The 72,089-nt window shown below is 43.3% G+C and overlaps 2 protein-coding genes across 2 annotated transcripts in view; both read right to left on the bottom strand.

Annotated features, from left to right (window-relative positions):
* LOC141126979 (neutrophil collagenase-like) overlaps positions 1–3,508 on the bottom strand; it is a 9,762-nt gene extending 6,254 nt beyond the window's left edge. The window contains exon 1 of the mRNA XM_073613075.1: positions 3,345–3,508. Coding sequence (XP_073469176.1) covers positions 3,345–3,455 — 111 coding nt within the window. The 5' untranslated portion in view covers positions 3,456–3,508. The remainder of the gene's footprint in view (positions 1–3,344) is intronic.
* A 19,111-nt stretch (positions 3,509–22,619) lies between these two features.
* On the bottom strand, positions 22,620–44,640 carry LOC141126980 (collagenase 3-like). Its single transcript, XM_073613076.1, has 5 exons — positions 44,448–44,640; positions 40,002–40,222; positions 35,613–35,761; positions 32,807–32,932; positions 22,620–24,048 (listed from the first exon to the last, which is right to left on the bottom strand). The coding sequence occupies exons 1-5, from the start codon at positions 44,568–44,570 to the stop codon at positions 23,870–23,872; spliced, it is 798 nt and encodes a 265-aa protein (XP_073469177.1). The 5' UTR covers positions 44,571–44,640; the 3' UTR covers positions 22,620–23,869.
* Positions 44,641–72,089: the final 27,449 nt, after the last annotated feature.

The raw sequence follows: 72,089 nt of genomic DNA on the forward strand, positions 1-72,089 counted from the left end.
TCTATCTATGGTGATTAGAGCGGTGCAGGAGAGGGGGGGCGGCGCTCCTGCGCCCTTTATGGACGCTCCACCACTGGACTGGGAAGGTCCTGCAGGGTGCTTTACAAAGCTTCCTGAAAACACCACCTCATCCTACCACAGTGATCTTTAGAACAAGAAATCTGACACTCCCAGAGGATATAGCAAACATAAGTGAAGCAGGTGGTGGTATAGGCAAATATATTTTTTACTGCATTTCTTTACATTTTAATTTAGCACTTTTTTAGCTTTATACCAGTGTTGCCTCTGAAGTGTGGCTTCTCCTCTCTGAAACAGCTTTCACTTTGATACTTCTAGCTAAGTGTTTAACTTCATAACGGTTGGTGCTAAGATCCACCTGCTACCCTTTCTTCTTGTCCAGTAAGTGCTCACATTGTACAATTAGGCAGGGGGTGGGTGGATCTTAGTGCTGGAGTCAGGAAAGCCAAGTTCCTAGTAATAATAACGTGAAACTAGGACAAGAGAGGACAAGGTTCCTTGACTAATATTTATAATATCAGACATCCTGTATTACCTTTAACTTTTAAAAATTAAAAAAGTCTTACGAGTTTGTGTTAAAGCGGGGTTCCACCCAAATTTTGAACAATATCTGTATGTATTCTCCTCCTTGCCTAGATGCTGACATGCCGTTTAAAAAAATTTAAATCGCCGTAATTACCTTTTATTTTTCTATTCTTCTTTGCACTTCCTGGTTCTCCTCCCGTGGGAGTAGGCGTGTTTCTAGCCTCTCCCAGACTCCTGGGAGCTAGTCTCAGGCTTCCCAGGATGCCACTGAGCATGTGCGGGAACGAGCGGTGAATGCTGGGAGCACAGCATTCACCACATCCAGGAAATAAATGCTTGTGGGCTTCAAATGCCCACAATGAAGATGGAAACCGCCTGCAGTGAATAATATAAGTTATTCTTTCCGACGAAATCTGACACAGGCGGACATATTACACACAATATGTGAGTATGTAATGCTGAGAAGAAAAGTTTGTGAATGAACTAAAAAAAAAAAAAACGATAGATAGGTGGACCCCCGCTTTAAGTCTCTCTGATATCCTCTTTTAGACAATTCTCATCTGAGCAGATGTTCCCATTGGAAGATTTCGCCTCACCTTCTGTTAAGGCGACAGCCATAAACTGTATAGATTTCTTACTTTTTTGTCCTTATATCAATGGTTATCAGGACAAATAGAGAGGTAAATCTCCTCAGATGATACACAGACAACAATAAAAACACATTAGAAGAATCATTCCCAACGAGGGTTCCTCTAGAGCAGTGGTTCTCAACCTCTCTAGTGCTGTGACCCCTTGATAAAATTCCCCAAGTTGTTGGGACCCCTAACAGTAAAATTATTTTCGTAGCGTTGGTTGTCAGGAAAAACAAGTCATTTGCGTCCCTAACCCACGGGTATTTAGCGCTCCCTGAGTCCCTTCAACTTGTACAGTATTAAAAGCACTTATGGTACATTTTAGGATGTACCACTCCTTCTCTCTTCCTTTTCCCCAACTCTCTCTCTAGCTGTCTTTCTTGTTCTTTCTCTCCTTTTTTCTTTGCCCCCCCTCTTTTCCTCTCTCTTCCATGTGTTCTCTATTTTTATTCCTTCTCTTACTCCTTGGTGGGGGGGTGGGGGGAATGGGATGAGTGGCAGTGCTGGTGGGGGGTGGGATCAGTGGCAGTGCTGGTGGGGGGTGGCATCAGTGGCAGTGCTGGTGGGGGGTGGGATCAGTGGCAGTGCTAGTGGAGGGTGGGATCAGTGGCAGTGCTGGTGGGGGGGTGGGATCAGTCAGCGGCAGTGCTGCTGGGGGGTGGGATCAGTGTCAGTGCTGGTGGGGAGTGGGATCAGTGGCAGTGCTGGTGTGGGGGTGGGATCAGTGGCAGTGCTGGTGGGGGGGGTGGGATCAGTCAGTGGCAGTGCTGGTGGGGGTTGGGATCAGTGGCAGTGCTGGTGGGGGGGTGAGATCAGTCAGTGGCAGTGCTGGTGGGGGGGTGGGATCAGTGTCAGTGCTGGTGGGGGGTGGGATCAGTCAGTGGCAGTGCTGGTGGGGGGGTGGGATCAGTCAGTGGCAGTGCTAGTGGGGGGTTGGTGGGATCAGTGACAGTGCTGGTGGGGGGGTGGGATCAGTGGCAGTACTGGTGGGAGTTCTGATCAGCCAACTTGGGTGCCCTTGATCAAGATCATCTGCTGATCTGAGAACTGTAGTGGGGACTTTTAATGGCAACTATAATCACAGGTAGTATTACTCACTGTGTCTCAGGCTTCACTGTATCTTTGACTTTGTGGTGTCTCGTAGCCGAAATCAGGAGATATGGTCTCCTCCAGCCCCTGCCACTTCACATTCCTCACCAGTCAGCTGACCTCTAGTCTCTGCACCCCAGTCATGCCGTGAACTGAATGGGCAGCTGCGAAAAGGCAGGGAGAGTGGTGCGGGCTTCAGGAACAGCCCAGGATTTGGTGACCCCTGGCAAATCGTCATTTGCCCCCCGAGGGGGTCCCGACCCCCAGGTTGAGAACCACTGCTCTAGAGGCTGCTAGGGGTTCTTTTAACTGTAGCAGATTGACCTCCCATTTGATGGTGCTTGCATAGTTCCATGGTCAACACCACTTTCCAGAGCCAACCAATGGTATTTTTAGTTGTCTGTAGTTTTGCATTCTGATCACCAATGTAACATTCAACCACTGACCACCAATGTAAGGGGTTTATTCTACACACTGACCACCAATGTAAGGGGTTTATTCTACACACTGACCACCAATGTAAGGAGGATATTTTTCCCACTGGCCACCAATGTAAGGGGCATTTTTCTAACTGACCGTCGATGAATTGGCTTTAGTATGGGTTCCCTGGGACCTAAAAAAAATATTTCAAGAGTTCCTAGGCTGTAAAAAGGCTAAAAAAGACTACATTAGAGGTTTTAACCATTCTTAAAGCTATTCAAACACGTAAAAAAATTTGAAAGGTTCTTCTATGGTATCAACATTTTTCAGAAAAAAAAAACAATACTCTACGGGTACATGGCTTGTTTTTATAAATTCTGATACCATAATAAGAAAACAGCGTTTGAATCATTGAAACAGACTTGTTTGCCTATACCAACCAAATTCCATCATTTCTTTGTAGTAACAAAATTATTATGCGCAGTTGCCAAAGATAACATTATCTCTTTGCCTTTGTAACAATTCTCAATTCTAGAAGGTAAATACCATGTACATATCTGTAGAGATCTATACATCAAACCAAAAAAGTAGCAGAATAAGATGTGGGATAAATGAAAATTCCTCTAGAAAATAGGAAACTTCAGAATGCTTCAAACCTACCAGAGCAAACTTCTGATCCCCTGGAGTGATGTCTGCGTCGTTTTGTGGACTTGGCATTGCAAATGCTCCATAGAACAGTGACAGAAGAACGAGACTTCGAACTTGGACCATTGTGGCAGTCAAAGCACACAGCCTGCACTGCTTTGTACCCTTCAAGGCACCATATTTTATAGTGGAGGGTAGATGTTGCAATATAGTGACTCATTGTGCAGTTCACCAAAATCACCTGACCCTTTTCCAAGCTATTGTTAACAACCCACGCATTTGATTTAAAGTAATCTATGTCTGCTGAAAAGCCACAGCATAAAAATAGAAGAAAACTTCCTTATTTTTATTGCAAAATTCTATTGCTCAGAAGTTGATTTCGTAGAAGATTTCTGTAAGTTACAGTTTGTAAAGGTAAAATGTTTCTATGTTGAACTTAGAGCCTAAGTTTTCCATATTTGGACTTTTTTTTCTAGCATTATTTACACTTCCTTTCAAGGATTGACACACTAAATTCTAAGATCCTCAGTGGTGCTATGAAAATAACAACCACTGAATTTGTAAAAAAAAAAAAGGGCATTTGATATTAGATTTTAAAATGTATTCACAATTGTAAAGAGACATTGTCACCTTGCCTATACAGGGAAAATTGACAGAGGTTCTGCCAAGGGTCCCAACCCCCTTCTACCTCCCTGCCTGCACTCCTTTGTCAATTCTTTCTTAGTTACATCTGGAAACACTACCCAGTGCTTTTGCTATAGAAGGGCTTGTAACCTGCACCCTTGTAACAGTTCTCAGGCCCAGAAGCCAATCAATAGGCCCAAGTGTTGTCATGTGACAGACTGACATTTCTTATTTCAGTGCCGGTTGTATTGTGAGATATTGCAGGCATAGTGATTAAGTAGGGTCAGGATATGCTCTTTTCAGAGACACTGTTGCTTTCCCTCTGCGGGAAAGATGACACTCATGACAGTATGTCTTTAAGATTTGCAAATGCCTGAGTTGAATAAGAAAAAAAATATCATCATCTTCCACATTGACCTGTATAATCATTCACAAAACTACTTAAAGTGGAGCTCCACCCAAAAGGGCAAGCTCTGCTTGTCTGTCTCCCCTCTCCCCCCCCCCCCCCCGTGCAACATTTGAAACCTTGTGGAGAAGGAGGGGGGAGTGGTTACCTGGTTTTGACAGGTACCAGCTCCCACTTCCGGCTGAGTTTGCCGCGGCGAACTCAGCTGGAAGTTTGGCCCTCACCGCAGCTAGACCACTGAGAAAGGCTTCACTGCCGGTTTCCCTTACCCAAGATGGCGGTGGCAGCACCCGAGAGCCAATTCAAGAATTGGCTTGGGTGAGGACACTGCAGGATCGATGGACAGGTAAGTAACCTAATAGTAAAAGTCAGCAGCTGCAGTACCTACATTTTTTTTGGGGGGGGGGGGGGGGTTGGCTGGAGCTCCTCCTTTAAGTGTATTTAAACCCAAAAGCAACAATTTATTATAGTGCAGCTTACTAGTCCTAAAATGTGGTGGCTGCATTTGTTTTCCTTTTTTTTTTTTTTCCTTTTTATTTTCACCTGGTGACCCCACCAGTCTGTTTTTTTTTTTCAACTTCCTTTAACAGACCAAGCTGTCCAGCAAAAGTGTCAGTTAGAGGGTTGAGAAAATCAGTTTACCACTGACAGGAGTAGGGTGCCTTTGGCCAATCATGGCTCAGGGGGACTAAGTCCACGCCCCACACTATATAAGGCCGTGTATAGTGTGTGAGATAGATTAAGCTAGATTAAGCAGGCAGGTTAGTTAGTGGCAGTGTATATATATATACTCTGCATTTAGCATAGATTGTATATTTAGTGTATACTCTATATTCAGTCAGTGGAGGCAGTGTATTTGATATATATACAGTATCTCACAAAAGTGAGTACACCCCTCACATTTTTGTAAATATTTTATTCTATCTTTTCATGTGATAACACTAAAGAAATTATACTTTGCTACAATGTAAAGTAGTGAGTGTACAGCTTGTATAACAGTGTAAATTTGCTGTCCCCTCAAAATAACTCAACACACAGCCATTAATGTCTAAACCACTGGCAACAAAAGTGAGTACACCCTAAGTGAAAATGTCAAAATTGGGCTTAATTAGCCATTTCCCCTCCCCGGTGTCATGTGACTCATTAGTGTTACAAGGTCTCAGGTGTGAATGGGGAGCAGGTGTGTTCAATTTAGTGTTATCGCTCTCACTCTCTCATACTGGTCACTGGAAGTTCAACATGGCACCCAGGCCTGGACTGGGACAAAAAATAGGCCCAGGCATTTTAGACTGAGCAGCCAACTTTTCCAGGGGGGGGATGGTTGGTAGACATTCGCAGGGGTGGCTGGTGTCGGTCCTCCACACTGTAATGTGCAGGGACACAGTGATATAAAGGGAACTGTGCTGTAAAGGGGCACTGCAATGATTACAGTGCCCCTTTACAGTGCAGTCCCCTTTATATTACAGTGTCCCAGTCCTATTGTGGCCATACAATGCTAGTGCTGTCTGTCTCCTATTGTGCCCACACTGCCCAGTGACACTGACCTGCTCTCTTTTTAGTGGTGTTGTACAGCGTGGCTCTCTCTCTGGTGGTGCGGGAACAGCGTGGCTCTCTCTCTTTGGTGGTGCGGATACAGCGCGGCTCTCTCTCTGGTGGTGCGGTACAGCATGGCTCTCTCTCTCTGGTGGTGCGGGTATAGAGTGGCTCTCTCTTTGGTGGTGTGGGTACAGCATAGCTCTCTGGTGGTGCGGGTACAGCGTGGCTCTCTCTCTGGTGGTGTGGGTACAGCGTGGCTCTCTCTGGTGGTGCGGGTACAGTGTGGCTCTCTCTGGTGGTGCGGGTACAGCGTGGCTCTCTCTCTGGTGGTGTGGGTACAGCATGGCTCTCTCTCTGGTGGTGCGGGTACAGCGTGGCTCTCTCTGATGGTGCGGGTACAGCGTGGCTCTCTCTGGTGATGCGGGTACAGCGTGGCTCTCTGGTGGTGCGGTACAGCGTGGCTCTCTCTCTCTGGTGCGGGTATAGCGTGGCTCTCTCTGGTGGTGCGGGTACAGCGTGGCTCTCTCTGGTGGTGCGGGTACAGCGTGGCTCTCTCTGGTGGTGCAGGTACAGCGTGTCTCTCTGGTGGTGCGGTACAGCGTGGCTCTCTCTCTGGTGGTGCGGGTACAGCGTGTCTCTCTCTCTCTGGTGGTGCGGTACAGCGTGGCTCTCTCACTGGTGGTGCGATATAGCGTGGCTCTCTCTGGTGGTGCAGGTACAGCATGGCTCTCTCTCTAGTGGTGCTGGGGCTATAAGTTCCCCCAGCACAGTCCTCTCTTTCATTTTTTTTATGTCTCCTGTAGTAGCTGCTACAGGCACTTCTCAGCTTGTTTACGGGTTTTCTCTCCCCCCCCTAGCAGAGTGCATGCTGGGGAGTGTAGTCAGCTCCCTGCTGAAAACAATTGGGCTACCTATCTCTGGGACTACATTTCCAATGATGCCCCTCTAGTTCTCCAATTGGCCTTCTGTTGTGGCCAATGGTAAGGGAAGAACAATAGGCAGGAAGCTTTCTCCTCACATGTGTTGCTGACAAGAGAAGGGGAGGGGTGGAAACATCTTGACAGCAGGCCTCCCCCTTGCCCACCGTGCGGGCACCTTGGCTGGAGGAGGAGGAGGAGCAGTCCCTGGGAGCAGTGCGGAACTGTCAGCGCGGCTCTGAGGCTGAGCTGTGTGTGAGAGACACACAGCTCAGCCCATGCAGCCAAAAGTTCCGCTGGAGAAGACACAGGCGTGGCCACATAGCAGTAGAGGCGAGCGGCGGCCACGGCCTGTGTTAACCATGTTCAGGCCGCGGTCGCCACTTACCTACCACTGTGCGTCCTGAACAGCAACATGCTACGGAGCAGGCGGCCCCGGCCCACCGGGCAAATGCCCGGTCTACCCTATGGCCAGTCCAGACCTGATGGCACCTCATGGCAAAGAACTCCTGAGGATCTGAAAAAAAAGAATCGTTGCCGTACATAAAGATGGCCTAGGCTATAAGAAGATTGCCAAGACCCTGAAACTGAGCTGCAGCACGGTGGCCAAGACCATACAGTGGTCTAACAGGACAGGTTCCACGCAGAACAGGCCTCGCCATGGTCGACCAAAGAAGTTGAGTGAACGTGCTCAGCGTCATATCCAGAGGTTGTCTTTGGGAAATAGACGTATGAGTGCTGCCACCATTGCTGCAGAGGTTAAATGGGTGAGGGGTCCGCCTTTCAGTGGTCAGACCATATGCCGCACACTGCATCAAATTGGTCTGCATGGCTGTTGTCCATGAAGGAAGGCTCTTCTAAAGATGATGCAAAAGAAAGCCTGCAAACAGTTTGCTGAAGACAAGCAGACTAAGGACATGGATTACTGGAACCATGTCCTGTGGTCTGATGAGACTGTGATAAATGGATTTGGTTCAGATGGTGTGTGGTGGCGACCAGATGAGGAGTACAAAGACAAGTGTGTCTTGCCTATTGTCAAGCATGTTGATATGAGTGTCATGGTCTGGGGCTGCATGAGTGCTGCCGACACTGGGGAGCTACAGTTCATTGAGGGAACCATGAAAGCCAACATGCACTGTGACATACTAAAGTAGAGCATGATCCCCTGCCTTTGGAGACTGGGCCGCAAGGCAGTATTCCAACATGATAATGACCCAAAACACACCTCCAAGATGACCACTGCCTTGCTAAAGAAGCTGAGGGTAAAGATGATGGACTGGCCAAGCATGTCTCCAGACCTAAACCCTATTGAGCATCTGTGGGGCATCCTCAAACTGAATGTGGAGGAGTGCAAGGTCTATAACATCTACCAGCTCCATGATGTCAAGAGGACTCCAGTGGCAACCTATGAAGCTCTGGTGAACTCCATGCCCAAGAGGGTTAAGACAGTGCTGGAAAATAATGGTGGCCACACAAAATATTGATACTTTGGGCCCAATTTGGATAATTTCACTTAGGGGTGTACTCACTTTTGTTGCCAGTGGTTTTAGACATTAATGGCTGTGTGTTGTGTTATTTTGAGGCACAGCAAATTGACACTGTTATGCAAGCTGTGCACTCACTACCTTACATTGTAGCAAAGTGTCATCTCTTCAGTGTTGTCACATGAAAAGATATAATAAAAAAAAAAAAAAAAAAAAAATATATATATATATATATATATATACACTCTGCATTAAGTGTAGACTATATATTCGGTGTATACTCTATATTTAGTCAATGCAAGCAATGTAGTTTATATAACACAGTGTAGTTAAAAGGGAACCCTGCGCCAAAATTAAAAAAACAAATAGCATGGGGTCCCCCTCAAAATCCTTACCAGACCCTTATCTGAACCCAGCGCTAATATTAAAAAAACAAATGGCATGGGGTCCCCCTTAAAATCCTTTCCAGACCCTTATCTGAGAATGCAACCTGGCAGGCCACAGGAAAAGGAGGGGGGGGCGAGAGAGCTCCCCCTCCTCCTGAACTGTACCAGGCCACATGCCCTCAACATGGGGAGGGTGCTTTGAGGTCCCCCCAAAACACCCTCCTCATGTTGATGGGGAGGGTGGTTGTGGGGGTCTGAGTGCGAGGGGCTTATCGGAATCTGGAATCCCTCCAAACCAAAAACCATCAACATGGGGACAAAGTGCGTTGGGGGGGGGACCCCAAAGCACCCTCCCCATGTTGAGGGCATGTGGCCTGGTACAGTTCAGGAGGGGGGGGGCGCTCTCTCTCTTTCCCCCCCTTTTTATTTGGCCTGCCAGGTTGCATGCTCAGATAAATGCCTGGTATGGATTTTGGGGGGGACCCCCCACGCCATTTTGTTTAAAATTTTGGCATGGAGTTCCCCTTAATATCCATACCAGACCCAATGGGCCTGGTAATGGACTGGGATGGAACCCACGCCGATTTTTTTTCAATGATTTTTTATGTATATTGCCGGGATCCGGCAATACATTACAGCCGCAAGCAATTTTAAATTACATTTTTTCCTTTAGAAATGTCATTTTGCTGCGGTACTGTTATAAAAATGGGAAAAATGTGCTACTTTGCAGACAGGGCAGAGACCCCTCAGGCACAAAATTTAAAGGAATATCTCATTTTTATTGTTTCACTTTAAGCATTCTTAAAATCACTGCTCCTGAAAGAACGTCCTTTTTTAAAACTTTTTTTTGCATTGACACATGTCCCCTGGGGCAGTACCCAGGTCCCCAAACACTTTTTATGGCAATAACTTGCATATAAGCCTTTAAAATTAGCACTTTTGATTTTTCACGTTTGTGTCCCATAGGCTTTAACAGTGTTTGCCTTGGTGGTCTGGTTGGTATACCAAGAAAAGGGAAAAGGGGGCATACCCAAGATAAGTATGGAGAAGGATGTGCTGAGAAGTGCCCTGAAAAGGGAAAGGGAGGGAGGGTATCGCGCACTGGAACCGACAAAGAGCATGGGCGAGTGGGCTGCTTAAATACCCCCCCGGGCTCCTCCCATAAATTCAGGCCACCATACTGGCCTAATTATTTATGGTCATGGCCCTATGACCGAGACAGATATGGATCACATAAACATGCGACAAGACTTACAACATACATAGACCTGAAGCGTGCCTTGGTGGTCTGATCGGTATGTCAAGAAAAGGGGCAAAAGACTCAGTTAGGGAATAGCTCTTAATTGGTTCTTGTGGTTATTGAGCCAGCTTGGTGAAGGCCTGTGCCATTTCCACCTGAGGATTTAGGATGTATGTAGCAAAGCAAGCGGACTTCCATCTGCCTAACTTGTTGATCACGTGGTCTGGTACTCCATCCTGGGATACAGCTGAAGCTCCTCCAATCCGGAAGGAATGTCCAGAGCATTGACTGGGGTTAAAGCCCAAGTTGTCTAGGAGGATCCTGACATGCCTGATAAACTGGCTGCCGCTCAGGGGGCTAGTCAGAAAGGGTAGCAACGGACTACCACCTGATTGGCTGAGTAGATGGGACAGTAGTCGGTCGAGCACCGTCACTGGGCATCAGGCGTTGTTAGTCTGAAACAAGTTGAGGTCAACCCTGGGACCGGTTTGTTGGGTTTTTGACTGTAAGATGAAGGGTGTAATGGTTCTGAAAGTCAGGTGATGTCGGAGCAGTGTCTGACTGCTGGTGCTGTTAACAGTAATTCACTAGACCGCATAAAAACCGTAGAAGGCCAAAAAATGGCCGCTTGGATGACTAGGCTGGGCAAAACCCCAAATGGAGAACGTGTAAGGATTTCAGACATGACCCTTTGCCGCTGGCTACGGGCTGGTGCTTCTGGATGCCCCGTAGGAGGGACATGACTGCATGGGCCATGAATACTGACGGTTTACTGTGGTCCTGTAGGGACAAAAATGCTGGACACCAGCTAGGTATAACCTGATGGTATTGTGAGTAAGGGCCAGCTGTGTGTGGCAATACTATATGAAGGCTAGGACGTGTCTAACGTCACCTATCGTTGCCCTGGGGCAAGAGGCCAAAAACTTGCGGTAAGTGTTCCAAGCTATGCAATAGGCCTTCAGTGAGTTGCGTGGCAAGAAGTGGTTAATGAGCTCGGTTGCGTTGGCGAGGTGCGACTTTGGTCCATCGTCAGCAACGACCAGGGTGAGACAGAAAATAGTCGTTGGGTCAGCTCCAGGCTCCTGCTGGAAAATCAAAGTAAAGTTGAAAGGGGACAGAGCATCTGCTGTGATATTGCATTTGCCTGGGACATGCTTGTGAAAATAGTAGTAGTGAAAATAAAACTGGTGATGGAGTGACAGCTGCAGGAGCCTGCACAGGAAGGACATGATGGGGAGTGATTTGGATCTGCCTTTATTGATGATGTCGGCCGTGGCCTGGTTGTACGTAGTGAAGACTACCATTTGTTCTGTCCAGGTGTGGCAGCTGCTATGATGGGATACAGCTTGAAGAGTGATGAGGACTGGATGAAACCGGGTATTTAGAAGGATTTCTGGTGCCAAGGTTCGGCAAACCGGTGGCTGCCGAAATAACTTCAAAGCCCGTAGAGGCTGTGGCATCAGTGACCACCTGTGATGACTGAGCTGATGCTGCCGGGATGAACATTGAAATACCGTTTTAGTTAGTGAGGAACTTGTCCCACATAGCTAAGTCTGCTATTGCTGCTGGGACTAGTCTGAGAACTCGATCTGGTCTTACACTGGTGTGAGAAAGACTAAAAGCAGTGATATAAAGGACAGCCCTTGAGAAATAATCCGCATGGCGAAATTGAACATCCCTAATAAAGATTGCAACTGCCTTCTGGTACACCCTTGTGACTGGGTAAAGTCATGGATAACTGTCCTGATATGGACTGGTTTGCCGGGAGGCAGGCTAGTCTGCATGGCACCAGAGTGACACCTAGGAAGTTGACAGAGTGTGCCTGGCCTTCCACTTTATGCTCGGCCGTGGGCACGTGAGGTTGCTGAACACTATTCTGAACCTGTCTAGATCTGTGGGGATGTGCCTGGTTGTTTGATGAGCAGGAAGACATCAGGGTAGTGGATGACCATTTGACGGTGGGCCTGGTGTGACAGAATCCATGTGAGGGCCTAAGTGAAGACATCAAACAGCCATGTGCTGTTCTTGGACCCGAAGGTCAGCTTGGAGGCGAAGCAATGAGATTCCCTCTACTTAATACCGTGCCACCGCCAGAGGGATGGCTCGATAGGGAAGAATTTGAATGCATCTGAGGTGTCTGCTTTGGACAGCCAGGTTCCGACACCTATCCTAATGATGGCCTGGATGGCCAGGTCAACTGAGGCGTATTTGAGGGAAAATTCCTGCATTTGTGGGTGGTGAGTGGTAAGATGATGAGGCCTGTGTGGAACCCCGCTGTGAAGCCTTGCATCAGGAATATGGCAAGTGAGGGGGTGAGGTGTGTAGAGAGGTAGAACCCCAATGAACTGACATCTATCCAGCCTAGTCAGGACTTTCCCTGCTGTTTCAGTTGAGAGGTGGCCTCCGGGTGTGCTTTATGGCATGTTGTACAAACGTGGAGAAGCCTGGACTGGTCATGGAAGCATCTACTCTGATTGTAATTGTTACATATGGAAGCGCCCAGTACTGAAAGAGATAGGCCGTCCTAGTCTGTCCAGTTGCTGCGATTGATTGAGGGCTGGCCAGCCCTGACTGGTGCCAGAGGTGAGAGGGGGGTAGAAGGGGCACCTTATGGCTGCAGCAGAGCACCAATTCGTAATTGGGTAGCGGACTGGCAAATAGTACAGAGCGGGGAGTGAAGGCCTGCGAAGTGGCAGCGGAACAACTCTGTGTCAGAAACACTCCAGTCTGTCTTGACCTGGGACTGGCTGAGCCTGGCAGCTGCCTTGGCCGAATACGACTAGTGGTAGTCGTAGAAGGCGTGCCCCACCTTACTTGTTTTCTAAGTCCGTGACTGTGTAAAGATATAGGTCCAGCTCTTGCCTCCTGCTGGGGGTGGCTGAGCAGACAACATCTCTAAACATCCCGAATGCCAAGACAATAAGGGGGTGCAAGTGTTATGAAGAGCTATAGCAGGGGATAGAGAGCGAAGTGGGCCACAGAAACTCAGTTAAGAAAAAGACCCTTGAACTACACACCTGACTGGTGCCCTAGTAGTGAGGTCCTGGCACAGATCGAGACTGTGTCGACCGGAAACCTGTGGTGAGGGTAACATAAGTGTAACATGTATACCTTTACCTGACAGGGCTGGACTGGGACAAAAATTCAGCCCTGGACTTTATCCGGACTGGCCCACTTTTATTTTGTGAACACGCACATAAACAGTATATAAACTAGGCATAGTACAGGAGATGGTCAGAGACTGAGGACATACAACAAGAGATGGTCAGAAACTGCGGACATACTACAGGAGATGGTCAGAGACTGCAGACATATTACAGAAGATGGTCAGAGACTGCAGACATACTACAGGAGATGGTCAGAGGCTGCAGACATACTACAGGAGATGGTCAGAGATTGCAGACATACTACTGGAGATGGTCAGAGACTGCAGACATACTACAGGAGATGGTCAGAGACTGCAGACATACTACAGGAGATGGTCAGAGACTGAAGACATGCTACAGGAGATGGTCAGAGATTGCAGACATACTACAGGAGATGGTCAGAGACTGCGGACATACTACAGGAGATGATCACAGACTACAGACATTTTACAGGAGATGGTCAGAGACTGCAGACATGATACAGGAGAGGGCCAGAGACTGCAGACATAGTACAGGAGATGGTCAGAGACTGCAGACATACTACAGGAGATGGTCAGAGACTGCAGACATGATGCAGGAGATGGTCAAAGACTGCAGACATACTAAAGGAGATGGTCAGAGACTGCAGACATGATACAGGAGATGGTGAGAGACTGCAGACATAATACAGGAGATGGTCAGAGACTGCAGACATACTACAGGAGATGGTAAGAGACTGCAGACATGATACAGGAGATGGTCAGAGACTGCAGACATACTACAGGAGATGGTCAGAGACTGCAGACATACTAAAGGAGATGGTCAGAGACTGCAGACATGATACAGGGGAGGGTCAGAGACTGCAGACATAGTACAGGAGATGGTCAGAGACTGCAGACATACTACAGGAGATGGTCAGAGACTGCAGACATGATACAGGAGATGGTCAGAGACTGCAGACATAGTACAGGAGATGGTCAGAGACTGCAGACATAGTACAGGAGATGGTCAGAGACTGAAGACATACTATAGGAGATGGTCAGAGACTGCAGACATGATACAGGAGATGGTCAGAGACTGCAGACATCGTACAGGAGATGGTCAGAGACTGCAAACATACTACAGGAGATGGTCAGAGACTGCAGAGATACTACAGGAGATGGTCAGAGACTGCAGACATAGTACAGGAGATGGTCAGAGACTGCAGACATACTAGAGGAGATGGTCAGAGACTGCAGACATAGTACAGGAGATGGTCAGAGACTGAAGACATACTATAGGAGATGGTCAGAGACTGCAGACATGATACAGGAGATGGTCAGAGACTGCAGACATCGTACAGGAGATGGTCAGAGACTGCAAACATACTACAGGAGATGGTCAGAGACTGCAGAGATACTACAGGAGATGGTCAGAGACTGCAGACATAGTACAGGAGATGGTCAGAGACTGCAGACATACTAGAGGAGATGGTCAGAGACTGCAGACATAGTACAGGAGAGGGTCAGAGACTGCATTTATTGCTGAACCCAGTGTAAAAGTATAATGTATCACAGGGTTGCTCCACTCTATTTAAACCAGCTCTGCAAGATCAAGTCAGTAATCTTCCTTTGAAAGTACATCCATGTGACAGAAGACAGCAGCACATCCAATTTCCAAAATACAAATTGTCTTACAAACAGTGAACTGGTCAGGATTAGTGGAGGACAATAAACAGTTAATGGGTCTGTAAAGCTTCTAGCCTGAACTAGCAGTAAATCCTTCCAAAAAACATCACAGAAACTGTGCAGCATACACAGAGCTCTGGCTAAATAACTGAAATGAAGCTGAAATGGTTAACAGCCAGCCATGTGTCACACTATCACTGGACAGAGAATGCTGAGCAGATCTTATCAGTGTGTTATAAAAAAAAAAAGTACAGAGCAAGACAAGAGGTAGAAGAGGGGACAGAGATTGGTAACCTGCACACTGCCTGAAGGCATAGATTTCTGGAAGACACTGCAGCCAGTGTACATGTGACATTGCTCCCAAGTCACACGATCTTCTTCCCATTCAACTAGCGCTCTGTGTGCTGCAGGACTGGTTTTGCTGTAGCTTTGGTCATACCTTCTTGTATCGGCTTCAGATACTGTGTGTTTCTCCTTCCTCGTGCCCCCATTCATCCCCGCCCCAGCACCTGTGTTTTCAAATGTGGCGGGCTGGGGAGGGTTATACTGCCTGCTGATTGGCTGTGGATGTGTGGGAGGAGCGGAGCAGGTCCTTGCTGAATCTCTCATAAGCAGAGGAGCGCAGAGACTCGAGCTGTCACTGTAAACCGGCCCACTGAGCCATTGGCCCACCGGGAAACTCCCGGTAGTCCCAATGGCCAGTCCATCCCTGTTACCTGAAATGAACTGGCCCACCCCTGTCATGCGACTGACCCTGGTGAAGATGCAAACTGTACGTTCTTCCCCTCCTTTTTTTTTTATCAATATATTTTTTTTATTTTATTATTTACCTGGGGAGATAATGTCCAACCTGGTGCAGGATGGAAACCTGAATTGACCTCAGGGAGAAAGACAGAGAAAAAGATGAGTGACCCGCATGCCACTGGAGATGAATGGCCAACTGGGTGCCGCTGCGTGCTTGTGTGGCTGATTATGTGCCACTGAGGTGTGGTTTCAAGTTTATTTTGTAGGTGGGTTTGCACGTAGGTGCGTGCCGTGAAGTGTTTTTTGTTACTGGAGATAATATTGCATGGTTGCAAGGGTTTCAGTGAGTGTCAGGTACCTGAGACGATATTGCATGGTTGCAAGGGTCTCAAATGAATGTCAGGCTGCTGAGAGGATATTGCGTGATTGCAAGGGTCTCAATGAGTGTGAGGGTGTCTGAGACGATATTGCTTGGCTGCAAGGGTCTCAGTCAGGTTGCTTAGACGATATTGCGTGGTTGCAAGGGTCTTAGTCAGGTTTGCTGAGACAATATTGCGAGGCTGCAAGGGTCTTGATAAATGTCAGGCTGCCGAAACAAAAATATTGCATGGCTGAAGAGGCTCTCAGTCAGGTTTGCTGAGATGATATTGCGTGGTTGCAAGGGTCTCAGTCAGGTTTGCTGAGACAATATTGCAAGATTGCAAGGGTCTCAATGAGTGTCAGGTTGCTGAGGCGATATTGCGTGGTTGCAAAGGGACGGATAGCTGTCTCAAAGGTGGTCTTTGACAGACGAAGACAGAAACGATAGAGAAAATTGACTGTGGAGGCTTAATTGTAACCCTAAACGGGCAAGTATATGGGATAAGGACAACATTTGTATGATCCGTAAGTTCCATAGCAGAAAATTACGAACGACATGGGGGACACAACGAATGGTAACGAATTGACATGACATAAAATGTAGTGACAAATCTACCTGCGACAGTGACTTGTGCTAGTGAGTTTGCATCGGACAGTGGAGGGTGTGCAACGTATCGGAAAGGTGTCACGTAGCGCCATGCATGAGGGACTTAAAAATAACTTTTGTCTAGTGGATAGATGAGAGAAGAAGTGCGTACGAATGATTCGTAAGTTCTACTGCGGGAACTGAACACATGACATGGGTGACCCCACGAGTGGCCACGAATTGATATGACAAAACACGGTAACGCATCCTACCTGCGACAGTGGGCCATGTGACTGAGTTTACATCGGACTGTAGCGGGTGTGTGATGTATCAGAAGAGTGTGGTGTGGCACCCTGCACCAAAATACTATGGTTTGGAAAATAAATGAGAGAAGAACCGTGTACGAACGATTCGTAAGTTCTGCTGTGGAAACTAAACACACAGCATGGGGGAGACAACGAATGGCAATAATAGAAAGTATGCAATGTATCTGATATGAATCAGTTGTAAAGAGAAATTACTCCGATACGAACCGGTTGTAAAATGTATGAAATTAATCCGATACAAATCGGTAGTAAGGAGTATTAAATGTATCTGAGACGAATTGGTTGTAGAGTGTATGCCACCCCTGAGGCTGGGTTCACTCTGGTACGACACGACAGTCGTACCTTTTAGGATATGACTTTGCCCTGCGACTTGAAGTCCGACATGCGTCCGACTTCAGTACACAGGGATCCGACTTTGATCCCTGACAATACCAGGCACTGTGTCTGGTATGAATATTTAGGGGGAATTCCACGCCAAATTAAAAAATAAACAGGCATGGGTTCCCCCTCCAAGAGCATACCAGGTCCTTCGGTCTGGTATGGATTTTAAGGGGAACCCCCCACGCCAAAAGAGTCCATACAAGACCCTTATCCGAGCACATAGGCAGGTCAGGAAAAGGGGTGGGGATGAGCGAGTGCCCTGCGCCCCCCACCCCAAAGCACCTTGTATCCATGTTGATGAGGACAAGGGCCTCTTCCCGACAGCCCTGGCTGTTGGTTGTCGGGGTCTGCGGGTGGGGCGCTTATCGGAATTTGGTAGCCACCTTTAACAAGGGGGCCCCAAGATCCCGGCCCCCCACTTTATGTGAATGAGTATGGGGTACATTGTACCCCTACCCATTCACCTGAAGAAAAAAGTGTCAAAAATAAAACACAGTACACAGGGTGTTAAAGTACTTTATTAAGGCAGCTCTGGCGTCTTTTCTGACTTCTTCTCAGCTCTCTGGGTCTTCTCCGCTCTCTCTCCGGTTCTTCTCCCTCTGTCCGATGTCTTTTGCCTCTGCTGGGTCTTCTCCGCTATCTTCTCGATCTTTTGTTGGGTCTTCTCCGCTGTCTTCTCCCTCTGTTCTTCTCCCGCTCTAATGCCGGGTGCGCGGTGTGCCACTACTTATATCGGCATGGGACGGGGTCACCATGTGATGTCATCCAGAGGCCCCGCCCCTTATGACATCACTGCCCGGGCATGACGGGTGGTGATGTCATATGGGGTGGACCCCCAATATAAGAAGTGACACACCGCGCACCCAGCAATAGAGTGGGAGTGAGTGTTGAGTCACCATAGGAAGGAGAACAGAGGGAGAAGACAGTGGAGAAGACCCAGCAAAAGAGCGAGAAGATAGCAGACCTGGACAGCAGAGAAGACAGCAGACAAAGGGAGAAGAACCGGAAAGGCCTAGAAGACATCAGCGGAGAGCGGAGAAGACCCAGAGAGAGGAGAAGAACCGGCAGAGGCAGAAGACGTCAGCGGAGGAGGCAGAAGAGCTGGAGAGGGGAGAGACGACAGAGTGGCCTTAATAAATTACTTTTAAAACCTGTGTAATGTGTTTTATTTTTGACATTTTTTTTAGGTGAATGGGTAGGGGTACAATGTACCCCATACTCATTCACATAGGGTGAGGGGCCGGAATCTGGGGGCCCCCTTGTTAAAGCCCCCGCCCACAGACCCTGACAACCAACGGCCAAGGTTGTCGGGAAGAGGCCCTTGTCCTCATCAACATGGGGACAAGGTGCTTTGGGGTGGGGGGCTCAGGGCCCCCCTGCCCCAAAGCACCCACCCCCCATGTTGAGGGTATGCGGCCTTGTACTGCTCGGGGGGAGGGGGGGAGGGGCGCTCGCTCGTCCCCACCCCCTTTCCTGACCTGCTGGCCTGTGTGCTCGAATAAGGGTCTGGTATGGATTTTGGGGGGTCTGCAACGCCGTTTTTTCGGTTGAGGGTTCCCTTGAAAATCCATACCAGACCAAAGGGCCTGGCATGCTCTTGAAGGGGGAACCAATGCCAGTTTTTTTATTTTATTTGGCATGGAGTTCCCCTTCAAGATCCTCAGAGCACAAGTCACATGCCAAAGTCGGGTCAGTTAAGACGGCGATCCGACTTTGATCCGACTTCAGTGATATTAACTGGGCTGAAGTAGGATCAAAGTCGGACCAAAGTAGTGCAGGGAGCATTTTCAAAGTCGGACCAACTTGTGTCGGACCAGTTAGGACGGCTCCCACAGGGAAACATTGATTTTCACACGTCATGCAACATGAGCTTCCAATGTCAGATCGTTTGTCGTACCAGTGTGAACCCAGCATTATTCTAAAACCGAACACATGCCAACCACCCAGCCCCCCCCCCCATGGGATGACAAACAAGGCAGAAGGAACCTGTGAATGTACTGCGCCTGTGCCAAATGATGTCGGAACCCGACTGACAACAACTCAGAGGTAGGTTTTTATGAAAGGGATGCGGGATAGGAAGCCTAACAAATTGCATTGCGTATGATACGACAAGGTTTGAATCCTACCTGCAACTGCGAGTGAGAACCACAGACGAAGACCACGAACAGAGAAGCCGCAACACACTTGTGATTGAACGCACAGACTCACGAACATGAGGTGAGCTGGGAAGAGTCGGCCTAGTGACGTGTAGTATCACGCACTGGAACCGACAAAGAGCATTGGTGAGTGGGCTGCCTAAATACCCCCTGGAAAACTCCCATAAATTTAGGCCACCATACTGGCGGACACTTTATTAGGTATACCTTGCTAGTAGTGGGTTGGACCCCCTTTTGCCTTCAAAACATCCTTAAATCTTCATGGCATAGATTCAACAAGGTGTTGGAAACATTCCTCAGAGATTTTGGTCCATATTAACATGATAGCATCACGCAGTTGCTGCAGATTTGCCGGCTGCACATTCATGATGTGAATCTCCCATTCCACCACATCCCAAAGTTGCTCTATTGGATTGAGATCTGGTGACTGTGGAGGCCATTGAAGTACAGTGACCTCATTGTCATGTTCAGGAAACCAGTGTATATAGTATATATATTTACTGTACGTAAGTGTGTGTGCGTATTCCTTTGCATGCTCTGATTATATATGACCTTCTTTAATACCCTATAATGTTCTTATACTGTTCATTGATGTAATATACTTCACACCTGGCTACTTCTAGATGTATCTATTGGTGTTTTATGTTAGTCTGTTTCTTATCCCTGATGAAGGAGCAATTTGTCAGCCCACAAAACACGTTGGAAGTACCTACTGACTTTTTATCAAGGTTTATACAATTTTACTGGACCATTCATAGACTTTGATCCTTGATACTTTCATTGGATGGTTCTGGGGACCCATAGGGCTACCCTATTTGTTAGAGCTGTTGAGAGCTGTCTCACAAGACTAGTAATTGCACCAGATCACAGTTATCTTTGGGTCCAGCGCTCCTTCAACACCTTTTTTCTTTTTTTACTGAGACAGCAGATCGTAATACAGATCATTACATCTTCATTTTAATAAAACATTGCTAATAGATCTTTTTTTTAATCAATAATGTATGCATTCATTGTTCGATATTTTAATTGATGATGAATTGTTTGATTGCCTGAACCTAGATCGACCCAAATTTATATGTGTACGGCTACCTAAAATCTCAGCCCTGTCTTTTCCCTGTACACTACTACTAACAGACCAATATATTATGGTCAACAAGCCTTTAAAGGTGTTGTGTGAGATACAAGAACTGTACCTAAGTTCACGCCAGGGCTCTGGAATATTTTTTCCTTTCTTTTACATCAGCCTAATTGAGGTCTGGCCACAGCAGAGACTCTATATTGGACATCAGCGTGGGATGATGAATAAAATATAGCTGTATGTGAAATCAAGTATGTGACAAGATGAGTAATATTTACAAATGTGCTGTGCAGAAGAAAATTATGCAATGCAATCTCTGCCAGTTCTTGTGTGTCTGATTTAAAAAAAAAAATCACTTAAAGTGTATGGAAACCCAATGTCACGTACAGTGGCGGCTGGTGTTTTTTTGTTTGGGGGGGCGGCAAACAACTGAAACCCCACCGCGCGACCCAAACCCCCCCACCCGCTGTCTACCGGTCAGTCCACCGGCACTTACCCCATCTAGGCGGCGGGCATCCTGGCTGTCCTTTTAGCCAGTCGAGTGACGGGTATCAGACCCGCTTCCCGGTTGGCCGGGAGGAGGATCAGTGTTGCAGTGTCATTCACTGTTGTAACACACCTGGGTGGGCTCCGGCCGCACTCTCTGCATCCTGAGCCCACTCTATTTTGAAGCCTATTAGAGCCTCTGACTCTAATCAGGTGCTTAAAAAAAAAAACCTGGCCGCTGTAATTCATGCGCCCGGTGCCCGGCGCCACGGCGGCCATGGATAGATTCATGCTATGCATGATTCTATCCATTGCATATAGGGGGTGGCGAGGAGAAATGATAATTCAGTTGTGATGATAATTCAGTTGTTTTCAGGCTGGTTCAGTGAGGCGGTTCAGTGTTAGGAAAGCGAACAGTCATTCGCTTTCCTAACACAGCTGAGTGGACTGCAAGTGCCAAGCATGGTGCTCGCAGTTCACCTATTTTGCAGCCTTAGAACCATACTTACCAGCTCTGCTCGGGCCATGCGTTCCACGGAGCTTCTGACGTCACTTAACTCAAAGAACAAAGGGCGGATGCTGCTCAGCACTTTGGAATGCGCCACAAAGCAGGTAAAGCAGGTAAAAAGCAGGTAAAAATCTTGCAAATGAAGCGCCTCGTCTGCAATCTCGTGATTGCATTGACGTTGCGCTTTCCATAGTACACTGTGTCAGGCGCCCAAACACAGAAATTTTTTTCTATTTTTTTTTTAAAGGGCCTTTTTTTTTTTTTAATTACTGCTGGGGGGGCGGGGTGGGGGGCTTAGTTCGTGCACGCCGCCTATGGACGGGCCGCCACTGTCTTCAGCTGACAATAGTTTCAGAAGTAAGGATTAGGAGGTTGATCTACTAAAGAAGCATTAATTGTTCACTTGGCAAAATTAATGTTTAGGCCTCATGCATACTTGGCACACTAACGTGTAGGGCAGTATGCACCCAGGGATAAATGCTTGGAATGCAGAGTGCCTGCGTTCTGGGCATTTGTTTCTGGGTGCATACCATCCTAAATGTTGGCAGCACTTGGTGCACCATCCAGCCATGTGCTGCCGCAGCAGTTGTTAGCCTATCATAGATTTTTACAGGTTGCTGGCAGTGGTGCTGGTTGGTGCCCTTCTGCCTTCCACCTGCATATAAAAGCTGCAGTCTCATGCACTGTTGCTAAATGTCCAGTGTGCATGAGGCCTTAGTGAACTTGATGAAGCCGTTTTTACTTTAATCATCCAATCATGCATACGCAAAAGATCTATATGGTACAATTACTCTGGCACATCATTTAGTATTTTAGGCGCACATAACATCGTATTCACTAAGCCAGGGGACTCAAACTGGCGGCCCTCCAGCTGTTGCCGAACTACAAGTCCCATGAGGCATTGGAAGCCTGACAGTTACAAGTATGACTCCCCACAGGCACAGGCATGATGGGACTTGTAGTTTCACAACAGCTGGAGGGCCACCAGTTTGAGACCCCTGCACTAAGCTATGAGAAAATTCCCTTTCAAACGTGAACGTTCTATATTATTTTAGTAAATGTAGACGCCATCAGCTGGCAAACCCTAAAGGAAACACATATTAGAATGTCATGAATATTTTGGCCAGTAGACTACTGTTCCCTGATATTAGTGCCGCATTGGAGGTGTGCTATGCATATATATGCATGCCCACATTTTTTCCCCTGGATTCAATAAAACAAGTTGCAAAACATCAAATCAGCTAAATACAAAATGCCTCTAAAGCAAAGACAGACGTATATTCTCTTTGAATAAATCCTTTAATTAAGCAAGTTTTAGATCAACTAATTGGCTAAACATACATCCAGCCAGTGTATACAGCTCATTTTTTGGAAGGTCCACCAGTTCCTGATGTGAATGCTTCCAAAATTAGTTATGATCCTATAAGCAATTATAGAACAATTCAATATTCAACTACATTTTTAAAGCAGCAAAATTTGGCTTAAAAGTGAAATCTTCATTAATTTTCTGCGCATGTGTCTGTTATCCAGGATGCTGATTTAGCTTTAGCCAGAGCTGACCACCATATTAATAAAAAAACAGTCATGCAGAATAATCCTTAACAATGCAATTACAAAAAAAACAGAAAGAACAATCTGTGCTACATTTTCTACTTATGTTGTAAAAATACATGTAAGTAAAGTACAGTAAAACCTTGGATTGCGATCATAATTCGTTCCAGAAGCATGCTTGTAATGCAAAGCACTTGTAGATCAAAGCGAATTTCCCCATAAGAAATAATGGAAACTCAGATGATTTCTTCCACAACTATTTATTCATAGGTCTTCAGGTTATAGCCCATATAAAAAGATTATAGCAATGTGACCAGGCTGTGTAACCATAAAATTTCGATCCACAAGGGGATTGGAAGCAAAATCCAGCAGGAGCTACAGAGTAAAAAAGAGAAGAGAGGCACCTCTAAATGTAGCAATATGGTTATATTTAATGAAGGTACAACATTTAGCAACTGACATGGTTGATGATTAAAAGAGGCACATCTAAGTATGCAGGCATCCGGGGTAAAGCTGTCCACATAGACCATCTTCTGCACCACCGGCTCTCACCGTTGTCAGTCTGCAATCATGACTGGGAAGACTACCCTGCAGTAAGGCGATCTGAAAGTGAGGCTTGAAGCTCTTGTGGAGTGCAGTGTGGAAGGGACGACATTGATGCCGTTGTGGAGGATGGTCTATGTGGACAGCTTTACCCCAGATGCCTGCATACTTAGATGTGCCTGTTTGTACCATATTGCTACACTTAGAGGCGCCTCTCTTCTCTTTTATACTCAGTTGTGATGTGACGCTACTTGTATATCAAGACATCGCTTGTATATCAAGTAAAAATGTATGAAAAATGTTTGCTTGTCTTGCAAAACACTCTCAAATCAAGTTACTCTCAATCAAAGGTTTTACTGTATATGGCAGAGCATATGCATAAGTAGTACACATATCAGCAATCCTGAAAGCAGGCTCCTTTATCTGGTCTCTTGAGTTATGTTGGCCTTCTTCCATACAGTGCCTGGATCCGAGTGACGTCATCTTGTGGCAAGCGGTAACCGTCCGTATTCACGTAGCGATAGGTTGGGAACATCAAAGCTGAAGGCACGTTGGAGTGTTCTAGTCCCAAAGAATGACCAAATTCATGTGCAGCAACTAGAAACAAGTTGAATGCTACCAAGAAATCAATTTAAAATAATATTTAATATGATAATTATACAAGTATGTTTTCTCATTCATAAAAAAAGTAAAACATTGGTTTATTAAAAACTATGATTGTTGGCTAGGTAGACACAGACTGACTTTACATAACATAACATTTATAATTCTGTATTGCTGAAGATTACTCTTACATAACTCTTACATAAAGTTGCAATGAGTTTTGAGGCTTTCTTCAGACTGGTAAATATTCTCCATAAGACAGCCTGAGACATATCCCACTTATCATTAAACTTAGCCATTAGGTTTGCAGTAAATTAAATAGCTACTAATAACATTCACAAATCTACAGGAGCTGAACAAAATGACAAGAAAACTAAAACAGGACTGTATAGTGTTTATATAACTTTATTTATTAGCTTCCAATGAAGTGGGGAACAGGGCAGCTGAATTCTGACTTTATTGGCAGCAAAAGTATTCCAGGCAAGGTTTACCTTTAAGTCTATGCTGGTGCCTACTTTGACCTACTTTGCATACAGTTAGAACATACCTCAACAGAACATGTGTCCAAAGAGAGGCAATGCAAGTAAAACACCTATGTATTCAAAAAAAAGTCTTTGGGATTTTGCTGACCTATATTGGACATGTGTTTCAAACTCACGTCATGTAGAAATGAGCCATAAGCTTTGAACTTGCCTTTGTATGTTGAATCACAGCCATCTGAATGTATCTCTGCCAGGCACAGTGGAGAGTTTAGGTTTGATTTTTGATATTTTAAATAAAGCCCAACTCTGGAAAACTTCAAAATTCTTCCTTGCTTAAAGGCTTAAAAAGCCTGGGTGTTTTTTGGTTGTTTTTTTTTTTTTTTTTGGTTATAAAGCCTGGGTGTTTTTTGGTTGTTTTTTTTGGTTATAAAGCCTGGGTGTTTTTTTTACCCTAATGCATTCCCTCCAATAAGGTAAAAAAAAACAACTACCGACTATTTCCCTCCTCCCTCGCTAAACACCTACCTGAGCCTGTCAAAGATCCAGCCCTGTCCTGGCTTCAGATGTTCTCTGCCCACTTTTACTCTTCTCACATGGAGCAATAAGCTCCTGCGGCTGTCAATGAAATCCTCTGACCAGAGAAGGGCAGTGGGGCCGAGCTGTACTGTGGGTGTCTATAGAAGTGGGGAACAGGGCAGCTGAATTCTGACTTTATTGGCAGCAAAAGTGTTCCAGGCAAGGTTTACCTTTAATTCTATGCTGGTGCCTACTTTGACCTACTTTGCATACAGTTAGAACATACCTCAGCAACATGTGTTCCAAACTCATGTCATGTGGAAATGAGCCCTAAGGCTTGAACTTGCCTTTGTATGTTGAATCACAGCAAACAGAATGTATCTTTGCCGGGCACAGTGGAGAGCTGAGGTTTGATTTTTGCTATTTTAAATCAAGTCCAACTTTGGAAAACTTCAAAATTCTTCCTTGCTTAAAGGCTTAAACTGGTTATAAAGCCTGGGTGTTTTTTCTGCCCTAATGCATTCCCTGCAATAAGGTAAAAAAAAAAAACACCTGACTATTTCCCTCCTCCCTCTATAAAAACCTACCTGAGCCTGTCAAAGATCCAGCCCTGTCCTGGCTTCAGATGTTCTCTGCCCTCTTTTACTCTTCTCACATGGAGCAATAAGTTCCTGCTGCTGTCACTGAAATCCTGTGACCAGAGAAGGGTGGTGGGGCCGAGCTGTACTGTGGGTGTCTATAGACAGGAGCGGGCCTGCAGGTGTACCCCCATAGGAAGCAGCTTTCTATGGTTGTGTACAAGAGGAGGAGGAGCTTAGAGTGGTGGCGGGGGACCCCAGAATAGGTTTGAGGCAGCTCTGCGCAAAACCATTGCACAGAGCAGGTAAGTATAACATGTTTGTTATTTTACAAAAAAAAATATTAAACATTATAGCCTTTACAATCAGGTTAACATCTAATTTCGATCTAGGGGCATAGAAAAAAAAGATTTATTTACCTGATTCTCTATCCTCTGCACTGCTAGACCAGTCCCCATAGCATTTTCTCCCCAATGCTCCACTAGTCTAAGGTCCTAAAGTCATTAAGACCCATGTGGGACAATCCAGCGCCAGATCATTGGGGAAAACCATCTTCTGGTGGAGTGGAGGATTGGGTTAGTAAAAGTGCTTTTACTCACCCCTAGAATAAATGAGCCGTTAACCCTTGCTGTGCAGCTGCAGCCCTGTTGCATGGGAAAATTTTCAGATTTCCTTTAGTTGGGCGTTAAAGTGGTAGTAAAGCCTTAAAGTGGAAGTCCAGCCTAACACTAAATTTGTTACATCTATAGACATCCACAATCTAACACTAACCTATCTAGCCCTGTAAAGAAGTAATCAGTAGACATACCTTTTCTGAATCTGCTCCAGTCTGGTCCCACGCTGAGCTGTCAGCTGCGGCTTCGCTGTGGAGGTGGGTGCAGAGGAGGCAGCCGACAACGGAAGCCCCATAGTAAGTCTATGGGTGACGCCATTTCCCATTCATTTCACGACCGTTGTCGGCTGTGTCCTCTGCAGAGCTTCCACCGCTGGAGACCGGGCCAGAGCGGCTTTAAAAAATGTATGTATACTGATTTCTTCCTTCCAGGGCTAGATAGGTTAGTGGTAGATCGTGGCTGTCTATAGATGTAGCGATTTTAGTGTTAGGCTGGACTTCCACTTTTAGGTTTTTAACCTTATGCATTCTATGCATAAAAAACCTTCTGTGCTGCAGCTCCACCCCAGACCCCCCCCCTTTTTTTCTTACCTCAGCCCAATCCAATCCAGCTCTCCTCATTGGACAGATTGATAGCAGCAGGAGCCATTGGCTCCTGCTGCTGTCAATCAAAAGCTGTGACACTGGAGCGAGGGGCGGGGCTGAGTCCCGCTGTCCGTGTCAATGGAAACAGCAGCAGAACTCGGGAGCGAGCCCACACAGGTGCACCTATGGAAAGCAGCTTTCTGTAAGGGCACCCGATGAAAAGGAGGGGCCTGGAGCGCCAGTGGGGGACCCCAGAAGAAGAGGATTGGTGCTGCTCTGTGCAAAACCTTTGCACAGAGTGGGTAATGCCCTGTACACACGGTCAAATTTTTCGACGGAAAAAGTGCGATCAGATTGTGTTGTCGGAAATTCCGATCATGTGTGGGTTCCACCGGACTTTTTCCGTTGGAATTTACGACGCACAAAGTTTGAGAGCAGGATATAACATTTTCCGACAACAAAATCCGATCGTTTAAATTCCGATCGTGTGTACACAAATCCGATGCACAAAGTGCCACGCATGCTCAGAATAAATTAAGAGACGAAAACTATTGGCTACTGCCCCGTTTATAGTGCCGACGTACATGTTTTACGTCACCGCGTTCAGAACGATCGGATTTTCCGATAACTTTGTGTGACCGTGTGTATGCAAGACAAGTTTGAGCCAACATCCGTCGGAAAAAATCCATGGATTTTGTTGTCGGAGTGTCCGATCGTGTGTACAGGGCATAAGTATTGGCATGTTTGTTATTTTAAAAAAAAATCAAAAATCAAACATTTACAATCACTTTAAGGCAGTAGGGGAACCCGTACAGGATTTTTAATGGCAGGATTTTTAAAGGTTGATGGCTCAGTACTGAGCAGACGTGCTACAGCACCAGTTTTCTGCTGATTTTAGAGGAAGGCCACTGGGGTCACTTTGGTTGGACTGAGATTTTCTTTACCTTATTTTGTTTTTCATTAAAACAGTAAAGGAAAAATCTCAGTCAACAGGATATGGCTTTGTGAAACAATAGCCCGATTGTGTCAATGATAAAATGTCATTATAAAGTACAGTTCTCTGTATATGGACAAACTGCATTAAAAAGAGGAACAGTGTATGAGAAAACAAAACTCATTGACAGGGATAGACACGGAATGTGACGTTTGCTTAATGCCATTTAAGTTCAGCTTCCAAAAAGATCACATAACAGCATCAGCACTTATGTGAGCCAGTAACTGCAAAAAACCACATGTGGCGAGCATTAAAAGGAACGCACCACTCCATATAAGGTGCTTGATATTAACATTGTGGCATGTTTCTGTTATTTTGTCCACCCCTTCATATGCATAAAAAGTGCGATATCTTTCATTATTTGTGACTATCCTTTACAGACTAGCATTCTCTATTAGCTGACACTGGGCCTGTGGTGGTCAATGTTTTGTTATGGGGGCTTCAAGTGCAGCTCCCGACATCGCCAAAGGGCTGCACATAAAACTCAGTGAATATTTATTGTCAGAGACAGCAGACAAAAACATCAGGATAAAGTAAAGGACTGCAGGCATGATACGAAGTACAAGAGATTTTCAGATACTGTGGACATTATAAAAGAGAGGGTCAGAGACTGTGGACATAATATGAAAAATGGTCAGAGACTGCGAACATTTTGAAAAAGTTTGTCAGAAACTGTAGACATAATATGAGAGATGGTCAGAGACTGCAGACATGATAAAAAAGATGGTCAGAAACTGTAGACATAATACAGGAGGTGGTCAGAGACTGCAGGTATGATACAATAGATGGTCAGATACTACAGAAATGATACAGAAGTTAGCCAGAGACTGCAGTCATAGTACAAAAATGGTCAGAGACTGCAGACATAATACAAGAGATGGTCATAGACTGAGGACACAGGGCCATCTTTTCACATGAGCTGTGCCCATGGGCCCGATATGCATGGAGGCCCCTGCAGTCCCCCCTCTTCAACAGGGGGAGTTGTGTGGGGAGTGGACAGAAGGTTATCAGTGCAGTGGGTGGGGAAAATAAATGGAACCGATCCGTACTGATCACTCACTGTATTAATTAATTCATAAGTGAAGCATAGTAAGTGTTTTTACTAAGATTCAGTTTATGAATGGAGAGAAGCCTTTGTCTCCTGTTCATTTACCTGCAGTGCAGCTGAGGCTACAGAGAAAGGGACTGGGGAATGTCTCCTCTGACCCTTTCTTTTGTCTCAAAAGTGAGATTTCAAGGGTCTGTTTAGAGCCCTGTTATGCCACCAAAGCCTCCCCCCCCCCCTCTACCCCAATAGTGTTGTAAAAAAAAAATGTAAAAAATATATATTACAATTAATTAAAAATTCAAATAAAAAAATGCAAAACTGTAAAAAGATAATTAAAAATCTGAAAAAAAAATCAGACTAAAATCTCTAATCAGGCTAAAAAGCCACAGCCAATGTGTGGCATCATTTTTCCACATGCACTGTGTGCCACGGCATGCTATGCATACCCATGTCACCATCTACCTGGTAGGGGCCCCAGTGCATTAACATCGCCCAGGGGCCCATTATGCTGTTAAGGTGGCACTGTGCAGACATACAGCAGGAGACATTGGTGGAGACTGGGGACATGCTTCAGGAGACAGTCATAGCCTGGAGACATATCGGGACATTCAGTATCGTATAGAAGTGGAATATGTCAGGATTACTGCTTCTCAGTCATGACAGGGAACCCATCATGAAAAGTACAGGTGTCACCATTCCCAAACACCTGAATTGGGAATTCTGCCTGTGATCTAATGTGCAGGCATGACTAAGGCTGGGTTCACACTTATGCCAATTGGATGCAGTTTTTCCTGCTTTCCAATTTAATGCATGATAAGAGACTGTGACCAGCTCTCAGTGGAGCCGGTTCACACATCTCCGGGGTGGCTGGGGAGTGGATTGTACAGGGGTCCTGTGCATCTTTGGCTCCATTTCAGGTCCGAATTCAGGCAAAAACTCAGGCCTGATTCGTTCCTGAAAGAGAGAACAGGGACTCACCGGACCCCTACTGTCAGCCGCATCCGAATTAAGTGTAAACCCAGCCTAAAAGTTCAATAGAGATCAATAGGAGAGCCACGTTTAGCTCTCCAATCCATCTTTAGTGTACAGAGGATCTGCACTGAATCTGAGGTCTGATTCTTGCATTATTTTTAATATATACTGTATATACAAAGTTTTATGTCTCATTAGTGAACATACCTGCGCTCTAGCATACATTTTCTCCTAAATGTAGAGGAAGTATACTGAGCACACTTTGGTTGAGCTGAGAATTTTTTTTCCTTATTTACAATGATGACAGAAATCTTAGTCAACAGGATGTGGCTTGGAGAATTAGTAACCAGATTTTGTCATTCAATGATGAAATGCCAGAATGATATAGGACAATCTCTTTGAATGCTGATTGGAAATCAATATTCTTTTATAAGATTTATGGACTTTACATCTTTTAGTGCAGGAAAGATAGTCTTTATTATTTAGAGCTGACAATCATAAGAATTACATGTATTAGACACATTAATGTGATTATTGTGACAAATGTGTGAATGCCTTGGCATTCATATGGCAAATTCTTTTAAAAAAAGACTCCAAATTTGTGTTAGCCAGGGTATCCACTAATATTATACCTGTGCAAAAAAGTAGAGGCTGATTCTGTTTGGTTGCCATGGTCAGTGTAAACGTCTTTCTTTAGAAAAGGATCCTAACTAAGGACAAGTATATAATAAGCAAGGGGTTGCATTATATCTAAATCCAAAACTTTTTTCCACTTTGGATACAGCAGAGAATGATTCTTGTTTGCCATTTCTGACATAATAGAAAGCTTTCCTTTCATTTCTTGTCCTGTAGTCACAACAGGAAATTAGAGGAAACAGGGAATTAGAGGAAATCTCTAAAAGGCCTTGACATTTTTTGTGTGTATTTTTTGGTCGTTTTCAGTTTTGCAGAAACTTACTACTTTTCATTTTTGCAGAAACGTACTACAGTCCATTTACCATGGTTTCCTATGGGTCACATTCACATCTGTGCATTTTATGGAAAGGGCCAGGAACCAGCAGGTTGTGTTTTTGGTTCCATAGACTTCAATGGATCAAAAACGTGTATTGAAAAATGCGAAATGCACCTGGAATATGCTTCATCTGCAACTTGCATAGGTGTGAACAAGACCTTAGTGAGGCAAATTAGTTGTCACAGGAACCAGTTTCTCCATAGGAAATTTTTCCCTTAATAACTGTTTTAGCGATAGCTCCAAATTTTAGATTTTTCCCTCTTTTTGAGCGCATATTACAATGGTAACCATAAGAAATAGAGAGTCAATCTCCCAAGCTGGGAGACAGTGAAAGACCTTGACATGGTTTCTAACCCTTCCCTAAAAATATTTGACTTTTGCCAATCTTTTGTTGCTATACTTAACTCTCCAAAGAAATGCGCATTTGCCCCTGAATTCGACTGGGAAACCAACACTTCTGGAAGTGTCAATCTCCTTGCCCAGCATTTCTTGGTTTCTCCCCTTGGCCTTGACACATTAAAGGTGGCAGTAATGAAATGGAGGTTGGCAGGAGGAGCCAGTGAATGCGGCGGAGGACCCAGGAATTTGGGGGAACATTTCTACTAAATGGAGTTGTGTTCAGTGCCACAGGTGGAAAGTATTTACTGTCCTCTTTTACAGGTATGTCTCACCTTGCAAAGTTTAGTAAAACAATTGCTTTAAAGAAAAACTGTACTTATGGAATGCATTTTCCTTGAAGTCATGCCTCCATTACCCTGAGTGCTGCCTCTGCTCCAGTAATCTTCGTAGTGCAGCCCTGCTCAGAGGTCTACAGGCTTTCTTCCAAAAGCACCCTCTCTAAGTTCTCTTACTCCTACCAATGTGTGCCCTATTCATTTCTAGTAGAAGAGCCAAACAAGTCAAATAGAGGACACCATGAGTACAGTTCCCATAAGAATGAATGTGACTTTGGCACACGTGCACAGGATGATGAAGATCCAGTGGAGACTGTGCAACTCCAAACATGGTTGCACAGTGGATAAAGCTAGAACAGGGAGAAAGGCAAGTGCTGGACAAGGTGGGCTAAACTCAGGGGGTGGGGGATGCCTTGAAGGTCTAGTTTTGCCAAAGGTACAGTTGTCCTTTAATCCTACTATAAGGGTGGCTAGAGTGCATTAGCAACTTTGCTATACATTTGATTAGCTAGGTGCCACTATTTTGAATGGATAGAACCATTCTCATCTTCACATTTTCAATGGGTGGGGTTAGAAAAAATGTTGTGTAGCATTTTTTATGTGTTTTGCTTAAAAACGTGCATTACATATAAACCTTCAAAGACATGCTGGTAGGTTAATTGGCTTCTGTCTAAATTGGCCCTAGTATATGAATGTGAGTTAGGGACCTTAGATTGTAAGCTCCTTGAGGGTAGGGACTGATGTAAATGTACAATGTATATGTAAATACATAAATGCGTAAATTGATGGCGCTATATAAGTACCTTAAATAATAATAATAATAATAACCTCAGTAGTAATGTGTGTAAAAAAAAAAACACAGGAAGCTGTTCTGTACCTGCACTAACCTACTAGTGCTAAAAACTAGTTTGTTACCTCAAATGCTATATTTAACTTAATTAAAATAGAGTAATGTTCCCATTTAAAATACACTCTAGTTAAAATGGAAAATAATGCTATGAAATGCCTTTAGAGGGAACAGCCCAGCTTTAGGTTTTCATTCAGGTAATGCCGCAGTGCATCAAGCACTTCCATTCCCATCCAGTAACTTAGAGTTCCACATAAATCATGATATACTTGCTCCTCTAGTACATTTGGCTACCCAGTCCCTTGTTGGAAAGGTAGGTAGAAGGCAGTTGACACACCTGGACTGTTTCTTGTGTAAAGGAGCAGCACACTTTTCCATTTTATTTTTTTGGTGTGGATGTTCTACAAGTGCATAATTATAAAAAACCTCCTTAAGATTACATAACGTACCTCCTCTGTTGATTGTCCATGTTTCATCTTCATCAAAGTGAGCATCACCACCGATTCCTGAGCCTGGAAAGTAGGCATGTGCCAGCACCCCATTACGACCATCAAAAGCCGACCCATCATTGTGACCTTTAAAACAATAATTTTTTCACATTATAAAATAATAAATACTAGTGCATTGTAAAATACATTATGCCATATTTGTTATTTGCCTTAAACAAGAATAGTTTTTCAATCATATAAAATTTGCCTTACAACCTTAGCATAGTGGTTTCCCTGTTTAAAATGGTAAACAAGAGATAATATATAATTTATAAATTAATGGATTTGTGCATAATATTTAACAAAAAGTCCCCTATGTTATGATTTTTTTTTTGGTGACAGATTCTCTTTAATGAGACATCCAGGGTCTAAAAGACGCTGCATATCTCTCCTGTGCTCCACTGAATGTAATGCAATACACATCACACTGCATTACATCCTTTCCCGTCCTTGAATCTGTCAACGAGGACCCGGAAATTACATTACACGTCACTTCTGGATCAACTAGAGGGGAAGGAGAGCGGACATGTGTCCGCTCTCCCCCCCACCCCCTCTACCCGGCGGCACCCACTATGCTGGTCCCGGGCCCACATAAGAGCAAGCGGAGCCAGAGATAAATAAGGGGGGGGGGGGCGTGCAGGGTGTGAGCAGCAGCCCAGGCGCCAGGTCAAAACTTCTGCTCGCAATGGTAACCTGGTGCCTGGGATTTGTTGAGCCCTGATCTTGACTATGGCTTTGCTTCCTGCACCTGCAATTACCTGTGTTCCACCATTTGGCACAAGTTCCATTCTCCGCATTTCAGCAACCTTACAACTGTTGTCTGATCCCCAACTGTGCCAGACCTAACGCAGACACCCGTACCATTACTTGTCTCGCTACACCCTGTCACAAACTTTAATGTGTATTGGACTGGAGGTGTAAGGGAAGCTCTCTTGTTAGATCAGCCTCTACCAGATATGTGACAATAAATGTAATACATGGCCAATAATCTAGCCCAAAATGTAACAAGTACAAAGGGATAAGCAGAAAGATCTTAGGAAAAGTTTAAAGTGATTGTAAGCGCAGATGGTTTTTTATCTTAATGCATTCTATGCATTAAAATAAAAAGCTTTCTGTGTGCAGCAGCCCCACTCAGCCCCCCTAATACTTACCTGAGGTCCCTCTAGTTCCAGCGATGTTTTAGGAATGTCTAGGCTGCCCAGGACTCCCCTCCTCATTGGCTGAGACAGCAGCACGGCACCATTGGCTCCCTGCTTGCTGTGGGGGCACTCAACAGGAAGGAGGGGCCATGAGAGCCGAAGAGAGAGCCAAGAAGAGAAGGATTCTGGCTGATCTGTGCAAATCCACTGCACAGGCAGGTAAGTATAACATGTTTGTTATTTTTAACTAAAAAACTTTACTTCACTTTAGACTTTATGTATGCAATATAAATATATAAAAATAAACTTTATACAAATATATAAATAGTATAAAATTTATATCAAATTGTACACACACCAAGTTCACAAATATCCTTAACAACATGCAAAAAGACTAAAATTAAATAGTAGTGGGGCATTGACAAAAAAGAAAAAAAAAGCAAGTAAATAAATAAGGTAATGCAAATGGTATTTTCTATAGGTGTGCTCACCAGAAACAAAAAAAAAGCAAACTATTCTCTTTACTAACTGCTGCAGCTTCTATCAGCGCTGTATAAACTGTATGTAGCATTAGCTACATACAGTATACCGCACAGTATTCCAGCAGCAGTACGGAACTTCCCGCCCGGTACCCGGAACAATTCTGGATGAGGACACAAAACTTGGAGTTAGGATTTAAGAAATGCCTCCATCATCTACACCTCTCTTACGCCATAATCTATCCAGGTAAACTGTGGGAAGTCGCTGGAGGAGATAAACATTTTTTTGACACTTGTGACTATTGCCATTAAAGATGGTTTTGTTTGTCAAAGTTGGAATACAGAGGCCAATTCAATATGGTAAATGTACAAACAATAAACTGGTTCCTCACAAGAAAATGCCCTGACTAGGCTGCTCATGATTGGCGGTGTGCAGTGATGGCTTCCTGGCGTGTTTGCTCAGGTAGGTTGGGACTAGGATCCGTACACACCTGAGCCCATCCCTACTCACAAATACACACCACCTGTAAAGGATCAGATGAGGCTGAGAATAAATGGTTTCCAATAAGAATGTGGTTAGCGTGGCAATCGCTTAGCCCATGTCTTACGACAATGTTGTACATATCTGTCTAGCCATGATACAGCTGCTCCTGGAGTGTCGCGTTGTATGTGTATGCGCTAATAATGATTTCAGTGTATTTTTAGGGAAAATATTGTTTTGACAAACATTTGTGCAATGATCAATGGGCCTAAAACATCAGTAGCACCATTGTTTTCTCCTATCGGTCCTGTACTTTCAGAAAATTAATGATTTGGGGGGTCTTTTACAAACTGTAAAAGCTGTAAGTGAAAAATGATGAAAAGGTGAAAAACGGCAAAATTGTTCTGGTCACCTGAAGTTAAAAGTGGAGCGCAGGGTCTGGCAGTGAAAGGGTTAATGATTTTTACAGTGCTGCGTTAATTTGTGTTTTTTATATCTACCTAGAGTTCATCTAATTGGTTAGGCACTGTATCACTGAACAAAACAGTACAGGTCACCTTTGGTAAAGCAGCCAAATGACAGGGGTTCCAGGTGAAGATACCTGCCTCCAATCAGCAGCAGGAGACACGAGAAAATTGTTTTTTGTTTTTTAAGATTTATTTACTGACCTGAACTGGAGAACTGAATAAGTATATCGGCTTGACCATTTCCAACTTGAGTAAATGTAAGTGGCGTGACTTGGCTCCAAACATCAAAAGCTCGCTTTATTGAATCAGTCACCATATTCTGGGGCAGGTCAGGAGTGAAATTCACGAATCTGCATAAAAAAAGCAATGCAACAATAGAAAGACCTAGGCAGTACATATTCAGGAACCTAAGGTAAAATGACAAATACAGTATATCTATAACTAGGACATGTCTTATGTGTACTAGAAAATAGTAGTTAAGAGTTGGTTGCTAAGGCAACATTTGTGCTTCTACTTTCCTCTAATTCAACAGAATACATTCTCTATTAGAGGTTGGCTTAGGTGTCCTCCAAACTTATCTCAAACCCAAACTCTAAACTCCGCGTTTTAGTCCTCCAATGAGATGCGGGCTGGGTCATTCCCCACCCTGCAGTTGACTTGGCAAACAGCTCATTGGGGTATATAAAAGTGGGGGTTTGGAGTTCAGTTTGAAGGACACCAAAGTTTATCTCTACACTATTAGCAGATATATTAAACATGTGTATTGGCTAAATGAAACAGTGGCTCCAGGCAGTGGAGAGATATACTGATCCCCTTAGCTAAAACTGTGATAATAAGTGTGTGCCTGGAGACTTCCATATATTGTTTTTCTATTGTGGTAAGTAGCTCTAGGTTACAGTAGATTCCGCAGTGTCTTGGTTTCAGGAATCTTCTTTGACTATGTGCCTTGTTGAACAGAGGGTTCTTATTGTAAGTGATAATTCTTAAAGCCCAGCTACGGCCCAAACGTTTCAATTTACTCTGGATAGAGTAGGGTAGGGTTAGAACAGGTTTTTATTGCTGTCGGTTCCTCTATTAGGAAGATTTCCTCTCATTTACTGCCAAAAAAGGAAGTAATAAGACATCGGAAAAGAAAACCTTACTCCAAAATATGTCTGGAGTTAGGCGTTAATAAACCCAAAAGCAAATATTTATTATATTGCAGCTTACCATTTCTTAGATGTGATGGCTGCATTTGTTTTCTTTTTCTGGCTTTCTGGCTTTTGTTTTCCCCTGGTGATCCTGCCATTAAGTCTGTTGTTTTTTTAACAGAACAAGCTGTCCTACAGATGCAGCAGTTAGAGAAATGAGACAAACCATTTAACACCGACAGGGGTGCTTACAGTGGTCAGCTTTTATTCATTTATGTAAAACCTTTATTCCAAAAGGAAAAAAAAACCTGTTGCTGTAAATGCTTATAAAGTGGGAGCTGGAGTTTAGCTTTATTTTTTTAGTGCAGTTCATCTAAATCTGCTAGGGCATCTAACATTAACACCTCCCCAGATTTGTAATACTGCTGTCAAAGGATGGCTCCATCGCTATTTTAGTGAAAGTCTTTGTTACCCTAAAAAAAAAAAAAAAAATGGATCCTGTTCCCTTAAAGCATGTTATACAGCACAGCGCTTGTTTTGTGTAATTTGACCCCCCATATCACCTAAAATACCTGGCTGATCCTGCTTGGCTGTACCCTCCCCCCTGTAAACTGACTACGGTATATCATAGCTGCTGAGCCCTGACACCGTGGTCAGTTTACAGGCCTCATCATCCGCAGCCCTGCTCTCTGCTCTCCTTTGTCTCCTGTGTCTCCTGTGTCCTCCTCCCCCCTGCCCTCCCTGCCTGTCAGCTCTGTCCACTCCATGCTCCTCCCCTTCTGGTGCAGTGAAACCTATAATATAAGCATGCCATCCCCTCTGTAATATAACGCTATGTGTCCCTGTGCTGTTTAAAAAAGATGCTGATCATATCGTATATCAGAGTGTCTCCTGGTGCTCACGTTACTCCTGGATCTCTGTCCTCTCTCCTCCCCTCCTCCCCGGCTGACGTCAGCGGCAGTGCTCAACCCTGCCCACTATAGCTGTCAGACAGGCAGAGGAGAGAGCTGAAGAGTCATGTGAGCACCGGGAGATGCTCTGCTATATACAGTATAATGGGCATTTTTTTTATACAGCACAGGAACACATATCGTTATATAACAGAGAGGATGGCATGATCATCATATAGTGGGTTAACAACCAAATAAAGTGGAGACACTTTAAGACAGGAAGTCTGTGAGCTTCAATTTATAAGTGTACCTAAATCTGCTGGTGCATCTAACACTACCATCCCCCCAGACTGACAATACTGCTGTCCAAAGGTGCGCCCTGTGCTCATTCATCCAGAGTAGGAGCACTCTAATGCCCCGTACAAACGGTCGGATTTTCCGATGGAAAATGTCCGATCGGAGCGTGTTGTCGGAAATTCTGACCGTGTGTGGGCTCCATCGGACATTTTCCATCGAATTTTCCGACACACAAAGTTGGAGAGCAGGAGATAAAATTTTCCGACAACAAAATCCGATCGTGTGTACACAAATCCGACAGACAAAGTGCCGCGCATGCTCAGAATAAATAAAGAGATGAAAGCTATTGGCCACTGCCCCGTTTATAGTCCCAACGTACATGTTTTACGTCACCGCGTTTTAAACGATCGGATTTTCCGACAACTTTGTGTGACCGTGTGTATGCAAGACAAGTTTGAGCCAACATCCGTCGGAAAAAATCCTAGGATTTTGTTGTCAGAATGTCCGAACAAAGTCCGACCGTGTGTACGGGGCATAATACAGGAAGTCTCTTACTGGCCAGATCGCCAGGTGAAAACAGAGGGAAAAAAAAGCCTAAAAAAAGAACAGTAATGCAGCCCCCATATCTAATGATTGGTAAGCTGAAATTAATTATATTTTTGTTTATGGGTTAAACACTTGTTGTAACTGCTATGACCCATACAGTATTAATCCTGTTTATTTGTCAATACCATTTTTATTACTTAAGATAACAAAATAATACATATGTAATTTTTTCTAGGAGAAAGAAGGCTTTTTTTGGTAATATTATCTTGCAAAACATTAAAATGCCCTGTACACACGATAGGATTTTCTGACGGAAAATGTGTGATAGGACCTTGTTGTCGGAAATTCCGACCATGTGTAGGCTCCATCACACATTTTCCATCACACAAAGTTTGAGAGCAGGCTATAAAATTTTCCAACAACAAAATCCGTTGTCGGAAATTCCGATCGTGTGTACACAAATCCGACGCACAAAGTGCCACAGATGCTCAGAATAAATTAAGAGACGAAAGCTATTGGCTACTGCCCCGTTTATAGTCCCGACGTATGTGTTTTACGTCACCGCGTTCAGAAAGATCGGATTTTCCGACAACTTTGTGTGACCGTGTGTATGCAAGACAAGTTTGAGCCAACATCCGTCAGAAAAAATCCATGGATTTTGTTGTCGGAATGTCCGATCAATGTCCGACCGTGTATACGGGGTAAAACGACACTAAAATTTGGCACAATCTTAAAGTGGCTGTAAACCCTCACATATACCCAGTGAAGTAAACAGCCTCAGATGATACACAGAAAGGAGACAAATCTCCCTACATACATTATACATGTATATCTGCTCTTTTCCCCTTCCTATATTCTTTAATATTCTAACCTCGTGTTAAGAGATTTGTACTTCCTCATTCTGCAGTAAGTGTAGCTTGTATTACACTGGGAGACAGCTGATTGGAGGAAAGGCACACACCTCCACTCCTTATAGGTAAAGACTTGCAGAGCTGTCCTGTGAATCATACAGCTCTTTGCTAATCTATTTATAGCAACCTCCCACGACACAAACTTAATTCTCCTGTCTTGGAGAACTTGTCAGAAGTTATCATGCTGATAACAAGGCTACCGAGCAGGAGAAAGCCACGGGACTTAGTGCTTTGGAGAGAGATAAGAAAACACTGCAGATATGCAGTATGTGCCCAGCTCAAATTTCCTGAATTGTCTTTACATCCACTTTAAGTTAATTAGATAATGGGAACAGGGCAGGGCTTTTTTTCAGGGGGAACTTGGTGGAACTCAGTTCCACCACCTCTGGCTCAGACCCTCTGCTCCCTGCCCACCACTATCAATTGTAAACACAAAAGTCCGGTTTCTGTGTTTACAAGTGACAGCTCTGCACTCTGTGTGTAAAGCAATTCTGGTATTTAATGACCTTTAAGACCCTCCTACTGTTCATGAAATTTGATTGACCACACCCACTATTTGATGTGATTTGGAGGGTGTGTGTGTGTGTGGGGTAGGGGTTTTAGGGGGTCGTGGTTGAGTTCCAGCACCTATTGTTTGAGAAAAAAAGCCCTGGAACAGGGTAATTACAAAAGTAACAATGTATCTCTCTATCCTGCGCCTGAACAGCATTTATAAACACTCTGCCAGGAGGTCTGTTTTTTACCGCTGCCCCAGGTTTCCTGTTTCAGGGTGACTCCCCTCGCCCTATATATCTGATACATCTTGGTGAAACCTACCTGTAGGTCAGAGAAGTTTGTCTCCATCTTGGTCTTCCAGGAACAGCTCTGACCGCTGCCATATCAGGCATGCCACATCGTGGAGTTTTCATCATAGTCATTGTACCGTTGTCCAGCCTCCCTGTTACCCTCATTCCAAAGAATCTTTGCATTTCTCTGAGCCTCTCCTCAAATGTGTTTCTTGATTTATTTGCCAATGTGTAGAAATTTTTTAGGTAAACCTTGTCAAAGAAAGAAATTTTGGTTTTATTGGTATCTTGACAAATGGTGTTAGATTGTGTCCCATTTAAAAAAAAGTATACAATCTGTAACATACAGCATGTATAAACAGACAATTTAAAAAATATGATTAAATTACTATTATACATTAAACGGGATGAAAGCTCTAAATTAACGTGCACCTAAAGTAAATCGATGTGTACACATATATGAGGGCCTTCTGTACCCACTCATGATTGCACTGGGGTTCCATGCATCCTCATACAGGCAGTCTTATTTACGTCAACTAGGATGTAGCAGCTGTACAGACACAACCACTCTTCCCAATTTGAGATTTATGCAGGTGAGGTTGTGTGTCTCTGAAGACAGTGTGAATTCAGGGGCACGCATGGATGTCAGATTGGGGCCAGCAACTGCATCCCAATTGGGGAATTGTGACTGTGCACAGATGCATGGAACATCCTGCATTTTTTTAAATGTAGAGATGAGCTTCAGGCTCAGGTCAACCTTTACTCATCACTATTAAATGCTTTGGGTAAGAGCCTAGGTTTTGGCAAAATTATTATCATTTTTTTAACACCTTCCCGCCTGGCCTATAGTAAAATAACGACCAGGCGGGAGAACTGTTTCGGGAGGATGTCATATGATGTTCTCCCAAAACACGGCTCTCGTGTGGCCTGCCGGACCACACAGTAGCTTGATCTGTCACCGACAGTGTCCACCGGACACAGCAGATGAATGGTCACTGCACCGGCCCGCTGCCAGTGTCATGTGATCGCTATGACCAAGTACAGTAGATCACATGACAATTGTAAACAATGGATGGCTTCCTTTAATGCCATCCATTGTATAAAATTGTGTTGCTATCTGTGATTGGTCATAGTGAACACATGGTACAGACAGGCCAACCACGTCCTATTTGTACCATGTGATTAGCTTTGACCAATCACAGCTAATCACAACAAAAGACACTGAATGAACTAGTGTCATTCAGTAAGAATGGTTGCTTACATGGTTGCAATTCATCGGTATATGCAATCACGTGTTAAAATTGAAAAAAAAAAATCCTGATCACTTTCCCAGAGTAGTACAGTGTTACTATGGTAACACTGTATTGCACTGGTCACAGTTTGTTAGAGACAAAAATCATTAAAAAAAATACAAAAAATGTAATAAAAAAAAAAATGATTCAATTCATGATTCATTTTTTTTTTTTTTTTACATACTGTCACTAGATCAGAGTCCCTGATCACTGCCACACCAGTTATATGATGACTCTGTACTGCACTGGTAACAGTATGTGAAAAAAATACATAAATAATTGTGAATTTTTTTAATTTAATTTTTTCATTTACAAATAATTGTGACAAAAAAATTACAACTTCAAAGAACTCAACATGCTTCTTACTAAATACCTTGGACTGTCTACTTTCCAAAAAGGGGTAATTTGGGAGGTATTTGTACTGTCCTGGCATTTTCAGGCCTCGAGAATTTAGATGGGGTTTCAGTACATCAAGATTAAACAATTTTTTTGTATTTACCATCGTTTGTGGACTCTCTACCTTTCCTACAGTCTAAATAATATACACTGATTTAGGTTATTTTTACCAAAGTGTGACAGCGCTAAGAGCTGAAAATTTACCTGGGCAGGAAGGGGGTAATGAAGTGGTTAAAATCATCACAAGGGACGTATGTCACTTACATTTAATGTGTCCCCTTTTGCTGGTGCCAGCTGTCCTAACTTAAACTTTTAGTCCTCTGCCCCTCCCCATCCTCCGCAGCCGTAATTCCGTTGCGGTGGTGGTTAATATGAGCACTAGACCTGTCTAAGCACTTGTCAAGAGTGCCAACTATGCCCACCCTTTCCGCCCCCTCCATCCATTCATTAAGACTATACTTTTGCTTACAGCAATGGAAAATGCTATATGAAGGGAGGAGGCAGGACTTTCATTTATCCATCTGTCCTCCATTTATTGATTGCTTTTCATTATTTTTTTTCATTCAGAGTTATATTTTTATAATCCTTTATAACAGTAAATAGGATTTGAATCTTTTGCTTTTTTTGTAAAAATCATTCCATTTCCGAAGACATTAAAATTTGCTGATCGCCTAACTGTAAATGTAAGGCATTACTTTGATGACTAGCTGCCATAACCCTGGTATCTTTATTTACAGTAGGTGGCCGGCTTTCATATAAAAAGGGTCCCACCGGCAGATTCACCACAAGATTATTTTTATTGGCAGCGGGAGAGGTGCCCCCTCCCGCAGATTCCCGGTCATCTGCGAGCTTACCAGAGCCGTCAGTAAACCCAGAGCTGATCCGATCTGTTGGATTCCTGGGCAGGAAGCCAAGTGAGGGCAAGATAGCCCCCACTCTGCTCTATGCCCTTGGAGGACCGGAGCGACGTCTGATATCACGTCCGCCTCTCGGGCTTAAAGGGATTTTTTTTTCTTCTTAAAATCAAAGTTACATTTATTTCTTTTGCTTTTAAAAGTAAATGAGAGATCTGGGGTCTTGTTAACCCCAGATCTCTCAATAAAGAGGACCTGTTATGCTTATTTATATTACAAGGGATGTTTATATTCCTTGTAATAGGAATAAAAGTGATCCAAAAAATAATAATTAAAGGGACAGTGTAAAAATAAAAAGTAAAATAAATAAGAAAAAAAAAAAGATTGAAAGCGCCCCATCCCTCCGAGCTTACATGCAGAAGCGAACGCATACATAAGTTGCATATGTAAACAGTGTTCAAACCACACATGTGAGGTTAGGTATTGCCGCAATCATTAGAGCGAGAGCAATATTTCTAGTGTAAGACCTCCTCTGTAACTCTAAACTGGTAGCCTATAAACATTTTTAAAGGATAGTTCACCTTTACAAAAAACCTGCCTGTGCAGGTAAGGGATGTTGTGGATTAAAACAAACTGTGCAGCTCTGACTAAAGATGAATAATACCCTTGCTTTAGGTGTAGGCCATTTACATACCTTATGAAGCCTGACTGGAATACTCCCAGGACGTTGCTAAGTCAGGCCTAATCATGGCTGTTCACCTCCACCATCACAACTCTTTCTCTGTTTCAAACCTCCTCACATACTCTTTCTCTCCCCTGATGCAGTAGCTCCGAGCTCAGCATTTGAGAGCTCACACCTGTGATGGTGGAGGGGAGCAGTGATGACAAGGCCTTGCTTAGCAACATCGTGGAGTACTTAGCAACGTCCTAGGGGTATTCCAGTCAGGCTTCATAAGGTATGTAAATGGTCTACACCTAAAGAAAGGGCATTATTCAACTTTAGTCAGAGCTGTACAGTTTGTTTTTATCTACAGATGCCCCTTATCTGCATAGGCAGTTTTGTGGTAAAGGTAAACTATCCCTTTAAAGCGTCGCCTACAGTATGGAGATTTTTAAGTACCGTAGTTTGTCACCATTCCACGATGTCGCCATCCACGCAATTTTAAAGCATGACATGTTAGATATCTATTTACTAGACAAAACATAATCTTTCACAATATACAAAAAAAAATTGGAAAAACTTTACTTTTTTTTTTTTAATTAAATTTTATATTTTTCCCAAAAAATTGCATTTGAAAGACCGCTGCGCAAATACAGTGTGACATAAAATATTGCAACAACCGCCATTTTATTCTCTAGGGTCTCTGCAAAAAAAAAATACATACATTAAGATATTGCTAATCAGGAATAAAAGTACATCGCTCATGTGAGTCTACAAAATTTGTGGGGATAGGCTGACCTCTGCCAATCTTCAATCAACACTATTGTTTAAATAAACCTGCCGATAAAAGCTGTACTTGTAAAGTAGATTGTAAATTTATTTTTTCTGCATTGTTTATTGAAAAGAAATCCTCTGCCAAAATCCCTTCTGAAACCGACCATTTTGGGAATGTCAATCTGCTGTGCCTGAGCTCAGTGGTTTCTCATATCTTTTCCTGTAGTGTTTAAAGGTTTGGAGGTAGGTACCACGGTGCACAGTAGGGGGGGGGGGGGGGGGGGGGGCAACAGATTGACACTCCTGAAAGTGTTGGTTTTAGAACTTACTTCATCGGAGGATTTTTCTTCAATGGAGGACACAGTAAGTATTTACAATCTTGAAAGGCACAGTTTTTATTGACAAATTAACATAATCAACAAAATCACTTTAAGGTATCCTAAATTAAACAAAATATATTCGCCTAACTTTATCTTGCTAAACATACACAGTGAACATACCTCTGCAGCCTTGCGATCTTCTGGAGTAATGCCTCCTTCATTTTTCTTTGGTGGCCTCGGCATTGCCAGTATGCCATAGCACAACGAGCACAGCATCAAGATTTTCACTTGGAGTTTCTGCATTGTGGCAGTCAGAGTACACAGCCTGTGCTGCCTATTACAGCATCTTCTTTTATAGTAGCAGTAGCAGTAGGTCTGGCAAGGGACACATTTCACAATTCACCTGTCCCCTGACCATCCTTCCATATATTACATTACATTATTATCACATATTAGCTTGGATTGACCCATCTTGTTTGATTTCATGTAGTCATCTTGTCTATAAAAAAAAACTTCCTTTTTTTTTTCTTTACGTAATTCTGTTGCTTTAACTCTTTTGCTGCCAGGCCCTGCTCTCCACTTTTAACCTTAGGGGTCCAATTTTTTTTTTAACTTTTTGACTTTTATTTAATCATTTTTGACTTACAGCTTCCATAGTTTTCAAAACCATACATTTTCTAAAATCTCAGGAGAAATAGAATAAAAAGAGGGTGCTACTGATTTTGTGGATCCCATGATAATTGTGCAAATTTTAATCAAAACGATAATTTAGAAAAAACAAAACACTAAAATCATCGTGAGCACACAAAAAAAACAACATAACTTACAAAATTCCATCTATAGTAAAAATTCCTTGTCTTACATAAAGCAACTGGACCCCCATCTGATGAATTGTAACTTGATCACAAATCTATTTTTAAGTAGTCTTTGCTGCCACACTAGGTTTTATAATCTAGCAGTAATAGACAAGAACTGAACTGTTGAATTCGTAGATAGAACCGATTTAAAATCTGTCGGATGGTTTACATTTCTAAATAAAATAAAGATATACCCTTCATAACAATTCCCAAACAATGGAAAGCATAGCATTCTCTATAAAGTTTAATAAAATGTTAACAGAGAACATTTAAAACATTAAAAACCTCTCAAACCCCAACCCAACATTCTAGAAATGAGGCAATTGTTATCAAGAAATACAAATTATAGAGCCACATTTCAGAGGCAACAGTCAGCCATATAGCATAATAGCTGGAGAATATGTAAGCAACTTGATTGTGCATCAGTGTGAGAAGGCAGGTTTACAGTTCTTTTTAAGTTGTGGCTAAATTAGTCAACCTGCATTTTTTGTTGGTACAGTCGATTATGTCACAGGCAAGAGGGACAAATATTGCAGAGACATACTGCACATCATGTAAGCATTTTAGTAGACTTCATTTGAAGAGGGAAAGGCGAGGTGTTTTCCAGAAATAAAATTTAAGGTGGATTATGTGAAAGACATAAGGCAGAAATAAAATGAAGGTCTTTTTAGTAGGCCACTTTTGAACAGGAAGAAATAAGGATTTTTTAGTCCAGAAAAAAAAATTAAAAGTGGAATATGTCAGAGATGCAAAGTAGAAATATCACAGAGACATAAACAAGAGACTAAGTGTAGGTAAGAGAAAAAAGGAATATCTGGCATGGGTAATAAAACAGCTAAAGAGTATCTGTAAGAAAGTCCAGAGGCGAGTAGTGGCCAGGGCAGGTGAGAGATGATTAGCATTATTCAGAGACAATCTGCAGTAAGGGCAAGCAGTAGGAGCAGTATTATCCAGAAACAGTCTGAGGTCAGGGCAGGCAGCTAAAAAAGCATAATCCGAAAAACAAACAGAAGTCAAAGGCAGGAAGCAATCCAAAAGAGTGGTTTGTATTCCAGGCAGGGGCTCAGTAACAGGAGACTCCAAAGAGTGGGCTAGGCTTTCAAAAACAGCAAGGCAAAGCAGGGTAGGAAACCAGGTAGCAAGACACTATTACAAGCCCTGGGCCATAGGCCTGTGATTCTCAAATAGGAAAGGGAGAGGTGAGCACTGCAGCCACCCACCACATCAAGCCTGAGGGGATGCAACAGGCATCCCCTCACTGCTGTCTAGCAATTGTGATGCTGTGTGGGAGGTGCACCACTGCAGGTCAATATGAGTGAAGGCATCTCTCAAGCAGGGCCCAATATCAATAGAGACACTGGCTGGGCAGAAGATGGCAGTCGCCCTCAACCAATAAAAATAAAGAGGTTGTAATTTATGTTACCTGTCAATGAAAACACAGTCTGGGTGTAGGCAGGTGCCTAAAATTATTTTATTATATTGTGTGTTTTTTTTTGATGCTTTGTTTTGTTTTGACTGCTATACTATGTCTTAACTGATGCATCAAGGATAGAAAGGGTAAGGTGTGCTGTCCAGTTTCATGGGTGTTTATTGTGGGGTGGTAGATAAATACAAGGGAAGAGGAGCTTCAAAAGGAGAGTTGCTCCGTGTATGGGAACCAGAGAGGAAATTATGTTGCAGTGTGTTTTAGCCTTCCCTTGGCAGGAAACTGGCCGGGGTTCCCAGGACATAGACATTATGATCTTAAGGTCTCTTTCTGCATTATTGAGGTACGAGCAATTATTAGGCAAGGACTAGCAGGAGGCACCAGGGGTTAGAGAGTTTTATCTAGCCTGTAAACCATGTTGTAAGAGTTGTAATATGCAGTGAGCTGTAATGAATGAAGTTTCTACAAAGTAAAGAGATGTTACATAGTTACATAGTTACATAGTAGGTGAGGTTGAAAAAAGACACAAGTCCATCAAGTCCAACCTATGTGTCAGTATTACATTATATATCCCTGTATGTTGCGGTCATTCAGGTGCTTATCTAATAGTTTCTTGAAGCTATCAATGCTCCCCGCTGAGACCACCGCCTGTGGAAGGGAATTCCACATCCTTGCCCCTCTTACAGTAAAGAACCCTCTACGTAGTTTAAGGTTAAACCTCTTTTCTTCTAATTTTAATGAGTGGCCATGAGTCTTGTTAAACTCTCTTCTGCGAAAAAGTTTTATCCCTATTGTGGGGTCACCAGTACGGTATTTGTAAATTGAAATCATATCCCCTCTCAAGCGTTTCTTTTCCAGAGAGAATAAGTTCAGTGCTTGCAACCTTTCCTCATAACTAAGATCCTCCAGACCTTTTATTAGCTTTGTTGCCCTTCTTTGTACTCGCTCCATTTCCAGTACATCCTTCCTGAGGACTGGTGCCCAGAACTGGACAGCATACTCCAGGTGCGGCCGGACCAGAGCCTTGTAGAGTGGGAGAATTATCGTTTTATCTCTGGAGTTGATCCCTCTTTTAATGCATGCAAATATTCTGTTTGCTTTGTTAGCAGCAGCTTGGCATTGCATGCCATTGCTGAGCCTATCATCTACTAGGACCCCCAGGTCCTTTTCCATCCTAGATTCCCCCAGAGGTTCTCCCGCCAGTGTATAGATTGCATTCATATTTTTGCCACCCAAATGCATTATTTTACATTTTTCTACATTGAACCTCATTTGCCATGTAGTCGCCCACCCCATTAATTTGTTCAGGTCTTTTTGCAAGGTTTCCACATCCTGCGGAGAAGTTATTGCCCTGCTTAGCTTAGTATCGTCTGCAAATACAGAGATTGAACTGTTTATCACATCCTCCAGATCGTTTATGAACAAATTAAATGGATTGGTCCCAGCACAGATCCCTGGGGAACCCCACTACCCACCCCTGACCATTCTGAGTACTCCCCATTTATCACCACCCTCTGAACTCGCCCTTGTAGCCAGTTTTCAATCCATGTACTCACCCTATGGTCCATGCCAACGGACCTTATTTTGTACAGTAAACGTTTATGGGGAACTGTGTCAAATGCTTTTGCAAAATCCAGATATACCACATCTACGGGCCTTCCTTTATCTAGATGGCAACTCACCTCCTCATAGAAGGTTAATAGATTGATTTGGCAATAACAATTCTTCATGAATCCATGCTGATTACTGCTAATGATACCGTTCTTATTACTAAAATCTTGTATATAGTCCCTTATCATCCCCTCCAAGAGTTTACATACTATTGATGTTAGGCTAACTGGTCTGTAATTCCCAGGGATGTATTTTGGGCCCTTTTTAAATATTGGTGCTACATTGGCTTTTCTCCAATCAACTGGTACCATTCCAGTCAGTAGACTATCTGTAAAAATTAAGAACAACGGTCTGGCAATCACTTGACTGAGTTCCCTAAGTACCCTCGGATGCAAGCCATCTGGTCCCGGTGATTTATTAATGTTAAGTTTCTCAAGTCTAATTTTAATTCTGTCCTCTGTTAACCATGGAGGTGCTTCCTGTGTTGTGTCATGAGGATAAACACTGCAGTTTTGGTTACTGAAGCCCCCCGATTCACTCGTGAAGACTGAGGAGAAGAATAAATTCAATATCTTCGCCATCTCCCCATCCTTTGTAACCAGATGTCCTTCCTCATTCTTTATGGGGCCAATATGGTCTGTCCTCCCTTTTTTACTGTTTACATACTTAAAGAATTTCTTGGGATTTTTTTTGCTTTCCTCCGCTATGTGTCTTTCATGTTCTATCTTAGCTGTTCTAATTGCACCCTTATTTCTTGTTGCATTCTTTATAAAGTCTGAATGCTGAGGATGATCCCTCAACCCTGTATTTTTTGAAGGCCTTCTCCTTTGCTTTTATATGCATTTTTACATTGGAGTTAAGCCATCTAGGACTTTTGTTCGCTCTTTTAAATTTATTACCCAATGGGATACATTGGCTAATGCCCTTATTTAATATGCTCTTAAAGCAAACCCATCTCTCCTCCGTATTCTTTGTTCCTAATATTTTATCCCAATTTCTGCCTTTTAGCAAGGTTTGTAGTTTAGGGAAGTTGGCTCTTTTGAAATTCAGTGTCTTTGTATTCCCTTTATGTTTCCTATTTGTGTGATTTATACTGAAACTAATTGACCTGTGATTGCTGTTACCTAAATTGCCCCGTATTTCCACATCCATGATCAGGTCTGTATTGTTGGTAATCAGTAGATCCAGTAATGTTTTATTTCTAGTTGGTGCATCTACCATCTGACCCATAAAATTGTCCTGCAAGACATTAAGGAACTGGCGAGCCTTAAATGAATGCGCGGTTCCCTCCGCCCAGTCTGTGTTTGGATAATTAAAATCCCCCATTATGATAACACTTCCCATCCTTACTGCTAATCCAATTTGTGATAGGAGATCCGTCTCCACTTCCTCCCTCAGGTTAGGGGGCCTATAGCATACTCCTAGTATTATTTTCCCCTTAGCTTCATCCCTTTGGAGCTCTACCCATAAGGATTCCACCTCCTCTCTAGCTCCCTCAGTGATGTCATCTCTCACATTCACTTGTGCATTATTCTTGATATATAGGCATACCCCTCCCCCCTTTTTCCCCTGGAGAAGTTATTGCCCTGCTTAGCTTAGTATCGTCTGCAAATACAGAGATTGAACTGTTTATCCCATCCTCCAGATCGTTTATGAACAAATTAAATAGGATTGGTCCCAGCACAGAACCCTGGGGAACCCCACTACCCACCCCTGACCATTCTGAGTACTCCCCATTTATCACCACCCTCTGAATTCACCCTTGTAGCCAGTTTTCAATCCATGTACTCACCCTATGGTCCATACCAACGGACCTTATTTTGTATAGTAAACGTTTATGGGGAACTGTGTCAAATGCTTTTGAAAAATCCAGATACACCACATCTACGGGCCTTCCTTTATCTAGATGGCAACTCACCTCCTCATAGAAGGTTAATAGATTGGTTTGACAAGAACGATTCTTCATGAATCCATGTTGATTACTGCTAATGATACCATTCTTATTACTAAAATCTTGTATATAGTCCCTTATCATCCCCTCCAAGAGTTTACATACTATTGATGTTAGGCTAACTGGTCTGTAATTCCCAGGGATGTATTTTGGGCCCTTTTTAAATATTGGTGCTACATTGGCTTTTCTCCAATCAGCTGGTACCATTCCGGTCAGTAGACTATCTGTAAAAATTAAGAACAACGGTCTGGCAATCACTTGACTGAGTTCCCTAAGTACCCTCGGATGCAAGCCATCTGGTCCCGGTGATTTATTAATGTTAAGTTTCTCAAGTCTAATTTTAATTCTGTCCTCTGTTAACCATGGAGGTGCTTCCTGTGTTGTGTCATGAGGATAAACACTGCAGTTTTGGTTACTGAAGCCCCCCGATTCACTCGTGAAGACTGAGGAGAAGAATAAATTCAATACCTTCGCCATCTCCCCATCCTTTGTAACCAGATGTCCTTCCTCATTCTTTATGGGGCCAATATGGTCTGTCCTCCCTTTTTTACTGTTTACATACTTAAAGAATTTCTTGGGGTTTTTTTTGCTCTCCTCCGCTATGTGTCTTTCATGTTCTATCTTAGCTGTCCTAATTGCACCCTTACATTTCTTGTTGCATTCTTTATAAAGTCTGAATGCTGAGGATGATCCCTCAACCTTGTATTTTTTGAAGGCCTTCTCCTTTGCTTTTATATGCATTTTTACATTGGAGTTAAGCCATCCAGGACTTTTGTTCGCTCTTTTAAATTTATTACCCAATGGGATACATTGGCTAATGCCCTTATTTAATATGCTCTTAAAGCAAACCCATCTCTCCTCCGTATTCTTTGTTCCTAATATTTTATCCCAATGTATGCCTTTTAGCAAGGTTTGTAGTTTAGGGAAGTTGGCTCTTTTGAAATTCAGTGCCTTTGTATTCCCTTTATGTTTCCTATTTGTGTGATTTATACTGAAACTAATTGACCTGTGATCGCTGTTACCTAAATTGCCCCGTATTTCCACATCCGTGATCAGGTCTGTATTGTTGGTAATCAGTAGATCCAGTAATGTTTTATTTCTAGTTGGTGCATCTACCATCTGACCCATAAAATTGTCCTGCAAGACATTAAGGAACTGGCGAGCCTTAAATGAATGCGCGGTTCCCTCCGCCCAGTCTATGTTTGGATAATTAAAATCTCCCATTATGATAACACTTCCCATCCTTGCTGCTAATCCAATTTGTGATAGGAGATCCGTCTCCACTTCCTCCCTCAGGTTAGGGGGCCTATAGCATACTCCCAGTATTATTTTCCCCTTAGCTTTATCCCTTTGGAGCTCTACCCATAAGGATTCCACCTCCTCTCTAGCTCCCTCAGTGATGTCATCTCTCACATTCACTTGTACATTATTCTTGATATATAGGCATACCCCTCCCCCTTTTTTCCCCCGGAGAAGTTATTGCCCTGCTTAGCTTAGTATTGTCTGCAAATACAGAGATTGAACTGTTTATCCCATCCTCCTTAATCGTTTATGAACAAATTAAATAGGATTGGTCCCAGCACAGAACCCTGGGGAACCCCACTACCCACCCCTGACCATTCTGAGTACTCCCCATTTATCACCACCCTCTGAATTCACCCTTGTAGCCAGTTTTCAATCCATGTACTCACCCTATGGTCCATGCCAACGGACCTTATTTTGTACAGTAAACGTTTATGGGGAACTGTGTCAAATGCTTTTGCAAAATCCAGATACACCACATCTACGGGCCTTCCTTTATCTAGATGGCAACTCACCTCCTCATAGAAGGTTAATAGATTGGTTTGGCAAGAACGATTCTTCATGAATCCATGCTGATTACTGCTAATGATACCGTTCTTATTACTAAAATCTTGTATATAGTCCCTTATCATCCCCTCCAAGAGTTTACATACTATTGATGTTAGGCTAACTGGTCTGTAATTCCCAGGGATGTATTTTGGGCCCTTTTTAAATATTGGTGCTACATTGGCTTTTCTCCAATCAGCTGGTACCATTCCAGTCAGTAGACTATCTGTAATAATTAAGAACAACGGTCTGGCAATCACTTGACTGAGTTCCCTAAGTACCCTCGGATGCAAGTCATCTGGTCCCGGTGATTTATTAATGTTAAGTTTCTCAAGTTTAATTTTAATTCTGTCCTCTGTTAACCATGGAGGTGCTTCCTGTGTTGTGTCATGAGGATAAACACTGCAGTTTTGGTTACTGAATCCCCCCAATTCACTCGTGAAGACTGAGGAGAAGAATAAATTCAATACCTTCGCCATCTCCCCATACTTTGTAACCAGATGTCCTTCCTCATTCTTTATGGGGCCAATATGGTCTGTCCTCCCTTTTTTACTGTTTACATACTTAAAGAATTTCTTGGGGTTTTTTTTGCTCTCCTCCGCTATGTGTCTTTCATGTTCTATCTTAGCTGTCCTAATTGCACCCTTACATTTCTTGTTGCATTCTTTATAAAATCTGAATGCTGAGGATGATCCCTCAACCTTGTATTTTTTGAAGGCCTTCTCCTTTGCTTTTATATGCATTTTTACATTGGAGTTAAGCCATCCAGGACTTTTGTTCGCTCTTTTAAATTTATTACCCAATGGGATACATTGGCTAATGCCCTTTTTAATATGCTCTTAAAGCAAACCCATCTCTCCTCCGTATTCTTTGTTCCTAATATTTTATCCCAATGTATGCCTTTTAGCAAGGTTTGTAGTTTAGGGAAGTTGGCTCTTTTGAAATTCAGTGTCTTTGTATTCCCTTTATGTTTCCTATTTGTGTGATTTATACTGAAACTAATTGACCTGTGATCGCTGTTACCTAAATTGCCCCGTATTTCCACATCCGTGATCAGGTCTGTATTGTTGGTAATCAGTAGATCCAGTAATGTTTTATTTCTAGTTGGTGCATCTACCATCTGACCCATTAAATTGTCCTGCAAGACATTAAGGAACTGGCGAGCCTTAAATGAATGCGCGGTTCCCTCCGCCCAGTCTATGTTTGGATAATTAAAATCCCCCATTATGATAACACTTCCCATCCTTACTGCTAATCCAATTTGTGATAGGAGATCCGTCTCCACTTCCTCCCTCAGGTTAGGGGGCCTATAGCATACACCCAGTATTATTTTCCCCTTAGCTTCATCCCTTTGGAGCTCTACCCATAAGGATTCCACCTCCTCTCTAGCTCCCTCAGTGATGTCATCTCTACATTCACTTGTACATTATTCTTGATATATAGGCATACCCCTCCCCCTTTTTTACCCTCTCTAGCCTTGCGGTATAGGGTATACCCTTGAATGTTTGCCAGCCAATCATGAGAGCTGTTGAACCAGGTCTCTGAAATTCCCACAAAATCCAAATCCTCCTCGTACAACAGTATCTCTAGTTCACCCATCTTGTCCGCCATGCTCCTGGCATTGGTGAACATGCCACATAGTTTAGACCGGTCGCATATTGTCCTCGTATTGGGTGTTTCAAGATTGCAACTAGGACTTGCTACTATACTCACCTTGTGTTTTTGTGCTTCGGTTAACCTACCACTAATGCCCCCAATACTACCCTCTGGAATATCTTCTGCGCTGGCTATCTCTGCCTCTGGACCCTCCCCCCCAGTGCCTAGTTTAAAAACCCCTCTAACTTTTTGGCCATCTTCATTCCCAGCAGATCTGCACCCTCCTCATTTAGGTGCAGTCCGTCCCTTCTATAGTACCGGTTACCGACTGAGAAGTCGGCCCAGTCCTCCAGGAACCCAAACCCCTCCTTACTACACCAGCTCTTTAGCCACTTGTTTCGTTCCGTTGCCATTGCCAACTGCCTGGTCTGAAGTCATTTCAACACTTAGGAAAAGGGGTGCATGCATGGCGTATCATGTTACATGGGCATATCAGGGGCCAAGACAGTGTAAAGTGAAAATGCAGTGTCCTAACATGTGATTAAATTAACCCTTTGAGGGTTGGGCTCTTGTTACCAATGAGTACAGTTCTAGTGTCTATGTGCATTATAGCAGCCAGCCAGTTGGGAAGCTGAGGTGACATGGCATAGCCGATGGAGGTCCCTGGTAGTGAAAGAGCCTGTGTGCTTGTTTCCCTCCCTTGTGATCGGTACTTTTGATTAGACTTATATCTCAGAAAGCTCTATACTAGGACCCTGTATAGAGCTTTCTGGGATATAAGTCTAATCAAAAGTAGAGTACAGAGTTAAACATACGTATCAGCGTCACTGGGGAGAGGTGACACTATAAAAGTTATTTAAATGCCTGCTCAGGAGAAGTGCTGCCAATAACGGAGAGTGCTGCCTTAATACTGTCTTAAAGCCAAACCCTGTGTTTAGGGCATGTGAGCTTCACTTTTTCAGGTCCCCACATAAACCCTAAAAGTAAGCCTTTGTAGTAGTCTACATTTGAAGAGAGAGATATGAGACATTTTAGATTCATAAAAAAAATGGGATGGATTATGTCAGAGACACAAAAAATTAATATTACAGAGACAATCTGCATATCATGTAAGCCTGTGTATTAGGTCACATCTAAAGAAGGAGCGATGATGCACTTTTTAACTCGGAAATAAAAATGACAGTGGTTTATGTCAGAAACACAAAACAGAAATAATACAGAGACATGCAGCACGTCATGTAAACTTTTGTAATAGGCTACATCTGAACAGAGTGAGATGAGACACTTTTTTATCCAGAAATAAAAAAAGTGTATTGGATTATCTTAGACACAAAGCAGAAATAGGGAGAGATGAGCCATTTTTTTATCCAGAAATAAAAATTACAGTGAAATTATATCAGGGACACAAAGCAGAAATATAACACAAACAAGTTGCATATCATGTAAGACTTTGCAGTAGGCACATTTTGAAAAGGGAGAGACAATGCAGTTTTTTATTTTTAATACAAATGACTGTGAATTATGCCAGAGAGTGACACACAATACAGAAATATTACAAGGACACTCTGCACCATGTATGCCTTTTCAGTAGGCTGCATTTGAACAGGGCCACTTTTGAACATTTCAACAGGGCCACTTTTTCATTCAGAAATGAAAATTGCATTGGATAATGCCAGAGACATGTGGCAAACATTTTACAGAGACACTACATATCATGTAAGCTTTTGTAGTGGGTTGCATTTGAATACTGAGAGACAGGACATTTTTTTTTAATCCAGAAATAAAAATTGTATTAGATCATGTTAGAGACACAAAACAGAAATATAGAGATGAGTTGCATATCATCTAAGCCTTTGTAATAGGCCTCCTTTGAAATGGGAGGAACTAGGCATTTTAGATCCAAAAATAACAATTACAATGGATTATGTCAGAGACACAGAGCAAAAATATTTTGCAGTCAGTATTTGATCAATTTAAATAGGGTGTGTTTTGGGAGGGACACATAGCTTGCAGCTTTTCAACCTGCAAAACACATCTAAGGAATAAACATTTCCCACGTTACATAGACAGCATTTCAGCTATTAAAGTAGGTCTCATTTCAAGTTTTTTAAAATTTATTCTCTCTTTTATTATGTAATTTGACATACATCAATACATATAAAAAAAACCTTCTCATTTCCATATCATCATTACAATGTACATTTGGTCTCCCTTCTCCCCCCCACTCCAAAAAAAAAAACAAACCCCCTCCTCTCTTCTAATCTCTTCACCTCTCCTCTCCCCCCTACCTAAACCTTTGTCTCATTCACCCACTCTTCACCTTTTTTATAATCTATCCACTTTCCCCATATATTCTGATATATCTCCAATGAGTCCTCAGCTGTATGGATTGTTTCCTCTATGGCTCGCACCATTTCGACTCTTACTACCCACTCCTTTATATTCAACACTTCTTGGGATCTCCACAGGCTCGGGATCAACCCTTTCGTTGCATTTAAAGGATGTGGGACTAAAGTATTCTTGTATTGGGCACCTGTGGTGGGACTGTCTTTCCTGTATCATGAAACAAACATTCCCAGGGACCTTTTTGGATCCGTTCTCCCGTTATCTGGTAAATTGCTGCTATAATTATACCCCAGAAGGGTTGTATCTTTGTACAGTCCCACCACAGGTGCGCGAAGGTCCCCGGGGTGTTACAACCCCTCCAGCAAGTTGGGGGGCCGTCTGCCCCAAACCTATGTGCCCTCTGTGTTGTCACATACCATCTCGCAATGCTGGAACAAGGTCATGCGGTGCCCAGTGCAAAGATGAAAAACTGCGCGCCAACCCCCCCCCCCCCACACACACACACACACACTGTGAAGTAGACATGTGCACACTGAAATATTTTGTTTCGGAATTTCGTTTTTGTCCAAAAAATAAATTTATTTAGTTACTCCCGAAATTCGTTTTTATTTATTTCGTTTTTCGTTAAAAATAGCATTCGTCCAAAAATCCAAATTAAGGTCGAATCTGTCATTGAAGGCTTATGGTGTCTGTCGAATGTTCAAAGAACATTCGATGGAGCAGCTAAACTGTACGACGCCGTATAGTTTACCTGCTCCGTCGAATCTTCTTAGAACTTTCAACAGACACCATAAGCCAAAGTATGTGTGTACTTAGTTCTAGCTATTTTACTGCTACTCCTCTTTGGTTACAATCAGCCAATAACATTCATCATCATCATTATTTTTATTTATCTTTTCTCCCCTACGTCGAATCTTTTCTCCCCTACGTCAAATCTTTTCTCCCCTATGTCGAATCTTTTCTGTAGAATAATCTTGGACTAAAAGAGTTAAGGTTAGGCACATTCGCCCACAGGTTTGATGGACACAGATTGTTATCATCATGTCGAATCACCTATCTATATCGAACTGTTGTAGCAACGAAAACGAAAATAAAGCATTTGTTTATGTCGGATCTTTCGTTTTTCGGATTCTGCACTTTCGTTATCGTTTGTTAAAACGATAACGAAAATACCTGAAATTCGGGCGAAAATGCATTCGGACGAAAACGAATGCACATGTCTACTGTGAAGAGCTACAGCACCTACAGACGATGGGAGCTATACTAATGCATCAGTGACAGTGCATTAACCCCCTTCCTGCTGCATATTACCAATACCATTGCTTATTAAGCAAACTCCCCTCAGAGACTGCAGACATGATATAAGACAAGAGATGGTTAGAGACTGAGGACATGATGCAGGCGATGGTCAGAGACTGCAGACATGATACAAGAGATCAATGCAGTCTCACCAGTGCCCATCAAATGCAGCCTACCGCTGTGCCCATCAATGCCACCTCACTGTGCCCATAATCGCAGCCTCTCTGTACTCATAATCGCAGCCTCTCTGTGCCCATAATTGCAGCCTCACTGTGCCCATCAATGCCACCTCACTGTGCCCATCAATGCCGCCTCACTGTGCCCATAATTGCAGCCTCTCTATGCCCATAATAGCAGCCTCTCTGTGACCATAATCACAACCTCTCTGTGCCCATAATTGCAGCCTCTCTGTGCCCATAATTACAGCCTCACTGTGCCCATCAATGCCGCCTCACTGTGCCCATCAATGCCATCACACTGTGCCCATCAATGCCGCCTCACTGTGCCCATAATCGCAGCCTCTCTGTGACTATAATAGCAGCCTCTCTGTGACCATAATCGCAGCCTCTCTGTGCCCATAATCGCAGCCTCACTGTGCCCATCAATGCCGCCTCACTGTGCCCATCAATGCCGCCTCACTGTGACCATAATAGCAGCCTCTCTGTGACCATAATCGCAGCCTCTCTGTGACCATAATAGCAGCCTCTCTGTGCCCATAATCGCAGCCTCTCTGTGCACATTATCGCAGCCTCTCTGTGCCCATAATAGCAACCTCTCTGTGCCCATAATAGCAGCCTTACTTTGCCTAAAAATGCAGACTCACCATAGCTTGCCCTGGATCACACAGTGGACATCTCCCGCAGCACTGTGTGTCACATAGCTGGGTCTGTGTGTGTGTGTGTTCGGCGGCACCGTAACAAGGTCCCGCCCCCCTAGACCGGCTCATGTGATGGGCGGAACACTGATTCAATCTGCTACCACATGAGCCGGTCTAGGGGGGCGGGACCTTGTTACGGCTCCGCTGAACACACACACACAGACCCAGCTCCCTGACACACAGCGCTCCCAGCGCTGTGTGACAAAGAAGAGGAGGAGGTGGGAGGGGAGCGCTGCAGCCACAGATCAAAGCGGCCCCTTACAGGCGGCCTGTAGCATGGCCTCTACTGTGCCCCCCTTCCTCCAGTAAATGGTCCCGCCCAGGGCATCCGCCCCTTCTGCCCACCCCTTGTACCATCTCGCCAGCAGTTTGTAGCTCATTTCCACTGTCCTTATATCACTTGACAAGGAATATATGTCCCAAGAATTTTCCTTTTATGTTCTTCATCCCTAAGAAAGCCGATCTCTTCTTCCCATTTTCCCAAATCGGGCAGGAATTCAGATTCTACTTCTTTAATCAGGATTTTATAAATTTTAGATATAATTCAATTTAAGCTCAAAGGGGAACAAAGTAGTTTCAATATTAACCTCATGTACTCTTTTCCCCACAATGGTTGTGGCAGTGATTGTGTAAAGTGCTTTAATTGTGCATACTTACATTTATCTAGTGGCTTGTTTCCCCATTTCTGTGTAATTTCAGTATATGTTTATATCCTATTGCCCTTCATCACATCTTGCAATAACATTTCCTCTTCTTTTGCCCATCTAGTGAAATATATGTGTTCCTCTTTCCCCGGCTTAAAGTAGTTTGTGCCCAATATAGAGATAAGTGGTGAGTTATATTCCCAGTGGTACAATCTCCCTAATCCATCCCATATCTTAAAAGTGTTTCTAGTTAGTGGATTTGTACTAATTGCACTAAAGTCCCGATATTGCCGTGGAATCCAAACCATCTTTCGCAATTCTGTCCTACTTTGTGTTATCTCTATATTTACCCAACTTTTCCCCTCTTTATTATGCGTCCATTCTGCGATTCGAGAGATAGAAATCACCTGATAATATTTCTCGAAGTCCGGTGCTGCTTATCCCCTTTTCTCCCTCACCAGTATTGCGTATACAATCCTGGGCCGTTTATGCGACCATATACATTTTAGTACCATTGATCTTAATTTCCTAAAATATTCCTGAGGCACTGCTATTGGGTTCATTTGGAAAAGATAGATCATTCTAGGTAAAATATTCATTTTCACAGCGTTAATTTTACCTATCCATGGGAGAGGTTTATGTCTCAAAATTTTTAAATGTTCCTTAACCCTATTAAGCACTGGTATATAATTAGCCTCAAACATAGTCCCCAGGGATGCCGTCAACTTTATGCTCAGATACCCCAATCCCTCTCTACACAGTTGTTCCTCCCTTGAAATATTAATGTTAAGAATCTCGGATTTGGGCATATTTATTTTAAAATTAGATCGTTTTCCATATCTACTCAGCTCCCTCAGTATACTTGGGATTGTTATCCTAGGGTTGGACAAAGGGCTTTTTTTCAGCGGGAACGCGGGGGGAACGCAGTTCCGGCACCTCCAGCACTGAATGTATGTAAAAGCATGGGGTGTGGGGTGTGCTGGAGGGTCTATTGATGTTGGCTGCTGGGGGATCTATTGTTACTGGTGGGGATCTGATTTTGTGTGAGGGTCTATTGTTGCAGATGGGAATCTATTGTTGCTGGGGGGGTCTTATGTTGCTGGAAGGGATCTACTGTTGAGGGAGAGGTCTATTTTTACTGGTTGCTGGAGGATCTATTGATGCTGGCTGCTGGGAGATCTGTTGTTGCTGCTGAGGGGGGGTCTAATGTTGCTTGGGTGGATATTTTGTTACTGGGTGTGATATTTTGTTGTGGGTGGTTCACTGTTGCTGCAGGGAATCTATTGTTGTTGGGGTGGAGTCCATTGTTGCTGGGGCAGTCTATTGTTGTGTGGGGATTTATTGCTGGGATTCTATTGTTCCTGGCTGCAGGGGATCTATTTTACTGCTTTTCTTTTTATCATTAACATGTTCCATACAAATGATTTAGCACCACAAAATGATACTTGGTTCTGTATTCTCTAATGCCCTGTACACATGGTCGGACTTTCCAATGGAAAATGTGTGATAGGACCTTGTCGGAAATTCCGACCGTGTGTTGGCTCCATCGGACAGTTTCCATCGGAATTTCCAACACACAAATTTTGAGAGCAGGACCTAAAATTTTCCGACAACAAAGTCCGCTGTCGGAAATTCCGATCATGTGTACACAATTCCGACGCACAAAGTGCCACACATGCTCAGAATCAAGCAAAAGAGCAGCCCTGGCTATTGAACTTAATTTTTCTCGGCTCGTCGTACATGTTGTACGTCACCGCGTTCTTGACGTTCAGAATTTCCGACCAACTTTATGCGACCGTGTGTATGCAAGACAAGTTTGAGCCAACATCCGTTGGAAAAAATCCCATGGATTTTGTTGTCGGAAAATCCTATCGTGTGTACAGGGCATAAAAGGGGCAGTACTGGTAGGTGGGTAGAGGGTGAAATCAAGGGACGGTGGTCAGAAGTGGGTAGGGGGCAGAGACAAGGGGTGACTCAGACGGGGGAGTTCCTGCACCTATTCTCCGAGAAAAAAACCCCTGGTTTGACATATAAAATAGCAGATCATCCACGTAAGCAGCAACCCTGTAGTCTTGTTCTCCCATTCTCACCCCTCTGAAATCCGAATTCTTACGGATTGCTGCTAACAGTGATTCCAATGCAATTATAAACAGTATTGGGGAGAGGGGGCACCCCTGCCTTGTCCCGTTGAATAATTCAAGGGATGAGGATAAATTCCTGTTTATTCTGATTTTCGCTGTTTGGTGATAATAAAAAGCAGATATCCATTTCATCATCTTAATCCCCAGACCTAGGTATCTTAATGTTCCGAGCATGATCCCCCAGTCCACCCTGTCGAATGCTTTTTCAGCATCCATCGATAGAAAAGCAACTGGGGTCTCCCCCCTTTGTACTTCATGGATCAAAAACATTGATTTAAGGCAGTTATCTCTTCCCTCTCTCCCTTTCACAAATCCTACTTGATCATTATGTATCCAACTCGGGAGTAGCGGTTTTAATCTCGCTGCAATTATTTTAGCGAAAATTTTTATATCCGTATTTAACAGAGATATTGGCCTATAACACGCTGGAGCTGATGGGTCCTTCCCTTTTTTTGGGATGAGAGTTATATAAGTCAATAATGATTCCTCCCGCAAAGTCTCTCCCTCTGCCAAAGTGTTCAAATGTTCACATAGTTTAAGTATCAGGATTTTCTGAAATCATTTATAGTACAAAATAGAGTACCCATCAGGGCCGGGGCTCTTTCCAAGGGCCATACTTTTTATTGCAGTTGCCACCTCTTCCTGAGTAATCGGGGCTTCAAGTTGTTCCATGGGAAGGTCTGGGCCCCACAGGAACTCCTGAACTTCTACATCATGTTTCTCCGTATCATTCTGTCTCTGATTCACTTTATATAACGTGCTATAATATGCATGAAATACTTTTGCTATTTCATGAGACGAATATACCATCTCCCCCATGGCATTTTTAATTTTTGGGATAAAAGATAAACTTTTTTTTCCCTTACTACTTTGACCAACCATTTCCCAGGTTTATTACCCCATTGATACCTTTCTTTATTAACTATATGGAAAGCCCGTTTTTTGTCCTGTTCTAACAATTGTACTAATTCATCTCTTTTTACTTTTAATTCTTGTCCATTCGGAATTCTCTGGGGTCTTGTCATTTGTTCCAAGCTATAAATCTCTCTATATAAGGTTCTAAGTTCCTCCCCCCTCTCTTTCTTCTTCCCGGCTCCAACTCTTATCAATATTCCTCTTATAAAGGCCTTGTGTGCTTCCCATAAAGTTGACCAGGGGATTTCTGGTGTATCATTAATCGCAAAAAAATTCTCCAACTCTTGCTCACCTTTTTTTTTATTTACCTCAGGGTCTTGAATGAGAGAGTCATTTAATCTCCAGTTGCTTCCCCCGGTAGGCTCTAATGAAATTTCTAATTGCATTACTACTCGGGCATGATCAGATAGAGTTATTGCTTTGATCTCCACTTTTTTAAGAGACAGTAATAATTGATGTTCTATAAAGATGTAATCTATCCTAGAGAATGACCCATGGACTGCGGAATAGAAGGTATAATCCCTTTTCCCTGGGTTCCTAACTCTCCATACATCTACCAGGCGACATTCAAGTAGCATTTTTTTTACTGCCTTTTGTCTTTCAGGTGTATATCGAGAAGAACCTCCGGTAGTATCCACCCGAGGATCTATACTCAAATTTAAATCTCCTGCTATTATAAGTTTAATTTCCTTAAATAGCTCCAGTTTTTTCAAAACCTTCCTTAAAAACGTATCTGGTTCCCTATTTGGGAAATAAATATTCGCAAATGTACATTCCATGTTGAACACGCTCCCCTTTATGAAAAGAAACCTGCCCTCAGGTTCCGCCGTAGAAACCGTAGACCAATCAAAACCTATGGCCACCCCTCGTGAATGACTTGATGTCGAGTCGCCATAGAACCATACCGGGAACAGATGCGATTTCAATCTGCACCCAGAGGCTTGTGCGATACGTGTTTCTTGACAAACCACATTCGCCCCCAGAAAATGCAACTCTTTATTTACCTGATATCTTTTACATGGGGTGTTCAACCCCCTTACATTATAAGTAACTAAATTTATTTAGGCCATGGTTCACTATAATGAGCACCCGGCAGACCCAGGGATTTGCAGAGGTGGAGGGAGAGGAGGGGAGGAGGAGAGAGAAACCCCCCCAAATCAATCCCCGCCCCCACCCCCTTCCCCCCCTTAACATATATGTTTAATGCATATGTCCTGCGACATCTCTCCAGATGTCTTCCAGTACCCATACCACTTAGGGGGCAATTACTCCTGATCTTACTGGCCCCCTACTGAGCCTTCGACCCCCACCCCAACATCTTTTTGTTACACTTCAATCCAATTTTACTATGCCCCAATGCTGTATATTTCACAAAATAATTACTTTATTCACTACATTACATGCTACCTCCTTTACCTCTACCTCCCTTTCCTCCTCCCCCTATTCTCACATTGTGGGTCCATTGCACATTGCTTATTACTGATATTGTCCCACTACTCTCCTCTCATCCCGGGAGGGGGGGGGGTATAAGATCCAGTTTACTACAAAAGTCTGTAAGATCTTCAGGAAATCTTAAGGTCTCATTTCAAGTTTGACACAGAGCATGTAGCTGTTCAAGCCAAATATATACAATAAAGAATATTTTTTACACTATATAAAGGAAGGACACATATAAAGGACACAAAGCAGAATGATAACACAGACATGTTGCATATAATGTAAGACTTTGTAGTAGGTAGACTTTTACACTATATATAGGAAGAATATTGTGCACACTGCATGTGTATTATTTCTACCGTTTCTGATATACTTTATTGTCAAAACCACATACCAGTTTAGCATTGGAGCAACAAAAAAAATTTGAATGTTTGGTTTAGACAATTACCTCATTGGCGAAACCACATCCACATTTATTTTGTGAGGGTCCAAAGAAGAATATATTTCTCATATCCAAGTAGACGTAATATGCTGCACACAGCATACATAACAGATCTACAATATTTTGTGGACCACATTGGCTAAACCACATTCCTGTTTATGTTTGAAGTTTTCCAAAAAAAATATAACATTTTTATTTTTATGATTCTGATACAGACAGCATACACAATAATTCTACAATTTCCCTAGACCTCTTTTGCTGTGTACACACGGCCGGACTTTTTTTACATTCGTCTGTATGCTAGTCCGACGGACGAAAACCGACGCTAGGGCAGCTATTGGCTACTGGCTATGAACTTCCTTATTCTAGTCCAGTCGTACGTCATCACGGTCGAATCCGTTGGACTTTGGTGTGATTGTGTGTAGACAAGTCCGATTCAACGGAATTACGTCGAAAAGTCAGTCGAAAAGTCCGACGCGATTCAGTTAGTCGAAAGTCCGGTCGTGTGTACACAGCATTTGGCTAAATCCCTTTCTTATTTATCTATAAAGTGCCCTAAAAAGTAAAGTAGGTTTTTATCATTTTATCATTGAAACAGAAGGAATAAGGTGTTTTGTTAAAGAGGAGCTCCAGGCTCCCCCCCCCAAAAATTCAAAGTCAGCAGGTACAAATACTGTAGCTGCTGACTTTTAATATAAGGACACTTACCTGTCCACAGATCCAGCAATGTCCTCACCTGAACTGATTCTTTAATCACATTAGGGTGCAGATGCCAGCATAACGGGTAAGGAAAACAGGAAGTGAAGCCTTGTGACTTCACAGCCGATCTCCTACTGCACATGCACCAGCCGCGCTGCACCTTGTGAATGGTCCCATAGTCTTCTGGGACTTTTGATGTGTCCCAGAAGACTGCGGGGCAAGGAGGGGGCCGAACTTCCGGCTCAGATAGCCGCGGCAGTCTGAGCAGAAAGTGGGAGTGGGTACCTGTCAAAGCGAGGTACCCACTCCCCCTCCCCCCCCAAAAAAAGTGCAAAACGTGGCAGTAGAGGGGGGGGGCGCAAACGAGAAAAGCTTCCCCCTTTGGGGGGAGGTCCGCTTTAAGTGCTGTGCAAACTGTTAGAAATCCTGTATTATAATAATCTATTTAGTGAGCTTGCATTTTGAACTAGACTGACTATAGTCAGACGTTATTAAAAAACCAACATTAGAGTGTATGTTTGCCCTATAAAAAGTAAAATACTGTGCTGGGTCTATACATATTAATGCAAAAATTAGTTGTATAGATTTTAAATAGAAGAGAAAGCAGGCAGCTTGAATTCAAAACATCAAAGTTAGAGTGCATTATTTAACCTTAAAGTAGAGTTCCAGTCATTTTTGTGTTTATTAAAAGTCACCAGCTACAAAAAGTGTACACCCATCTGTCCCAGGATTCAGCGATGTGGCTGCCCAAGACATTGATTCTCTCCCTCTCCTCTCCCCAATGTTGGCATTACAACTGTCGGCACCCGGCTGTGACAGCTTGCGGCTTCACAGGCGAGTGCGCACTGTGCATGCGCGAGACGCGCTGCACCTCTTGAATGGTCGGGCAATCTTCTGGTACTTGTGACATGTTCCAGAAGATTGCAGGGAGGGATGGGGAGAGATGAACTTCTGCTCGGATTCCCTAGGCGGTCCAAGCGGAAGTGAGAGTGGGCACCTGCCATAACTAGGAGTGCTTAAAGCAAATTTAAAGTCATATTTTAGCCTGAATCAAGCACTTTATATTTTACAACTGAAGAGCAGCTGCATAAACATGAGGCATTGCATATTGACATTGCTGAAGCAGCATAATACACCACAAATATGACAGGCCAGCAGAGCTGGAAGGAGATGGTAATGGTGACAAGTCAGCAGCAATGGAAGGAGATGGTAATAGTGACAGGCCAGAAGAGGTGGTAAGGGATGGTTATTCTTTATAGGGTCAGTAATGGTGCCTCTGTGTGACTGTCAAAATCCTGGTGTCTTTGGGCACTGCAGTAAGAATGAGCTCAATCACCACAAATTTCTGTTGGCAGAGGAACCAAAGTTCTTATGTCACTGAAGGCAAAACTTTCCTCAACCTCTTATACAACCCACATATGTCCTGGTATATTGGAGGGGTGAAAAGTACCCCTGGAAACCTGCCCCATGTCCTCCTTGTCCTCACTGCCAGGATCCATACCCTCCTCTTTGTGCTCCTCCTCCTTTGTGCATTTGCTGGTGCTGCCTCACAGGGATGTCAGGATAATATGGGTCCTGAGTCAGCAGGACTTCCTCTACTTCCTCGTACTACTGTGCTTCTAGTGCCTGGTATATTACACTATCCTCTTGTCACTGATTCCTACCTTGTCGTGGCTCAATATTCTGGTCACCACTTCAAACAGTGACAACACAGTACACGCATCCTGAATGATGAGCAAAATTTCAAAGCCCCAGAGCCAGGTATTGTCCTGTATTCGCACAAATGCTCATTTACGGACCACTGATACAGCTACTGTAGCATTGGCAAGGTCCAGTTCCAGGAGACAAGCATATTATTTTATTATGTGTGAAACTTTCCCTACCAAAAGATGGACAGCGGGTTGGTGCCCTTGTCACACAAGATAGTGTGGTGCCAGACACTTTATGGTCTGTCTCTGAAAAGCTGACAGAATCTCAACCAAAGTATGGTTAATATTCCTCAGGCATACCAACTGCCAAAAAGCATGGCAACATTTTGTATGGGCATTTATATTCCCAACAAAACCAAGTTGCATAACATGGGACAGCACCATCACTTCCAACAACCACCTCCTGCACCTTTCCCAGCTGGAAAAGAATTGACCTAGTGGGCCATAAAGGAGATGTAACACACCTTTTCATGGTTGCTGGACCACATTCTGTGGTCATGTTAACCCTGCCGCTGACCGCTTGCTCCAACAAGAAGTAAATATTACCACCCATATGCTGGTGGAGGATGCGGATGGACTTCTGTGTAAAAAAAAAGAGCAGGTGAGGACCTGATACTGTGGTACAGCACAGACCACAAATTTGCAGAAGAGGGCAGACTACACTAGCTGGAACAGTCTATAACCAGGTGTGTCAGTGGGGACAGAGTAGTTTAAGGAGTTGTGGCAGAACACAAAACCCATCAAACTAAGCAGCTCCTGCAGAGGTAGCACGGCACATGGAAGCTCATCCAGGATACATCTGTTCTGCAAGTAAGCTGCCAAGAAAATGAGCTAGGGACAGTCAACATGGACCCTGCTGCTGCAACCCAGTGTACTGAGGAGCAGATATGCAAAGCAGTGATGGTGCAAGCCCCTGATCATAGGGCATTTATACTGAACTTGAAACCTGATCGAGTAGAGTGGGCAAGCAGAATTTCTGCCTGTTTTCAATCGGCTCGCCTACAGTTTACTAATAACAATGAGGCCCACCTGGTTCAGTTGAAAATGCCAGAGTTCAATCCAGCGCGTTGCAGCAAGCCCCACAACAAAGCCTGAAGTAGCTGCTGCAGCCTCTGCGTCAACTTCAGTGCTCCCACCTTCACAGATGTGAGAAATCTGTTTCCATCCCCATTAACCATGGGTATAGAAAGTTGGAATCTTTCTCTGGGAAGACTCCCATACCTTGGAGAAAAATTACTTTGACACTTGGATCGACCAAGTTGTGCAGGCTGTTGAAGAGTGGGATGTCACCCGAAACCTAAAGTGCAATAAGCCAAGTTGCACTGCTGCAGACTGTCTGGAGGATCTTCGTCAAGTCTACGGAAGAGTGGAGAGCTACGCAGAACTGATCTACCTTTTCGAGCACATGTATCAAGCAGATGGGGGAGAAGTTTTTGGCTTTTGTCTCACACTTGGAAAAGATTCTCTACCAGGTTTTCCTGAAGGATGAAGCAAAACTCTGCTGGCTCAGGATCCTGAAGGAGCGCAACCTCTAGATCCAATAATGTCTAAACTCCGGACAAGAGACTAGAGTTACTTCTTGACCTACTCCAAAATGATAAAAATAATCTGGGAAGAAGAGGCTCGGATTCTGGCCAAGACCCAGAAACCCAACACTTCTATGCAGCATGGGCAAGGTGAGAGTCGATGATATAGTTACTAAAGCGCTGAAGTGGAAAATAATAATATATAAATTGTGAGAAAATCAATATAAGTAATACAGCTGCAATCAATTAGTGACACCCCACAATTTGTATATAAATGAATAAAGTGATGCGCTCGTATTATCTAATTAATGTCATACTACATCTCATGCTTATCAGACACTTCTAAAATAAGTGAATACATTGTATAAAAACTTGTTGTTAAACAATAAGCAGTGAAACCTTAAGCCCGGGTTCACACCACAACGGGCTGCGGATCGCACAGGAGCGCTGTGCGTCCCTGTTCACCGTTTCAGGGACGAATCAGGGCCGATTCTGTGCCTGAATTCGGCCCTGAAACGCAGCCAAAGACGCACAGCGTTTTTGTGCAGTGCGCACCGCAGCCGCCCCGGAGATATGTGAACTGGCTCCATAGGGAGCCAGTCACATTCTCCTGCTATGCGAATTAGAGGTGCAGAAACGCACCTCTAATTCGCATAGGTGTGAACCCGGGCTAAAATAATTGTAACTTAAACACATATGAAGAAATAATAAATATTTAGGAAATATTCAATGTGTTCCGAACCTACATGTAAGGTTCCCTTATTAAACACACCTCCAAGATCTTCTTCCAGTGAATATTAATATAAAAAACTGTGATATAATAAAATTGTGATAGAAGTAAAATCCACCTCAAATAATGATAGTGATTAGTCCTCCAATTAGAGTTAGAATGATACCTCCTCTTCTCTTTGAACCCAGGCTTAGTGAGTCTGTGTTTGAGTAAATCAACGGTAGATAGGCTTACTCCTGATCAACCGTCGGCATAGATCGGTAATGTCTCAGCTTCTACTGGTCATCCCCCATATAAAACATAAAATTGGGAAAAGATACCATTGCGCAGATATCAGCCAGAGTATAGATAACACAAAGAACCATTTGTTTTCACTCACATGCTCCTTAGACATAGATCGCATTTACAGATTTTTGGTCAGTCACATTCAGCTCCGTGCTGCTCCGTGCTGCTGGTTCACTCTCATGCAGACCGCACGCTACCAAGAGCGTCACAGGCTAATTCTCCCCTGGGAGACAATGTATTCACTTATTTTAGAAGTGTCTGATAAGCACGAGATGTAGTATGACATTAATTAGATAATACGAGCACATCACTTTATTCATTTATATACAAAAGGTGAGAGTCGAGCTTCCATTCACTTCATTTAGGCTGTCCAGGATGCACCAGAAGGATAAGAAGCCACGTTTGAGGGCAAGAATGCTGTGGTCAGGCCGGCACCAACATATCTGACAAAAGTCGGGTTTTAGGAGCGATAGATAGATAGTGGGGTCCTACCCCACTGCCGCCATATGTTCACAGCGCTGATTTTAAAGATTTACATGTGAGTGTATCTCTTGGTTTTTAATAAATTTGCTACCTATTTTATGGATTTACACTATGTGGCCTTTCCTTTCCACCTATTGTTACTGCCATCTGTCTTCTGACATCACCCTGAGGGACACACCGGTCCACGGTTCATCCCAGGACCTCCATCCTTCCAACTCCTCCGGATCTTCTACAGCTGTCCACCACCTAAGCCTGTTTTGACCCAACTAGGCGTATGTCTCTTTGGGTCCAATAGATCCGGTAAGCCTCCTTATTGTCGGTGGTGGTGTTTTTCTTCACTTCAGATGTTACGCACCCATTGATATATTCCACACATGAAGTCACGTAATTTATATGGACTATCATTCATTAGGAGCCACTCAAATATGAAGGACTTCTGTCTAATTTGCACCTAGATGATTACTAGCCCTTGGACTATATTGTCTCCATGTTGGACATTTAAGGTTGTTTATGTTAGCGCTACACTTATTTTGTTTTCATAGCATTTAAATAAGCAGGTGGTGATATTGGTGGTGAGCCACTGAACACAGTAAGGCCTGGTTTACACTTGTGGTTTGTGGTATAAATAGTCGGTTAGGACATGTTTTCACAGCCCCCCAACTGCCCCCCTTTAAGCTGCATATGGGGGTATACACATGCCACAGCTGCGTTGCTTTGAGACACAGCATGGTAAAAATGATCCCCCTCGTCATATTTGGTGGGCCGCAACCATGATGACCCAAATGCTAAGCTAGCAGTTGCAACAACGTGGTTTTCACATTGAGAAAGCGCTTTTGGCTGTCAAAGAAAAAAACGAAATCAGGCATTCGGAAGCTGTCAGTATCCTCTTGCTGCTTTGTGAAAAATGCAAACTCAAGAGTATTCAAGCCCTAATACAGCAATGTATGAGTGGGCAAGCATGAATAAAGTGTTTGAAAGGCTACATGCCTTCTTCGTGAGACCTGTAAAAATATATCTATAAAAGAAAAGGAAAAAAAAAAATAGGACCTTATCAAAACATAAATAAATGATAGAATGGTTGCTAATCCCTGTAAAATTAATAGTAAATAATATATTCATAGATTGAATATTAGCAATTATGTCTATGATGAGATAACTAATATTTCTGAGCTGTTTAAAAGTATATATTTATTCCTGCTACATGTAGCTAAGTAACATGTATGTTGTATGATGAAGAAAAAAAATGCAGGGAAATATCAGGTAAATAGCTGTTATCACAAATAGCTGTTAATATTGTACCTGAAAATAACCAAAGAGCATTTATACATCTATGTTATGCCATCATTGCAGCTGTTAGTGACTCGGTTCAGAACAGTTCCGAATGATGTAGACATGGGTTACACTCCTCAATGATATTTCGTACTAAACTGTGAAATACAACATACTTCACACAAACCAGATAACCCGTAGTATGCACAAGTACGCACACTAGTAATACAGCAGTTTAATAACATTGCAAAAAAAAAAAAACAGAGTACAATAACTTTTAGCATCCAATTATACTTTAGTTTTATTTATTTTTTGCATTTATATAGGCCACAGAACACCAGATTTAGAGAAAACTACAAAAACAGAATTTTTAAGAACTTAAATCACAAAACCTAATTTAATTAAAACATATGGTGTATATACGTTGTGCTAAAATGTAAAATTACACAGAATTTATTATTAACTAATGTATTATTTATATAATTTATTATTTTTATTTTCTAGAATTAAAGGGCATAATTTCAGTTTAACAATGACCTTTCCCAACTCCTTTTCAGGATATCTGTTAAAGAGCAAATAGTAGATCTTCATTCAAAAAGTGCCTACAATTAAAAATGATATATTTTTTTTTAATCTAAATTAGCACAAATTTGTAATTTGAATTTCTTTAAAATATGTGGGGTGTTTGAAACAGGCAGTTTGTCTGAGCAAGCCAAAAGACATCTTGCAACGCAAGGAATTTTGCATGGAGAAGTGATCAAAAAAATGACGAGCCAATCTCAGAGACTATTGGGTGGTTACACAAAATGCCTACAAGATGTCATTCCTGCTACGGAGGCAGTGCCAGCTTCTGAGGCCATAGGGTGTACTTACTTTAGTACACTATTACATCTAGTAATAATTTTGTTGAGCTATAGAAAATGCTGCGCTAACCCAAAAAAAAGTGCGGCGGATTGGCTGCTAGCTGTCTTCACCTCCTCAGCAATGTAGTTTGTGAGGCCTGGAACGCAAGCCGAGGGATGTTACAGTATCTGAGGCTTTGTGTGATTTATAGCTACTAAACCTATATGTTGTGATCCCCTTTTACACTTTGGGTCCATAGGCTGTGTCATTGTATATTAAATATACATTGTTTATGAATGTTTATGTTTTTATTATTTCTCCACTTCCGGTTCCGCCTTGATGGGGGCGGTCCCGGTCAATTTGTAAGTTTTATACAGTCTATAAGTAAGTGCAATGTGGGGAGGCTGCTTTATGCCCTTGTTGAAGACTGTGTAGTCGAAACGCGTAGGCGTCTCCAGCTTCCCACATTGCCAATTTTTTATCTGTCTGTGATCACTTTTATCATGTTTGGATTTTGTCCAATAAAACCCCATTTTTGACCTACACCATGTGGAGTGCCTTTTTCTCTTCCTCCATGGTTCTACTCCGAATTGTTTCTTTCTGACCATCCTGTTCCGAAACCGAAGGGTGTGCGTGACAGCGGTTTAGCTCCTGTACATGACGGCTACTCTTCACTGGTGACCTACAGGACATCACTCGTTTGGACATCTCGGGAGACTATCCCCTATGCTCTATCGACGTACTGCTATACAGCATGTGTGTCCTACGGATCTGGTAAGGGTACCCAACTTTTTCCATTTGAAGATTTATGTGCCTTGTCATCTGTGGTCGCCTTTCCATTTGAGTGTCTACTCACCTCCCAGGGTTTATGGTACCCCACTCTTGGAG

Source organism: Aquarana catesbeiana, linkage group LG02 (assembly GCF_042186555.1).
Source record: "Aquarana catesbeiana isolate 2022-GZ linkage group LG02, ASM4218655v1, whole genome shotgun sequence".
NCBI classification, from domain to species: Eukaryota; Metazoa; Chordata; class Amphibia; order Anura; family Ranidae; genus Aquarana; species Aquarana catesbeiana.

Excerpts from the sequence above, each read along its gene's own strand:
- LOC141126980 (XM_073613076.1), bottom strand. The coding sequence starts at position 44,570 with ATGCAGAAACTCCAAGTGAAAATCTTGATGCTGTGCTCGTTGTGCTAT. Across the intron at positions 35,762-40,001 it reads CAAACTTCTCTGACCTACAG|ATTCGTGAATTTCACTCCTG; the intron begins GTAGGTTTCACC and ends TTTTTTATGCAG. Across the intron at positions 32,933-35,612 it reads TATTCAGTTCTCCAGTTCAG|GTCACAATGATGGGTCGGCT; the intron begins GTCAGTAAATAA and ends ATTGTTTTAAAG.